The sequence below is a fragment of the Pleurodeles waltl genome, chromosome 10, assembly GCF_031143425.1.
Source record: "Pleurodeles waltl isolate 20211129_DDA chromosome 10, aPleWal1.hap1.20221129, whole genome shotgun sequence".
In the NCBI taxonomy this organism is placed as follows: domain Eukaryota; kingdom Metazoa; phylum Chordata; class Amphibia; order Caudata; family Salamandridae; genus Pleurodeles; species Pleurodeles waltl.
The window spans coordinates 370,263,848-370,335,936 of record NC_090449.1 but is presented as its reverse complement, the minus strand read 5'-3'; positions in this window follow the sequence as shown (position 1 = coordinate 370,335,936).

The window sequence follows — 72,089 nt, the reverse complement described above, 5'->3', positions numbered from 1 at the left end:
GACAGCGCCGGCGGCTAACGCCGGCTAACGTCATTGAATAAATACGGCGCCCGCATGGTGCTTCAGAATGGCGTTAGCCGGCGCTAATTTTTTTGGCGCAAAACTGCGTTAGCGCAGTTTTGCGTCAAAAAGTATAAATATGGCCCATACATTTTGATGCTGATGCATAAAAAAATGCATATGCTTTAAAAATAGCCACATATATGTAGAAAAATGACTCTCACAGCCATGATACATCCATTGGCCCTGAGCGGTAATTCCTACACTGTACCCCATGAAATTGGTTACCAATGCTAAATATTTTGAACTATGGATGCGGGCTAATTTGTAAGCATTTGTGTAAAAAAAAGTGACACACAGACTGTAAGTGTCATAATATTTTGACTCATCATAAAAAAAACGCACCGCACTTGAGGCAGGAAGTGATGAAATAGGAGATCCTGTTTACAGAATTGGTACAGTGGGTGTACTTTCACTTTCACTTTGAGTCTGTGATTTTTCTAGACTGTGGCTGTGCTTAGAGTTTTGTTTGTCCCAATTATGCTTTTGTCTCCTGTGTGCCATCCTATTTGTCATCTGTTTTATTTGTAATTGTCTCAGTTGTGCATTGTAAGTGTTTATTTGTCATATTTGGTATCTAATTTTGTCTTTGTACTGTTGAGAGTCTTTTGGGGGAATTGTTCGTTTTGGGATAGTTGGGCTGTTTAAGGGTTACTTTCCTTTCATTTTTCTCTCTCCTTTCACTTTATTATCCTCTGTACCCTTGTTTTCCCTATATTTTCTGTCATGTTGGGTAGGCCACGTCTAGGGAGAATGGATGAGGAGGAGCTGGGGGCATTTATCTGGCTGGTGTGCCACTTCCTGCTCTTGATGATCGAAGCAGGCGGCAGGGTGATACAGTGGTATCACAAAGAGGCGAAGAGGCTCCGGTGGTCAAAGGTGTTGTACCATCTGCGTCGCATCTTCAACACACCACGCAATGACCACCAACTAAAGCACTGCTGGGCATAGAGCAAGACCTGCTAGACCACCTGGGTATTGTGATTGGTGGCCCTGTTGGTGAGTACAATGCAGAGTAATGTGCACATTTAAATGATCTGTAGTGACAGTAGCAGATTTGTTGATATGCTGCAGGCAACGTTTTGGACATGTGGAATGCAAGTGGCCCTGAGTTATACAATAATTGCTACACATTACCGTCATTTTTTGACCCAACAGCAGAACTAACTTACAAAACACAACTGGATCTTGTAAATTAGTGCTGCCTTCATGTCAATAGATGATGCTAATGAGGGTCAAACATATGTTTTATCCATGGTTTGTGAGTGCACCAGAAAGAGATGTTTTTCACATTCTAATTCCAAGAATTTATGTGTTCCCAATTATTTAGAATACATGTCTGAACTGTATTCCGGCCCATAAATACCAATTTCTTTCTAACCACCGGTAATATCTTAGGTTGATAGTTTGACTTGGTTGTGCCGCAATTAAATTAGGAATGGATGCAAAAGTAATGCACACAGGTTCATATCTAAATGTTTGGTGGTATTTTCCATAGCTGTAGCATATAACATGAAGCAAATGATATAAATTGAGGGATAACAACTATCCCTGGACCTCTGTTCATTGCACCTGTTTTTTTTACAAATTTGTCTTGGGCACAATAGCTGGAACAGAACTAATGAATTTCCCATCTGTGTTACTCTAGAGCCATGCACTTCTCCTAAGTTATGGGGTCACCATGGGATACCTGACATTGGGGAATGCATGGTCACAATGTATTACGTGCATGATGTCGTGCAAGGGACCCCTGACCAATTCCATCATAAATATAAAGTTCCCTAATACATTGCTAGTTTACGTTTGCTACACCCCTGCTAATCTAGTGCCGCATATGTACAATAACTAACTTCCCAGTATGGAGGCTATCACAGATATGGGTGTATGCTAAGATCAGAAGACCAGCATTCCTGTGGCTGCTGGCATTCCGAAGGTACATACAAATTGAAACCTACATCATCATGATTGATTCAGTGGTACATTTGCTAAACCATGTTTCAATAATGTGACAGTGTCAGTTTGCAGTATACCGCTGATCTCCCAACTTGGCAAATGTAAGATGATGAATGTGGATAACTGTGATTTCCAAAACCCATTACGGGCACACAGGGCAATAAGTGACACATTTGAGGTGCAATGACTACACCTGTGCCCATGCAATCTGTCATGGATGACCACAATATACACTGTTAGCATAAATTTCATTGTTGTATTAAAATATTAAAAATGGCCAATCCATGTCTTGCCTCAAATTGTCACCAAGTAACTCACAGGATCCCTGCCATTATGGTGTCATGGGGGCATATGTGGCTCAGGGTACACTGTTAATGTAACATATGTAACCTACACACAACACAGGACCTACATGTAAGGGATCATGGAAAGCATAATAAATCATGACCTTCAATCAACCCACATGAGCATCACACAGCAACTGATTGTCCCTTGATGCACAAGCCACAATATCTGAGTGACTGGTATTGCAGTGCTCCAGGAATGTGGCTTTGCATGTCTCTGATTACTACAAATAATGAGAGGAGTACACTCCATAAATGAGTCTGCAACCAATTGATGGAGCACGTTTTTCACCACATAATAGGTAGGACCACTGCATGTGTGCAGATGTATGTGATTCACTCACTGGAGTGAAAGGGTCTACATGTTTGCAGTGCTATGCATGTTGGAGTATCATCATGCCTGATAGGTTGGACTTTCAGATTTAATGCTACACACAGTCATTTTATTTGAAAGTGTTGTACAGTGCACAGACACTGAGCACATTTCACCCTTCCATGCTTTACATGTGGACCTGCCCCTTACACAATTGGCGAAGTGGCTCGATTTGCGGACCCAGACATATCCAGTAAGTGCTGATATTTCTGTTCTGTGTTGTGTTTGCAGCTGTTGTGTGATTGACACCTGTGTGTTGGACACATAGCAAGGTAAGATGTGCTGGCACACGTTCTGATATGTAACTTGACTGGAGTTTTACTTTTTTTTACATATTTGAGTTGGACAATCAGTAGCGTATAGTCATATTTTGGGATTGCAGTGCAGCCCTGTATGCATGGCCATGTGAATAGGGTGACATTTGTTGTTAACTTTTGTATAAAGAAATGTAAGCAGAGGGCCATATTCGTGATTTAGTCATCAGGTCCGACCCTGAATCTCACAGAATAGGGATGCCAAAGTCTTACCCACAGACTTGAGCCTCCCTGTTCACTAATGAACATGTTCGACTGTATGTTTGACTTCCTTAGAATCATGTAGCTCCACATGTTGTGCTACCTGTATGTGGCACTTGAGTGCAATGTCATAGGTGTGCATGCAGCCCATGCCCAGATGTGTGCTTCTTGCATCTATCTGCTTGTTGTAGGACAGGTATTAGTGGTATCAAATGATGTTTACAATGGTCTGCAATTACAAACATAAATGTGGATGGGATTGTCCAAGGTTTGTGTCTATCCTAGTTGGACACCCTCCTTACCTGCTGTGGACTGCCTAAACCCATGTACAGCTGTCCAAAGCTTTGTGGGTGTCCTTGATGTTTACAAGTATGTGTTTGCTTGTCCATCCCCCCTGAGGCACAGGCTTAGGGTTATGAAAGGTGTACCTAGGTGTGATGATCCAAGTTTAGTACACAGACATATAAATCTGTAAATCATTTGTCCAAACCTAGGATACCCACTCTTGATTAGAAACTGCATACTATCCTGGCAATTCCATTTACACATCACAGATCTTGTGGCCCTTGATTGTCATCCAGAAGATAGTCATTAGTTGGCCTGTCACATGTGGAGGTCTTGCACTACTTTTTACGTGACTAAGGCTGAACAATGATGCTTAGATCATTTAAGTTGGCACACATCTTTTAGAGCATTGCTGTTCTGTTAGATAGGACATGTGTAGGCCACGTTGGCATGTACTTCCTCAGGGAGATTCTGTGATCTGTATGGTGATATGGCCTGTTTCAGCTATGTTAGATGTATTGTCTGATTCTCATCATTAGCTATATCACACAATGAAGTACCTAATGTTTGACTTTATCATTTTTAACAGCAGCCAATATGGATGCCAGCCAGATCCGTGAATTTCAGTGGCGGGCGATTCGTTTCCGCCACATTCTGGATGTGGAGTCTGGCATCCGCCACATGGCATGGCGTTATCGCCATGCAAGAGCCTCAGAGGTGTGGAGGGCATTTGCCAAGGGGTCCCTTTTATGTCCACCGCAGCTGCCACCACCAGCATCACCACTACGAACCAGGTGGCACCAAGGATGACAGCCACCACTGGAGGACCATCGACTTCCTCAGCTCCAGGACCACTGACAGCAGCACCTGCACCTCCCCCTCCCAGCATGGCACCACCAATTGGACAACCCTCAACAACTGGCACTCAGACCACCCCTGCTGCAGTCATTGACACAGGTGATTTTCGTGCTATGCAATGTGACATGCAACGGATGTTGGCAGACTGGACAGGCTGCAGCAGGAGGTGTCACAAATGAATAACAGGGTGCATGCCATTAAGAAGACCCTGCAGAGGGCAAACTTGTGAATCTGATACCCTTACCCATGATTCCCTCCCCTCCCTCCTCTTTCCTGGTTCTTTTAATTATTGGGTTTAGAAGGCTTAGGGCATATTTATACTCCGTTTGCGCAGAATTTGCGTCGTTTTTTTCGACGCAAATTCGACGCAAAACTAACTCCATATTTATACTTTGGCGTTAGATGCGTCTAGCGCCAAAGTTCATGGAGTTAGCATAATTTTTTTGCGTGAACACCTTCCTTGCGTTAATGATATGCAAGGTAGGCGTTCCCGTCTTAAAAAATGACTGCGATGCATATGCGTCGTATTTATACTCCCGGGCAAAAATGACGCCCGGGAGTGGGCGGGTCTAAAAAACCCGCATTTGCGCCGGATTTTAGCGCCTGGGTCAGGGCAGGCGTTAAGGGACCTGTGGGCTCAGAATGAGCCCAGAGGTGCCCTCCCCTGCCCCCAGGGACACCCCCTGCCATCCTTGCCCACCCCAGGAGGACACCCAAGGATGGAGGGACCCACCCCAGGGACATTAAGGTAAGTCCGAGTAAGTATTTTTTTTTGTGGCATAGGGGGGCCTGATTTGTGCCCCCCTACATGCCACTATGCCCAATGACCATGCCCAGGGGACATAAGTCCCCTGGGCATGGCCATTGGGCAAGGGGGCATGACTCCTGTCTTTGCTAAGACAGGAGTCATTTCAATGGGGGATGGGCGTCGTAAAAAAATGGCGCAAATCGGGTTGTGGCGATTTTTTTGCCTCAGCCTGACTTGCACCATTTGTGGACGCCCATACGCCATTTTCCCCCTACGCCGGCGCAGCCTGGTGTACGTCGTTTTTTTTAACGCACACCAGACAGCGCCGGCGGCTAACGCCGGCTAACGTCATTGCATAAATACGGCGCCCGCATGGCGCTTCAGAATGGCGTTAGCCGGCGCTAATTTTTTTGACGCACAACTGCGTTGGCGCAGTTTTGCGTCAAAAAGTATAAATATGGGCCTTAGTGTTAGGTTAGAATAGGCTGTTAGTTTAGTTAGTAGTAGTGGGTTCGGGGTATGATATTTTACATTTTTATGTGTGTGGGTGGGGGCATGATGTTGGGGTTTGTGTGTATTAAATAAAAAAAGTAAGAAATATACAAAAATATTTTAAAAAACACACATATATATATATATATATATATATATATATATATATATATATATATATATATATATATTTGTTTAGTATAAGATAGTATGTGTTTAGGTTAGTATATGTTGTCATCCATGTGTCCCGTCATATAAGGAGGGTGGGGGGTTGATGTTTAGAGTGTTTAGTTAAATGTGATAAGTAAGTTTAGGTTAGGGTAGTTAGGGCCAGTTGTGGGCAATGTGTAGTTAGGATAGGTTAGGTTAGTTAAGGTGTTTCCCCTAGTTTTAGTATCCTTTTTTACTGTTAAATAAATATTTAGGCACTCCTTTACAGTATGTGTCATATGCTTGGGGATCAGGGCCTTGGCATGGGTGAACAGTGTCAATTTAGTATTTGCATTTGTGTTCCATCCTGTGTCGAAATCCCAATTGAGCTGTCACATTGGCAGCTACACCAAAGCTACTTCTCTATGGATCTGCCATCCATTTCCCCCACCACTCAAGGTTACTTTGGATTCCAATGTGTTGTTAAGTTTGGATGTATGTTTTTAATCTGACATACTTTGAGACCAGATTTGGTATTGAGGACACTGTGTTACGTCTGCCTGCAGCCTGATGGTCACATGAACCCTGATAAGGTGAGTGGTGGTATAATCTCATGTAGTATACATAACTCACACCTATCATTTGTTACGTTGTATAGCCAGGCTACTTATTTGTACGTACACTCAAACACATCCATTCCTGCTGTATGGTGTGTGAGAGGAAAAATGTGAGTCAAATGTCACATACGTAAAGATTGACTGGAAGAAAAATTAGAAGACAATATTTTCCTGCTTAGACATCCCTTGAATAAGACTTATTCTGTCCAACACAGCATTATTCTGTGTAGTTTCTATTTATCTCAGAATTAACCCTCAGGAAGGGCAGATGATGGTGCAATTCAGACCACAGTGCATAGTTATCAGCCCACATTCTTTCAGGCCAGTTGCATTGACATTCAATGGGCATTGACATGAGGCAAACATCACCAATCTCCCTCCGTTTTATGTGTCACATTACACAGAGACAAAGTGGTTGTGTAAGTGCTATTTATTTTAAAGTGCTGTAGTGCTATTTTAGATTGTCTAGAATTGTGAGTCCATTAGTGTGACACCTTCCATTGTGATCCTACACAGGTGCAAAAGGACATGTCATTGGACATGCTGGGGTAAAGTGTTATACAGTGCAGAGGGACATGAATTGCCAGTGAGGTAGTGAGAGACAATCACAGGGTGTAGTGACAAGGTAAACAGTGTGCTGGAGAACAGTGCTTGTCAGCAGCTGTTGCAAGACTAGCATGTTACAAAGCACTGGACCTTTGTTATAAGTGGCCATGTGGCAGAGACTTGTGCTACCGGGTACTCTTACGGTTAAAGGTGATCTGTTCCACGTTTTCATCTTCTGATGTGTGTGTCATCTCCTCTGCCCTTGGTGGTGGTGAGCTTGAAGGGGCAACACACACTTCAGTGTTTGAAGACGTGGAGTCAGAAATTCTGGTAGCTGCCAACTGTGGGGATATTAAGGGCAGTACTGCAGCAAGGAGGAGCTACTGGTTCTTAAGGATAGCAGCTACATCACTGTAATTGGCAGCCAGGTCGGCCATGAGGGGCTCAATATTGCATTTGTGCACGCGTTGTAAGGTTTGTTGTTTGAGGTGTTGTGTCAGCTCCCTTACTGCTGTGCTGAATTCCTTCACACTTTGTTGAAGTTCTTGCAAGATTGTTGTTCGCCCTTGCATGGCTGCTGCCTGTTCTGCAGTTGACATCATGCACGAACGCACCCTCTCTAGGCTGGCTGCCATATTTTGCATCCCCACCCGCACCTCCTTGGCCAGCTCCTGCTGTACTCCAACTACAGTCCTCTCAAAGCTGGTGCCAGTGTTGTCAGAGTCCTCAGCTGGGTTGGAGCTGGCAGGTCGTACTATTGGGGTGGTGGATGGGTCCTCTGTGATGGCTGGTGTATCTGTGCTCCTTTTTGTGACAGAAGGTGGGGTTTGGAGGGTTCGGAGGACGTCTTGGAGGGTCTGCTGGCTGATGTTTGTCAGCTCGTCATCCATGTCATCAGGGAATTCCAGGACAGGCATATCCCCAGGAGAGTCATCGTACTCTGCAATGAAATATTGTTCAATTAGTGTGTCTATGTTGTGGCATTTGTAATGTGACGTGCCTGACTTCCTATTAGTTGCACATTGTGATATTGGTTCCTGTTCATTGTTCCTGTCATTAATATTAGCATTCTCCCAGGTCTATGACCCACCTACATGTCACATGTAGTGTGGGCAGTTTGGGGCAATGTCAGCGTCATATCCTCTAGGTGTAGGCTCTGCCCAAATTGTATGTTGCCACCTTCTTTTCCTACTCAACCCTCCGCCTACTTCCATTCTCATGTTGTGGCTTTGCACTAGCTGTGGGTGTTCTGATGACACTTGCTCCACACTTAACAATGTGGAACTGCCCCAGTCTCAGATATTGCACATACAGCTATATGTTGCTGAGACCTAGCATATACTATATATAGCATTGGCATGGCACACTACAGATGTCAGCATTGGTAGTGTGTAATGTTGATGTTGGGGAATATGTTCTACACTGGATTGCACTGATGGTCCTAGCAGTGTTCCATTTCTTCTTCTGACTGTGCAGGTGTATTTCACTTGCCAGTTACATATGTCCCCACCCCTCAATGCTGCTGTCTGAGCAGTATAACAGTTGGGATGTTGCATGGTGTCATTGCAGCTATTGTGACCCAGGCACAGGGTGGACCCTAACATATGCAGCATGGTTATGACATCACTGCTGTGTACCTCATAATGTTTCTGACAATGGCTGATGTTTGTAGCGACTATGGACATTCACATTTGACTGGTTTAGCACATTTTTATTGATTACAGGGGATTGATAATGTTGTCATCCTGAACCCTCTAATTTGGGTGTGTTTGATCCATGGGCACGTAACTGCCATTAGCAACTTGACCTGCACACACAGCAGAGGTGGTAGTGGCAACTGTTGTCAATATTAAATTCCACTTGTGGATATGGCCTGAGACTGTTAATTGAGCCCTAGTTAATGTAGCGACAATACCAGCTGTCATGTGACAGCAGACCTGTTTTACGTTGTACCCTACCCTCCTGGACTGGCTTTACCTTTCCATCATCCTTGGCATGGCAGTATACCCCAATACAAATGTTGTTGGTGTAGCGTAGTAATGTGCCCCAGGTTTCCTCTGAACAGCCCATGCCCCCGTGCTGTGCCCCTTTGCCCATTCCACTCCCTGGAAATCATGACTTCCATGCATTGTGTAGTAGGTAGGTCCCCCCCTGCTTACAGTTTACAAATGGCCATTTTTGTTCCCCATGCGACTTACCGTGCATCTGTATTGTCTCCTGGTGGTCTGCGCTGTCCTGTCCTTGAATCCCAGTGAGGATCTCCTCAGGGATGACAGCTGCCACCATCTCCTCCATGTGGTCCAGGGCTTCCTGCGGTGCTGGACTCCCACCTCCAGTTTGCAGTGCTGCCTTCCTGTTCCTGGCCATCTTTTCCTTGGTCCTGCGCTTGCAGTCATGCCAGTGTTTCTTGCACTCTATGACTGTTCTCCGTACTTCAACCACACTGTTTACCTTGTCGACAATTTGTTGCCAAATTGCCTCTCTCCTACCAATTGGCAATTTAGAGGTGACAAAAAGTTGGTGCTGGTGTTCCGTCACCTCTCTGACCAGTATTTCCTTCTCCTCTGCACTGAACCGGCACTTCCTTTTATTCTTCTCTCTCTCTCCTGGGTCTTGTGTGCATCCTCCTGGCCGGTTCCTTGTCTGTTGTCATCTTCCTGGGGTCTCTCAAAGCTTCTGGGAACCATTTTGGCTCTCCTTTGCATATTTTGCAGTGTTTGCGCCGCTTTTTGACGAAATTGCGGCAAAAAAAGCCACGTATCTGGTTTGCGACGTCATAAACCGGCTCAAAGTCATTTTCGCTGTGTTAACGTTGCTTTTCTTCACGACGAGGCGCATTGGTTTGAGTAAAAAAAAATGACTCACACCAGTGGTTTGCGCTGCCGTGCGTCAAAGTGTAAATTTGACGCCCGAGCGGTGCTAAGAAATGGCGTTAGCCGGCGTCCAACTTTTTGACGCAAAAACTGCGTCAGCACAGTTTTGCATCAAAAAGTATAAATATGACCCTTGGTTCAGTTGGTTTAGTAAATTTTGCCCTATTCTATGTTCACTACCTGTTCTTTGGCAAGTACTTGGCGGAGTTGTAATAGTAAATTTCCTATATACTTACTGTTCAGCACCTGCCCTCAAGTATGTATTTTATGGTATTTGAATAGTAAATTTGGTATTTAGGGACTGTGTATTTCCTGCCCTAAGGTAAGTATTCGGTGGAGTTGGGATAGCACCCGCTCTTTGGTAAGTACTTGGTACTTAACAATGTCCAGTACATACCCTAACGTCAGTATCCGGTGTAGTTGGTATTGTAATTTTGCTGTTAGGCACTCTTCATCACCTGTATTGTGGTAAGTACCTGGTGGAGATGCAATAGTAATTTTGTTTCTAATCCCTGTCCACTATGTGTCTTGACAAAACTTCCTGGTGGACTTTGTTTAGTAATTTCCTTTTAGATACTTTCCAGCATCTGCCTTGCCGTAAGTACTTGGTGGAGTTGTAATAGTAAATTTCTTCTATACTCACTGTCCAGCACCTGCCCTCATGTAAGTATTTGGTGGTGTTTGTATAGTTAATTTGGCATTTAGTGACTGTCTCTTACGTGCCCTGAGGTAAGCACTTGGTGGAGTTGTAATAGTAAATTTCCTATATTCTTACTGTCCAGCATCTGCCCTCATGTAAGTATTTGGTGGTGTTCAAATAGTAAATTTGGTATTTAGTGACTGTCTATCTCCTGCCCTGAGGTAAGTTCTCGTGGAGTTGGTATTGTTAATTTGGCCATATTCATTGTCCAGCACCTGCTCTAAGGTAAGTACTTGGTGGAGTTGGTATAGTAAATTTGCCACTAAACACTGTCCAGCACCTACCCTAATGTAAGTATCCGGTGGAGTTGGAATAGTAATTTTGCCCTTAGACACTCTTCATTACCTGTCTTGTGGTAAGTACCTGGTGGAGTTGGAAAAGTAATTTTGTTTTTAATCCCTGTCCACTAAGTGTCCTGACATGGACTTTGTTTAGTAATTTTCTCCTAGTTACTGTTCAGCACCTGCCCCGAGGCAAGTACTTGGTCGAGTTGTAATAGTAAATTTCCCCTATACTCACTGTTCAGCACCTGCTCTCACGTACGTATTTGGTGGAGTTGGTATAGTAAATTTGGCATTTAGTGACTATCTCTTACTTACCCTGAGGTAAGCATTTGGTGGAGTTGGTTTAGTAAATTTTGCCCTATTCCATGTCCAGCAACTGTTCTTAGGTAAGTACTTGGTGGAGTTGTAATACTAAATTTCCTGTAAACTTACTGTCCAGAACCTGCCCTCACGTAAGTATTTGGTGGTGTTCGAACTGTAAATTTGGTACTTAGTGACTATCTATCTCCTGCCCTGAGTTAAGTACTCGGTGGAGTTGGTATAGTTAATGTGGCCATATTCACTGTCCAGCACCTGCTCTAAGGTAAGTACTTGGTGGAGTTGGTATAGTAAATTTGCAACTAAATACTGTCCAGCAACTACCCTAATGTAAGTATCTGGTGGAGTTGGAATAGTAATTTTGCCATTAGACACTCTTCATTACCTGTCTTATGGTAAGTACCTGGTGGAGTTGGACTAGTAATTTTTGTTTTTTAATCCCTGTCCACTACGTGTCCTGACATAACTTCCTGGTGGATTTTGTTTAGTAATTTCCTCCTAGTTACTGTCCAGCACCTGCCCTGAGGTAAGTACTTGGTGGAGTTGTAATAGTAATTTTCCTCTATAGTCACTGTCCAGTAAGTATTTAGTGGAGTTGGTATAGTAAATTTGACATTTACTGACAACCTCTTACCTGCCCTGAAGTAAGTACTCAGTGGCGTTAGTTTACTAAATGTTGCCCTATTTAATGTCCAGCACCTGCTCTAAGGTAGGTACTTGGTGGAGTTGTAAGATTACATATCCTCCATACTCACTTTCCAGCACATGCTGTCATTTAAGTTTTGGTGCAGTTGGAACAGTACATTTGATTTTTACTGATTGCCTCTCACCAGTCTTGAGGTAAGTTCTTGGTGGAGTTGGAATAGTAAATGTATTCTATACCTACTGTCTTCAACCTGCCGTGGTGTAAGTATTTGGTGCAGTTTTGATAGTATTTTTGCTTCTAGTCATTGTCCATCACTGCTCTGAGGTACGTACTTAGTGCAGTTTGAATGGTAAATTTATTTGTAATCACTGTCCAGCATCTACTATGAGGTAATCACTTTCTGGAGTTGGAATAGTAATTTATATGTATATCACTAGCCAGCACCTACTGTGACATAAATAGTCAGTGGAGTTGGAATGGTAAATTTTCACTTTAGTCAATGTCCAGCACCTACTCTGAGGTAAGTACTATGTTGTGCTGTAATAGTAAATTTGCCCTTGTATGTATTGTCCACACCTGCCCTGTGGTAAATTGTTCAGCTATGTATACATTATAGTTTTTCTTTAATGTTATACTTACTTTACGTTTGATCAGCTCCTTTATTTTCAAGATATTGTTTATCAGGTTTTTGACGTCCTCCGGTGGTTATATTCTTTTTCAGAATCTAAAAAAAGTAGTAAAGAATCTAGTATGTAGTATTTTATTTTATATTAATAGTTTGGTTACTTTCCAACACCTTTGATCAGGTAAGTACCCAATGGAGATAGACTACTCTATTCTTGTCCCATAGTTGCAGTTTTGCCCCTGTTCTCAAGTAAGTATTCAGCTGAGTAACATTTGTTATTCTATCTCATGGTTGTTATTCTGCACTTGACCTGAGGTAACTACTCAGTGAAGTAGAAATATTAATTTTGCCTCCTAGTTGCTATCTTGCAGCTGCTCTGAGGTAAGTATGTAGAGGAGGTAGAATTGTAATTTTTCCTCTGGTTATTGTGCAGCATCTGTTCGGTCAAAAGTAGTTAGTGGTCTTAGAATGATAAATTCTTCCATGTTTCTTCTCCAGAACCTGCTCTTTCATAGCTACCTAATGGAGTTACAATATTTATCCTGCCATTGTACTACTGTTCAGCACTTGCTCTCACATATGTAGTAGACCTTTTTTTTTCTCTGAGTTCCGGTTCTGCTTGTTAGAAAAATAATTGTATCACACTATCACTGTCCAGTTCTTGCCTTTAACTATTTGTTCATAAGAAAATGCACATTTGTTTTTCTTTTTAAAGATTATACTTGCTTTTCTCTTTTTGGGTGGATGGTCCTTAATTGATTTTTGCAAGACTTTTTTGAAACTCTTGATGACCTTCTCTGTTTTTCTGTAATTAGAATCTATATAAATAAACAGAAAACAGTGTAGTAATTTTCATATACTATACTTTTTCAGGTATGTACCCAGTGTTAGAAATGGGGTCTTTGGTTGACAGTCAGGTTACCCCCTGTTCAAGCAAGGACCCTCACTCTAGTTAGGATAAAAGAGAATCACCCTCAGCTAACCCCTGCTTACCCCCTTGGTAGCTTGGCAGAGCAGTAGGCTTAACCTCAGAGTGCTGGGCGTAAAGTATTTGTACCAACACACACAGTAACTTAATGAAAACACTACAAAATGACACAACACCAGTTTAGAAAAATAGGAAATATTTATCTAGACAAAACAAGACCAAAACGACAAAAATCCAACATACACAAGTCAAGTTATGATTTTTTTAAAGGTTTAAAATAAAAAGAGTCTTTTAGGTAGTTGTAACACCACACTAGCGCTGCTAGCGTGAAAATGTACCTGGTTTGCGGCAAAAATAACCCCGCACGGGCGGTGTGCGTCGAAAATAACCCGGCACGGGTAGATGCGTCGAAAACAGCTCGGCACGGCGAGGCGCGTCGAAAAAGCCAGCCACGCGACGGTCCGAAAGTCCCGCGGCGCTGGTTGCGATCTCTCAGCCTTCGTCAGCGATGCTGCGCGTCGTTTCTCCTGCTCCGGGCGTCGATTCTCCGGTCGCGTTTCCTGCGGCGTCGTTTCTCAGCTGCGGAGTCGGCGTCGCGTCGTTTTCTCAACCGCGATCGGATTCGCGTCGATCTTTTCTCCGCACGGTGCGCGGTGCGTGTATTTTTGTCCTTAGGCTGCCAGCCTCTCCTTTCAGGGTCCCAGGAACTGGAAGGGCACCACAGAGCAGAGTAGGGGTCTCTCCAGAGACTCCAGGTGCTGGCAGGAAGAAGTCTTTGCTATCCCTGAGACTTCAACAACAGGAGGCAAGCTCTACATCAAGCCCTTGGAGATTTCTTCTTCAAGATGGAAGGCACACAAAGTCCAGTCTTTGCCCTCTTACTCTGGCAGAAGCAGCACTGCAGGAAAGCTCCACAAAGCACAGTCACAGGCAGGGCAGCACTTGTTCCTCAGCGATCAGCTCTTCTCCAGGCAGAGGTTCCCCTTGATTCCAGAAGTGTTTCTGAAGTTTGTAAGTTTGGGTGCCCTTCTTATACCCATTTTAGTCTTTGAAGTCACCTTTCTTCAAAGGGGACTCACACCTTCTTGTGAAATCCTGCCTTGCCCAGGCAAGGCCTCAGACACACACCAGGGGGTTGGAGACAGCATTGTCAGAGGCAGGCACAGTCCTTTCAGATGAGAGTGACCACTCCACCCCTCCCTCCTAGCAGAGATGGCTAATCAGGAAATGCAGATCACACCCCAGCTCCCTTTGTGTCACTGTCTGGTGTGAGGTGAAAAACAACCCAACTGTCAAACTGACCCAGACAGGGAATCCACAAACAAGGCAGAGTCACAGAATGGTTTAAGCAAGAAAATGCTCACTTTCTAAAAGTGGCATTTTCAAACGCACAATCTCAAAATCAACTTTACTAAAAGATGTATTTTTAAATTGTGAGTTCAGGGATCCCAAACTCCACCTGTCCATCTACTCTCTAGGGGAATCTACACTTTAATCATATTTAAAGGTAGCCCCCATATTATCCTATGAGAGAGAGACAGACCTTGCAACAGTGAAAACGAAATTGGCAGTATTTCACTGTCAGGACATATAAACCACATTACTATATGTCCTACCTTATCCATACACTGCACCCTGCCCTTGGGGCTACCTAGGGCCTACCTTAGGGGTGCCTTACATGTAAGGAAAGGGAAGGTTTAGGCCTGGCAAGTGGGTACACTTGCCAAGTCGAATTTACAGTGTAAGAATACACACACAGACACTGCAGTGGCAGGTCTGAGACATGATTACAGAGCTACTTATGTGGGTGGCACAACCAGTGCTGCAGGCCCACTAGTAGCATTTGATTTACAGGCCCTGGCACCTCTAGTGCACCTTACTAGGGACTTACTAGTAAATTAAATATGCCAATCATGGATAAACCACTTACATACAATTTAAACAGGAGAGCATATGCACTTTAGCACTGGTTAGCAGTGGTAAAGTGCTCAGAGTTGAAAAGCCAACAGCAACATGTCAGAAAAATATAGGAGGCAGGAGGCAAAAAAGTCTGGGGATGACCCTGCAAAAGCAAAAGTCCAACACCCAGTATAATTTTAAATCTATTTTTTTCATTTGTTTTCTCTCTAGTACTCAATTTTGAGGTAAGTAGTATGTAGCCCTTGTATTTTACTTGATAGTTGAAGTCAGTTTATTTTCCTTTCTCTACTGAATGTAATTGAACAGTTATTTTTATACTAAAGTATATATAACCACTTCTTAACACATTGTTTATTGTTCTATTCTAAAAAAAACTTAAAAACAGAAGTAATTTACCTTTTTTTGTAAAGATGTCCTTTTTTTCTTGTTAATTGCTTACAAATATATTTCTGTAATTTCAAAGAGATAAACTGTAATTTATTTCTTCGTTTTTTACTGTTCTTTTGTAATTTAAATATTTTTATATATTTTTGATATATATTTTACCTCTTAAAGTCAATAGATGACGTGCTTATACTAGATTTCAATTGCTTTGTTTCCGTAATGCTCCACACGTCTTCTCTGTAAGGTGTTATGTAGAATACTGAACACAAAATGGTGGACGGCTGTATATATATAACTAAGAAGAAGACTGCATAGTCGAAACGCGTTGTTCTTTTTCTTTTTGCACCGAATAAACCACTTAAACTTATTCTGTGGCTGAGCGGAGTGCGTGGCAATTATTTCTTTTGTTCTTCATATATATATATATATATATATATATATATATATATATATATATGATTCAAGTGTAATTTCATCAACATTTTTTTTTTGTAATATATTTCTGACTGAACTTATATTTATTTTTTGAGTTTACTACTTGTGCAATTTTGATGTGTTTTCCGTTCTTGTCAGCGTTTCATGAGAAGAAATACTTCCTGGGTGCTATAGACAGTGTTGTAGGACTACGTTTTTATGGATTGTCGTTTTCGTTATTCTATTCCTTTTTATTTGTTTGTTTAAAATGCTTTAAAAAATTGTTTTAGTTTACTTTATTGGTTTATAATCTAATCCGTTTTTTAATGCTTTACCTGTAGGTTTACCTGGCCAAGCCAAAGACCAAAATCCACAGCTACCCAATTAAAAATGTTTGTTTTGATTAGAAACATTCGATCTGTCCAGCTTGATTTTTGGGCCTTTCCTGTCAAAGGCCTTAGGTAATCCACACAAGTGGGACACTGTTTTATGGAGTCAAGTTTTGAAACACCGCGGGGTAGGAAATGTGTTGTTTCCTATAGATTCAGCGATTTTTTGTCACTGAAATGTGATGAAAATGTCTGTTTTTCCAACATTTGAAACGGTTTCTGGGTAAAACAAAATCATGAGATTCACGTCACCCCACCCATCCGGGATGGGGGGGAGCGGGCTAGTTTACAGGAATGTCTAGATTTGGTTGATTTCCCTTAGTGGCGGGCAAACTGGGGGACAAATTCCACAGCTAATCACATTATAAAGGAAACATGCAATTTCCTGAATTAAATGTAATGTCCCCAGGTCTTGTTTTGGGGCATTTGGTGTCTTGGTCACTAGGCCCGACACAGAAATGGGGTACCATTTTTATTAGGAGATATATTGGAACACAGAATAGTGAAAGATTTGATATTGCTAGCTGGATTTCTATGAATTTTGGGTTCAATGTGAAAGCTGATGTATAAGAACGAAGGATTTTATTAAAATGCACTCTGAATCACATAATAGTATTATTAACTCCAAATTAAGAAGTGTACAAATAACTACTGTTTCTAAATTCAATATCTCGCGCACATTTCATATCCATTTTTAATTCATTATATTTACCCAGATGAGTTGATGCATGGTCTGTACACAATGAAAAAGTGTTATAAGCTGCATGGGTTTTGCAAGTTTTTGGAGAGTCTAAAAACCCTATATATCCCCCTGACTTGAAGGGTTTATCAGAAGTAAAGGTATATTGTTTTTGAAAAACAGCCATTGTAACAAAAAATTGCAAGTGAAAATAGCATTTCCAATTGCTATTTTTTCCTATTGTTTTTTAACCTGAATGGTTTGTTTCTTTGGGAAAACATTGAGCTATCTACACAAATGACTCTTTGCTGATTTCAGATTTGCATGATTTTTGCCTCAAACCTGACTTGCACCATTTTTTCACGCACAACCCCCATTTCCCCTATGCCAGCGCTGCCTGGTTTGAGTCATTTTTTTTGCTCTGACCAGTCCACAGGGCCAGCTAACATCATTCCCTAGATAAGGCGCCCGCATGGCATGTAGGAATGGTGTTAGCCGGCGGTAACATTTTTGACGCAAACCAGCGCCAGCGCTGGTTTGCGTCAAAAAGTATAAATATGGGCCCTAATTTGAAAGGACTCGTCTTAAAATCCAGTCTACGACCAATTCTTGTTTCTTTTAAAATATTATCATAGTGATTTACCACATCGTTTGTGAAAATTATGTTTCCAGAAATGGAACATATTTGTTAAGTTTCAGTTTTTCTTTGTTCAGTGATGTATATCACCAAAGTTATTTTATGTCAGGATTAACATCTTAATAATTCTCTTTCTTTTGCAGCTGAGGAAAAGGCATAAAAGAGAAGGCTGACTAAAACGTTACAAGAAGGAGGCCGCTCCCTTCCAGATTTTTTAATTTGCTATAATTGGTCAGCTATGATTCATTTGATGTCACCTTTCTAAGTAAGAAAAATTACAAAAACTCATGCGTTATAATTTATGACTATCATTAATGCCCCGGTCTGTATGATTTTCATTTAGGTTCCAAAATCCATAATTCCACAAAGAAATGCCGCATAGCAACAAGCATTTGCAATGCAACGAGTCTCCTATTTGCTCAAGTTAGAGCTATTAGAGTTGTAAATTCATAACTGGAATTAAATTGAAATTGTAAAGTAAAACAGTTGGCATAAGCGAGCCGATTCAAAGTGAGATTGTCACCATGAGCTCAAAGGAGAGACACAAAAAAAAAAATAAGAAGTTCGGTTGCAGTCAAATGTATTGGCAATTGTGCAATTATCCATGTAACAGGAGCAGTCTGCAAGGCAGTAACAAAACCATCCCAAGGAGGGACAAATGTAAAGCATTTACCAATGATAACGAAGGATTTTTGAAAAGCAAGCCCACGAATGAAAGTGATGGGCATATGGCGGGCGTGGTTAAAAATCCACAGTACTTACAAGAGGTCAAAGCACTTGTGCGCTCGGCCTAAAGAAATGGAATTGCTTGCAACTGATACAAACAGCCTATACCATTAAAAGAATACGCTCTATTATGCCAGTGCCCAGAGGTTTTGGCAGTACAACATTCTCTGTACATCAAGAATTGTTAGAATACAGAATAAATTATAAAGTCCCTAGATCAAATTTTGTATCTACTCAATATTTTCCCTTTTCTTTCCATACAGCAATGTTTAGTTTAAAGCCATGGTGATTGTTTTGTTTAAGTATTTAGAACTCAGAAACAAGTTAGATGGAATGTAAAATGTCACTTTTTAAGGGAAGAGATTTAAACCCTGTTGGTTATAGAATAGATGATTGTCCCATGGACAAGTAAAGTACTGGATGAATTGACATGCTGTGCATAAAATGTATCCAGGAAATCAGAGAGAAGCAGTCTGGATTTAAAATACCAGAAGATCACAGGATATTGAATAATTGTGGCTGCATACAAATCAAGAATAGGAACATGTACACAATACAATGCTACTTTGTGCATCACATATTGGTTGAAGTGGTTAAATAACTCAAAACTACACCATATGTGTGCACAGAAAGCATGCCCTGGGAGCAAAAGATGTTTCTATGAATGGACTTCCAAGTCCTTTGGAATTAGAAACAAATGCAGTCTACTGAGAATAAACATTTGCCAGTCCAGGCAATATATTTTCACTTTGCACAAAGCACTGAAGCTGCTCTAGTCTGGCTGAGCCTCAGCTGTTGGGAGCGTTCCTTGATAATCATCAGAGAGGATTGTGACTAAAAAGCAAATCACGTCAGCCGGTTAATAATGGAAATACTATAGAAAGGAGCCATACACCACACATCTAAAAAATCAAGATTGGAATTATGTTGAAAATTCGACTTCCTCCAACATGCAGCCTTGGGTGGCCTTCATTTAGAGCCTCTGAATGAGACACTCTTCTTTTTGACCACAGAGAAGGACCCTAATGGCAAAACAATTGTAAATTAAGTTGCTGACTGTAGTCACCCTCTTGGAGCCTTAAAGGCCATGTCCAGACTTAGAGTGAAGGTTATTAGGGTGAATGGCAATACAAACCATCATTGGTGGTGTTAAATTAACTGTAATTTCCACTTCATCGTGCCTTATGATGCTTATGAAAAAACTGCAATGGTTTTCATGAAGCATTTTCCCGAAGGTGATGCAGGAGAGAATGGCATTAGGTGTACTTTACATAATATAACATACTTCCAAATGAGTAAACACAATGGACACATCTGGTGGTGACATGGGCAGACATGTACAGTGGCAGCTATTGATCTTTGAAAGTGGTGGGGAGTAAATATCTTCCTACAATTGGACTGAAGTGATCAAGCAATGGGCCTCACCTCCTTTAAAGGGGATTCAATAGTGTTTGCCTATGCTGCAATGCAAAGAGTAGGGTTCACTGGAGCTTTTTGCTGGCAGTCACCATGGGTGGTAGATTCTCAGCACAAATGCACCCATTTGCAGTCGTGATGAGCCCAAAACTTTAGGTTTTCTACTTTTCAGGAAAAGGAGTGCATTCTAATATCAGCCAAGGGTCCAGAACCTGGGGGGGTGCTTCTTGGGGATCATGGACTATGGCCCCCATTACAAGTTTGGCGGGCAGTGGAGCCTGCCCGCCAAACTCATCCCACCATCTGACCGCCTAAGTGGCCAGAACACCACCGGCCCTAATACAAGTTTCTTGCTGGACTAGCGGAAAACAGGGCTTAACATTGACACCAGCTCATAATCAAGCCGGTGGCAACGTGGTGGTGAGGGGGGTACAGCAGCAGCCATCGTGCTTTCCACTGCCCATAATTTGGGCAGAGGAAAGTGCGAAGTGGATGTCCATGCGTGCCCCTGCACTGGCCATGCCTAGTACTTGGGCAGTGAGGAGGTACCCTAGGGGCCCCCAATTCTCCCATTCCGCCAGCTTTCCATGGCGGTCCAACCCCCATGAAAAGGCTGGTGGATTGGGGAGTTCTAATCCTAAGGGTGGCAAACCGCCGAGACCGCCAGGCTGGCGGCAACCTGGTGATGTTGGTGGTCCGACAAATGCAAAAAGAACAAGTGATGGACGGAATGCTGAACAATGTCAAACATTCACCCCCAGTACAGTGATCTGGGCCTAAATCCATCGTTTTTTTGCTGCCCGTGCCATTCCAGTTTGGACCCAGCCATATGCAAATCAGTCTTGACCCAGTTCCCCATGGGAACAGTCCAGCCCGAACTGCCAGGCCAGGCCTTTCCTGGACAGGAAACAAGCATCCTGGGACCGGTTTCGGGATGTTGGTGGTCCGACCATTGTGGCTCTGCCACAGTAGTAATGTCAAGACCGGACCACTGCTTTGGGGGCGGTCTGACCTCCACCACGGCCCTGGCTGTCTCATGACCACCAGGGACGTTATGATGCCCTCAGTCTAGCAGAGAGCAAGAGGGCTCAGGCAGGTCCAGCTGTAGGTCCAGGCAAGTCCAGTGGCAGCAGATTAGTTAGGAAGTTGCTGGGAGGCCTCTGGAACTTGTGTCCCTGTAGCTCACAACTGGAGGTTGGCAAACTGACTGATAGAGTCACTGAGGAAGCCTGGCATTAAGGGATCAAGTCCAGTCTTCCTTTTCAGAGAGAAGGGCAGGCCTCAAGCAGCAGGACAGTCCTACAAGGGACAAAGCAGGCCTCAAGCAGCAGGACAGTCCTCTGGGGAACAAGTCAGGCCTCAAGGAGAAGGGCAGTCCTAGGGGGAGGAAGGCAGCCCTCAAGCAGCAGGACAGTCCTCAAGGGAACTAGGCTGTCTTTCAATCTGTAATGTCTACAGGTCCAGGAGTGTGCTGAAGATTGGCTCTGGAGGTCCAATATTCATACACTGTGTCAGCTTTTAAGTGGGGGGGGTTCCATATACTACCACCAAGTCTTGAATCTTCTGTCCTTCCCCTTTCAAGACTCAAAGAAGTCTTAGATGACAAAAGGCTAGTGTTCTTTGAATGTGCTAGACGTAAGCCCCTTTGAAATGTAAGTGGGGCAGGAAAGATCTCCAACCGAGCTATCCTGGCAGGATGGCCCTGCCTACACCCAGTCCCCTTTGTCTCACTGTCTGGCAGGAATATACAAATTTCAACAGCATGCCCACTCACAGTCATGTGACCCAGGGCACTGCAGAGGCACAAATGATTAGAACAAGAAAATGCCAACTTTCTATAAGTAGCATTTTCTGAATTGTGATTTAAAAACTGAAAACTAAAGAGGATTTGAAATTACCATTCATTAGAGTCTAAACATGAAATTTTACCTGCTCCCAATCAAAAGTTGACCTTTATTAATTACAATAAGGCAACCCAGTGTTAGCTATTGGAAAAAGGGTTTGTTTTGCCAACATACACAACCGCCCTGAGTTCTTGCTGCTTATTTTCCTCTACATAATTTACAAATCACAATATAGTATGCTGCATCCTTTCTGGCAACACCCTGCTGCTATATCAAAAACCTAGTATATTTACTGACCAATGAAGGCGCATAACAATATTTGTGTTTCTTTTTAGGTTTTCCTCCATGCATACAAAAATACTTGATAGCTGGGTATGGCTATTTTCTCATTTTGCATAGTATGTGCTTTTTGCAGTGCTATGCCCCCTTTGTTGGTGAATGTAGATGTATTTTTACCCATGTTATAGTAGACCAGTGTTTCTTCATATAATCCTTCTTGTGATGCACCCTCTGCTGTGATACCATTTTTTCTCATCACCAATAACACTGCACCGAACACAGCAAAACTTCCAAGCTATCCAGGGGCAACCCGAGTGCTAGAACATATGCCACTGTTGAAGTCATCACAGACCACACTTTCAGACTGTGGTCCTCAAATACATACACACATACTTGACACTGTGATATGGAGATACCTGTATTACTCACAATCATAAACAAATTATGGGCCATATTTATACTTTTTGACGCAAAACTGCGCTAACGCAGTTTTGCGCCAAAAAAATTAGCGCCGGCTAACGCCATTCTGAAGTGCCATGCGGGTGCCGTGTTTATTGAATGGCGTTAGCCGGCGTTAGTCGACCGGCGCTGCCTGGTGTGCGTGAAAAAAAAACACGTACACCAGGCAGCCCCGGCGTAGGGAAAAATGGCGTTTGGGCGGCCCAAAATGGGGCAAGTCAGGCTGAGGCAAAAAAATCGTCTTAACCCGATTTGCGCCATTTTTTTTTGGCGCCCAGACGCCATTAACATGACTCCTGTCTTAGCAAAGACAGGAGTCATGCCCCCTTGCCCAATGGCCATGCCCAGGGGACTTCTGTCCCCTGGGATGGTCATTGGGCATAGTGGCATGTAGGGGGGCACAAATCAGGCCCCCCTATGCCACAATTTTTTTTTTTTTAAACTTACCACAACTTACCTTTTCTTCCCTGGGATGGGTCCCTCCAGCCTTGGGTGTCCTCCTGGGGTGGGCAAGGGTGGCAGGGGGTGTCCCTGGGGGCTTGGAAGGGCACCTCTGGGCTCATTCTGAGCCCACAGGTCCCTTAACGCCTGCCCTGACCCAGGTGCTAAAATCAGGCGCAAATGCGGGTTTTTTAGTCCCGCCCACTCCTGGGCGTCATTTTTGCCCGGGAGTATAAATCCGACGCAATAGCATCGGAGTCATTTTTTAAGACGGGAACGCCTACCTTGCATATCATTAACGCAAGGAAGGTGTTCACGCAAAAAATGACGCTAACTCCATGAACTTTGGCGCTAGACGCGACTAACGCCAAAGTATAAATATGGAGTTAGTTTTGCGGCGAATTTGCGTCGAAAAAAACGACGCAAATTCGGCGCAAACGGAGTATAAATATGCCCCTATATTTGTTAAATAAAATTTCTGATAACCTAGTCTACTGTTCTGCTCAGTTGTGACAATCTCTAAATCATCTTGTTTTCTGGCATTCTCGAATTAAAACCCATTTTAAATGGGGCTAAGTGTGAAGGCTACTCAAGATTTGTCATGCAATCATGCCTGTTCACAGTCATTCATCTTGAAGAGGCTCTTTTAAAGCCCAGCTCTTCATGGCAGATAGAATACTGATATGGAAATAAGACCTGCAAGTATTGCATAACGGCCAATTCAACTGCATTCATTGTCCTCTTGATGCTGCTTATTTTTACATCTTTGTTTTATTTGTTGTAACTGAAGTAGTTGTAAGCAATACAATATCTGATACTGTTCTTGTGCATGGAATGATCTCTAGTCCTTTACTAGAAAGGTAGAGAATGATATGTCCGCTCTCCCTAGCAATTCGGAATTGGTTTGTGTTTCACTGTCACTTTCCCTCCCCTTCTATCTCACTATTGTCTCTCATTATATGCCCCTCTTTCTTCTTATGCATTTCTATTATTCATTTCCCTCTCCCTCATCCTCCTTCCCTTAAGCTTTCTTGCTCTTTTTTTCCTTCATTTTCTCTCTCCTTCCACACATCAGTCGCTCTTTCTTCTTCTTTGAGGCCTGTCCTTTCTGCTCCTTTTCTTTTGTTCCTTTCTTCTCTTTCCCTCTGTGCTTCTTCCTTCTCTCCCTCTCCTTTTCGTTCAGTCAGTTGCACTTCCCTATTTCTTACTTATTGTTTCTTAACTTTGTTCTCATCCCATGACCTTGTCGTTTCCCTCCCTGCATTGTTTACCTATTCTGAAAGGAGAATTCATTTTTTAAGTTTAATAAACTTCGCATCTCGGTGTCCGAACCTCTACAGAAGCAGCAGTTGGCATGAAGCAGGGTGAGGTCCTTTGAGCGCTCAGCTAAGGCTTCACCATGTGATGCTATGTGTTTCCATGCTTCAGGAGAGAGCTGCCTGCTGCAGCTCCCTGTCTCATAAAGCACCTAGTTAATGAGAACCTGTACATGGCAGAAGAAAGGACAAGTATTCAGGGGAAAATCTGGGGATCTCATGTTTGACTCAAAGGCCCTGTGGAAAGCTCATTTACTATGACGTGGGAGATAGAAAAAACAAGTCCAGATCTGGAGAATCTGTCTTGACTGGATCTTTATGCACCTTGTCATAGATTGGCAGTCAGAGCAATTGCTGACCTCTCCCCGGCCTGTAACAGGGTGGGAAAGGGTGGAGTCAAAAGGCAGTAAAGGGATGATGGACAGGTTGCTTGCTTTGTGTCAGGCTGTACAACCCCACCACCCAAAGCAGGAGTGAATCTTTTGGCCATGACCCTCAAAGTGCTTTTTGTGCTTCATTATAAATCTAGGGCTGCCACCACCACATTCCTACACATGCACAGGTCTCTGACCTCACTCGAGCCATGAAACCATTCTTGTGTTTATGCAGTGCCAATAATTTGAGCAAAATTATAAATCCCTATTAACAATCTTACATCAGAATTTATTAATTTTATATCTCTTTGTTTTGTCTCTATATGTGTTTCCTTTTTTCCCCAAATTTAATCTGTTGCTCACATTTGTGAACCTGTGACTTTTGCCTGCAAAGATGGAGTTGTAGCTCAGCAGCATTGATACGCTCAAGGTAGCAGAGTTAAAGAAGCTCTGCAAGGAGAAAGGGTCGACATGGGGAAGAGGGCCACAAAAGTGGGCTTTCAAATAGCTCACATAGCCTTTGAGGAGAACCTCTGGATTCAAGCTGCAAAAGATGGCCAGGAAGTAGATGCCCCTAAGGATAAGGAAGTAGATATAAAGGGTGAGGATGAGCAAAGAAATGGTCTGGCCACAGGCCCAGAGTTGCAGCAGGAAAAGAATGACAAGTTGCCCACAGGATGGAGATCACGTCAGAGCAGGGAGCACAGTGTCTTCTCACAACTTGTCCCCTGAGGAAATGGAGGACAGCAGAGCCAAAATATACCTCAAAGTTCACTAGCTAAGCTAAAATTGGAAGCAGCCACAGAGAGGGTGGCTGCTAAAAATGTCCTGTCTGAGATAGAGGTCTAAGACAGAGATAGCCTTAGCCAAGGAGAAGGCTGAGGCAGAGCGTGCCCTAGTAAAGAAGGAAGCTAAAGCTGAAAGCACCTTAGAAGAAAATAAACTTTTGTTGGCTCATGAAGTGAGACTGAGGAAGCTGGACTTGAAAGCAAAGAGTCCAGTGCTAATGGTGGCAGTGACAATACAATGTTCAATGGATATAGGAGGCTCTTCATTTTGAAGGACCAAGGGGCATATTTATACTTGTTTTGCACTGAATTTGCATTATTTTTTACACAAATTTGGTGCAAAACTATCTCCATATTTATGCTTTGATGCTAGACCTGTTTAGCGCCAAATTTGTGGAGATAAAGTCCTTTTCTGGACGTGGAAACCTACTTTGTGTCAATGAGATGCAAAGTAGGCATTCCCGTGCAAAAAATGACTCTATGGCCTTAGCGTCATATTTATCCCCTGTGCTAATATCACGCACAGGGGAGGAGGGGTCAAATAATGGTTCAAAGCTTGCTTTGCACCATTATTTAACGCCTGGGTCAGGGCAGGCGTTAGGGGACCTGTGGGATTATTTCCGTTGTGGTACAGGTAAGTATTTTTTTTAAAGTGCAACTTGGGGCCCTGAAGTGGGCCACCCTACATGGCACTGGGTGCAATGGCCATGGCCAGGGGACCCTGGTCCCCTGTGCTGGCCATTGGGGTGGTGGGAATGACTCTTGTCTTTTCTAAGACAGGAGTCATGTGGTATAGATGGCTTTGCATCAGAAAATGACTCTAGGCTGGTGAAAGTAATTTTCTTTTACTCTAACCTGCCTAACGTCATTTTTTGGTGCAAAACCCCCTTCTTCCACACTGCCAGTCCCACCCGGTTAACGTCATTTTTATTTACGCTAGCCTACCCTTTGCACCGTCTTGCACCATTCCATAAATATGGTGCCCGGCTGGTGCTCAGAAATGGTGCAAGCTGGTGCTAAACTTTATGGTGGAGAATCACATGGACAAGTAGTTTGAGGCATGTAAGGTAGATCTAGAAATGCATATGGTTCCTGAGGAGTGTTAAATAGCCAGTCTGTGGAGACATATACCCACTGAGGGGAAGAATTCTCTCTTGACTCTAGGGAAAGGTGACAGGATGAAGAACCCATTCATGAAGGAAACCCTTATCATAAAATATGGTCTCTTCTCTGAGAAGTACAGGTTGAAGTTTGTTGAAGTTTAGTGGTGAATGAGACCATACATTCATACTAGGTGCAGTTGTTGACAATACAATGATGAAGCATGCCACTGGTGAGTCAGTGGGTGAGGATCCCTTTATATAATCTGAGGGATTTCAGGATTCTGGTCTTAACCACCACAAAGCTAACGAATACCATAGGAAAGCCCTATCACTTAGATGGAATCTGTATTGACTAGTAAGCTGACGGTACCCTGTACTATTCCTTCTCCTTCCTTCCAGTGATGAATAGTTTTAACCCATATGTTCTCCACAGCATATCACTCCTAGACCAATGAGCTTGTTGAAAGTTTCAACAAGACTCTGGAGTGCAGGATTATGGGCTTTCGAGAACCCATGAGGCATAAGTGGGACATCCTCTTGCCATGCCTTCTTTTTGCTTTAAGGAGGTGACTTAGAAGGGAGTGAGGTTTAGTCCCTTTGAACTTCTGTTTGGCAACCTTGTGCATAGACCTCTCAGTCTTCACAAAGAGGGATGAGAGCAACCTTCTAAGAAACATACACATGATGTAGTGAGATACTTGCTGGTACTTGGGTTTCAGAAGATGTTCTTCTGGAAATAAACAACTGAGAATCTGGAAGCCAGGTAGGGAAAGCTGAAGCACTGGTACAACCAGAAGTCCACTCTGGTGGAGTACCAACCTATCCAAATGTTGTGGGTTATGGAGCCTGTGGAGACCCCTGGCCTTAAAGCACTAGTTGACCGGGCCCTGTCAGGTAAAGGAGTGAAAGGTGGGGTCACCTACCTAGTGGACCTCAAGACGTCGAGGAACTCCTGAAGGAAATCACAGCAAACCCTGCTTTGAAAGATCCGAAGTAGCCACGCTCCCAGTGACTGATGATGGTGTGGAAGATGAGAGTGAGCTTCTCCCTGACCTCCTATCTTCCAAGGAGCAAGATTGGTCAGTGGAAGGAATTGTCCTGTCCACTACCCTGACTCCATAGCAGCAGAGGAACTGTTGACACCTTGCTGAGGGCAGGCCTATCAAGATCAATAAGTGCCAGATAGGGCAGGATCCTGTTGGGTACTTGGGTCAGCAAGTTGGTGGGGCAATGTGTAGACCCTTTAACCCAAGATTCAAACCATCATCGCTGAGACTCAGTCCCTTCAACTCAAGATTCCCACCCAGGCTAAGGTGAGAGCCTTCTTAGGCCTCACCTGCCATTAAAGGAGACTTGTCAAAGTATATAGTACTTTTGTTGCCCCCTTGCCTGAGCTGACTTCTACAAAACTGCACAAGAAGGTGTTCTGGACAGAGGTACTTTTGAAACCTTTTGAAACCTTGAAGAGGGCCATGTGCACAGCACCAAATCCCTAAGCCCTTGACATCTCAATAGAGTCCATTGAATAGATAACTGCATCATCGCATGGCATTGGGGTTGTTCTCTGACAGCTAAAAGATGACGTCTTGGACAGACCTGTGGACTTCTTCAGCAAGAGGGTACATATCTGGGAAGAGAGGTAGAGTGCAATAGAAAGGGAAGCATTTGCAATGGTCTGAATACTGAAAACACTAAGACCATACTTGTTTTTCACTCACTTCCAGGTTCAGACAGACCACAAACCCCTCAAATGGCTAATGTAGAGGAGTGTTAAGAATTTCAAACTGTTGAGATGGTCCATCTCCCTATATCAAATGGACATTATGGTGGAGCATTGCCCTGGCACTGTCTAAACTAATGCTGGTGGTCTTTCCAGGTGTGTTTGAATTAGCGATGAGAGCTTCCATGAGGGTAGGTTGTTACCCCTGCTTTCAGCTGGGGAAATATTTTAGACCTGACACCCTTGGTGTAGTATTCCTCCAAATGTTTTGCCTTCACTCCCTGATCTTTTTCTGAAATCATTTTGGTTGGCATTAGAACTCTGTGCACTTTCTAATCAGTGTCAACATGCTTGTGTTCTCTCTTGTAAACATGGTAAAAATGCATACATCCATTTGACACATTACTTGTAAGCCCCCAGTGTATGTTACTGTATGTACCCAGGGTCTATAATGAAGTGCTGTCATTGGATCTCAGCACTGTTTTAGCAACCCACTAAAATAGCCTAGTAAAACATGTCTCAACCCTTCCACTTCAGCCTGTAATATCATTTTAAACTGCCATTTCGACTGAAAAGATAAACCTTTTGTGAGGCCGAAAGCTAACTTTTAGTACTTATAAATCACCTCTCCGTTAGACCCTTAAAACTCATAAGGCAGGGTGGATGATATTTAAAATGTAAGACGTGTACTCAAGGTTTACATGTCATGACAGTGAAAAATCCTAAAGTCATTTTTCAGTGCTGGAAGGCTATTTCTCCTATAGCCTAACACTGGGTTATCTTATTTCAATTAATAAGTGCTAACTTCATTTTGGGACCATTTAGAGGAGTGCTGCTTCCACTCAAAGAAATTATAAATAATATATAAATAATATTTAAATCAGCTCTAATGGTAAAGTCAGATTTTAATTTAAAATGTTGAAAATGCCACTTTTAGGAAGTTGGCATTTTTCTACCTTAAATGAACTGTGCCTTCCTGCCAGTGTCCTAGGTCGCATGACTATAGACGGCTGTTCTGTTGTGGGTTGTGTGTTGATTCCAAACATTAAGACAAAAGAGGCGTAGGTGTGAGGAGAAAGGGCTTTTCTTATACGATGGGTGTGGAGGAATTGTGCTCTGCCCTGATCACACTTCATAGGGCCTTGTTTGCAAAGGTACCTGACACAACTCTGTTCCTTGCCTTTGTCACCCTAGAAGGTTTGGAGCCAGGACCAGGCTATTTGTGCCAACATGAAGGCAGAATTAACTCTAAACGCTAGCCCCAACATATAATTTCATTACATGTTGGAGCTAGCCTTTAGAGTTATTTCTGCCTTCATGTTGGTGCACAAATAGTCAGCTTTAGTATGCCATCACTCTGAGTAAGCCGGGGAGGCTCCTTCATTTACTGATGCAAGTATTGTCTTTATTTTAATTTGTCAAGCCATTTTCGTATTATAACTGCAATTCTTAGTGCTGGAGTTGCATCCATTCCACTGCAGTGTGTCCAGTTATTTTGTTGAGTAGTGTATATTTTTAACTGATCTCATATTAGTGTTTGTGTTTTCGGAGTTCAGCAACATTACTAGCAAATTCTTGCCACTATTTGCTTGCACCTACACATTAGGGCCCATATTTAACTGAAAATTACGGAACGCGATGCCGCACCGTGCCCTGTCATTTTCACAATGCAGGATTGCACCGTATTTAATTGAATACGGCGCATCCCAGTGTTGTTCCCTGCGCTGGTGTTAAATTGATCTGCCTAGCACCAATGCAGACATCCTTGCACCATCATGTAATGATGTCTGCACTGAGGGGTTTGATTGTTTATATGTGGGAAGGTGACCCTTCCTTCACAGAAACAGTCACTAATGGCGATTTGGCACTTCTGTATGTGCTGCAGAGTGCAGCACACACAGAAGTGCCAAGAGTCATTTTGAAATCATTGCTTATGTGCAGGAAGGAACACCTTCCTGCACATAAACAATCATATCTGGCATTTTGCTCTCAGAATGCAGCACACATAGAAAAAGCAAAAAAACGAGGAGGAATAACAAATTTTCTCCTTGTTGCGCCTTGCTAACTTCACCCCTGGGGTACTGTTAGATTTTGGCAGATGAGGCAGCATCAAAATGCAATGGGTGTTGCTGGGGCACACCCATCAACACCCATTGTATGCCCCTTCCATGCAAAGGGCTGCATCTGAAGGGGCCGTATTTAGAAGGAGGCGTAACACCACAAAAAGTGCTTAGTGTCACTGGAGCATCATGAAAAGTGACGCTCCGGTGGCACTAGGGGCTCATAAATATGCCCCTATGAGCTTTAATTACATATGCTTGGTACCTGCCCCATGCATGTCAGCTTAATGAAAAATGCCTAATTACTTATATTATTATGTTCTCTAGATGTTTTGCACCATTCTAAGCCTTCATAGGCATAATCTTGGATCGTCACAGGCCTCAACATTTATAGGTAGGAATATTTACAGTATATCTTTTTCATCAGACAATTGATCATCCCTTACACGACCCCTAGAGGTTCCCCAACCTCTTTTCTGCGTTCATTCTACAGCATAATGGCTATTTGAGTATCTTTTACTGCAGGCTTGAGCATTTTATAGTGTAATTCCTAATATAACCCTACAGGTACAATATTTGGTGTTATGATACTTTCAAAATTGCACAAGGCATGTTTCTTGTCCCTGGACGGCTAGATGCAGTTTCCTTTACTTCACATCCAAAACACTCTTTAGAGAAGTTTTTTCTTTCCTGGTGTTTTTAGTTGGATCTGCTTTCTTGGGCATACTGCCTTTTCACAATTCACCTTTGTGGTTTGAATCAAGTCAGTATCAACATGACTGGGTGATGGCTATCTTGGCGCTGGTGATGGTTCTGGCCATAGCTATTGTTAGCGAATTATAGATTATGTGAGTAGATGATTGTTTATTTGCTCAGCAGTGTGTTATATGTGTTCAGAGATTCAAAGGTGTCATTAACCATGACAATTAACATTGTGGCTCTCCTGAAGAAGGTACTTTATGCCAAAAAACTGAAAGAGAGCATGATAAAGAGCAATATAAAATAGGTACAAAAGCAAAGAAGTATAAATAAAGAGGAGTATCCACAAAAAGCATTAAAAACCATTTTGCTGAATAATGTAACAAAATTATGGCAATGTCTTTATTTGACCTGATTAATATTCGAGAACTCTATTCTCAAATGCATCTTATTTACAAACTTTGATTACACTGAGAATTGTGATATGTTCTAAAACAATTTTGATGAACATAAGCATAATCTAAGGCAAGTCCTATGAATTACTTTGTAACATGGGAAATAGGAAGACATATCCAAGTAATATAGCCAGCTTACATACAGGATTTTCTACATTTCTAAATTAGTGAGGAACTTTCCCTAAATAGTTTTGGGGATAGGTCAGAAAATTACCCCACACAAAGTGAGGCACCAGGTTTACAAGTGGTATCTTCAGAACTTCTCATTAGAACACTCCTGGACCTGTAGAACATTGAGAAGAGTGACTGCCCTGCTGTCTGAAGAAGGAAGATTGGACCCGCTTGCCTTTAACCCAGAATATTCAGAGTGACTTCAACGATCAGTTGATTGAACTCCTGTGTGAGCTACAGGGACCCAACAAGCTTCCAGAGGCCTCCTTACAACTCCCTAGTTGACCAGCTCCAACAGGACCTGCCTGGACCTGCCTGAGTCCTGTTTCTAGTCTCTGCTGGAGTTAGGCCTGTTCGCCAAGACACACCCTGTAGGTCCTGAAGCCTTGGATGCTATCAGGACATACTGTTTCTCAGGAAAAGGTGAAGCTACAGACGTTTTAGGCTCCTCACAAAGTGAGCTCTTTGTGCCAAAAATCAAGCACCTGAAACAATAGCTAATGCAAAGCTCCAGCGGGGCCTGCTCTTTGTGCTGACAGCGACCGATTGTGATGACAGTCAGTGCAGAGCTCCAGTGAGATCTGCTCTTCGCACCAAAAGTGACAGCGTGCATAGTCCACCAACACAAATCTCCAGGGAGAACCCTCTCTTCATGCTACATTAGCGACCATCGACAAAGCCTGACCTCGTCCTTGTGGCCCTCACCAACGCGAATGGCACTCTTCATGCAGACTTGAGAAGGTAAATTTTCAGTGGAGGAAACCTGGTACCTGTATCCAGCCCACAGTCCATTGTGGTTGGCCTAGACTTGTGCCTTTTCCATGGTCCAGCATGACCACATAACCTCAAGTGGAACTTTGTGCTTTTTTGGCACTATTTTCATGTAAAATTTTAAAAACCAATATCTCTAGTTCTACTAATTGGTGTTTATATTGTTTTGGTGAAATTGTATTTATTGAAAATTGCTCTTCTAAATTAATTTAATTTTTTTGTGTTGTGTTTTCACTTTTTTACAGTTTGAGCGCTGCAGAAATATTTTACACATGCCTCTAAGTTAAGTCTATCTGCTTCTGGGCCAAACTACCAGAAGGTTAAGCACAGATTAGTTTAGTGACTTTTGTAGTTGACCTTGAAAAGGGCTGTGTTTTTAATTTGATTCAGGTGTGTGCTTCTTTCAATTAACAGCCCAATTTCTTACAATTAATCTAACCTCATAATTGAATGGAGACACTGATTAGTTTTATTTTTTGTAGGTACTAACTTTGTGTAGCTTTTGGTAGGCACTATTGGTAATGTTGAATCAATCAATGCACTCAACAACAAGACACCTTTATACACAAAAAATACATTTTCATACACAAACAAAGTCACATCACCCCTGTTGGATTCCCCCGTCATGAACTCTCCATCAACCCCAGCACATACATACATGGTCAGAAGGATCTGTGGCCCAGGCCTGAAGGTTAATGACTTGACAGGTCAAAGTTGCGTTAACACTTAGCCGACAGCCAAACAATCAAGCTTAGATCAGATCCCAAAGTTTTGCAGCAACATTAGAATGGTCCCTGGAAGCTGGCCCCAATAAAGCACAAATGGCCAGAGGGACACATGCATTCCCAAAACACCATAAAGTTAGATGGCACATGTAGTTTGGTACACTTAGCTGATCCGGACACGGCACACATATCCCATGCAGCGACCACACACCCCTCAGGCCAGACATTTGGACATGTAGTTGCTGGCCCACATAGTGTTCACACCAGGTCGAACCCACTTGCATTCCCTATCTGGAAGATGTATCTACAACTCTTTGATGCCGCTTTGCATATTTCACCAGGGAAAAAATGTTTATGTGTTTATTGACCCCAAAGAAATGTATAAAATGTGGGTCATTTCAATAAACTGTGAGAGACAGTCCTCAACCCCAGTGCTGTACCTGCTTTCTCGGCTGAAATGTTTAACTAAACAAACCATTTCCTGATTTGCCAGGTGCCTCTTGTCTTTTGTTTTTTTATGGTAAAATCTCATTTGAGAACATACTTGCAGGCCAGATAGGAGCTGATTGGTTCTTTGAACTCAACTGCAACCAAAAGAAGGAGACCCCGCCAGGAAGGATTCACATTTGCGCAAACAAGAAAGGTGAGCAGACACCACCATTGATTGGAAGTTCTGCTGAATCCACAGGGCAGAGGTCCATCCTGAAGCCACCATCACAAGGGTAAGAGACTACATCAGAGCCTTAGTCCTAGAATTTGGTGTATGGCAAACCTGGAAAAATCATAACTCACGGAAGGCACTTTCTTTCTTGTCAGCATCGGGAAGGATGATCACTTGGAATGCTAGGTGCAGCGGCCAATGGTAATCTCTGGAACTGATGGTGCGCAAATAGGTGACCAGAACTGCAAAGTGAAGAAGCATTATTTCTGCAAGAAGGGCCTTTGGGTTTTTTCCTCCAAGAAACGTTTGAATTAAAAACAAAATGGACCCTTTCATCTTGTCTCCTTCTGCCTCCCTATCTCTTACTAAGTGTATTTCTCTCTCACTCACTCCACCTTTCCTTCTCATAGTCTCCCATTGCTCATCTATGCCTGTCTCTCAGTTTCTGCTTCTCACTCTCTGACTGGTCTCGACCTCTGCCACAAAATTGTTGTGACTGGTCTACTTTTCTGGCAGAGGTCGAGACCAGTGGGAAAAATGGGATGTCTTTCAACCACTCCCACTTTCTCCATATGTCACAGGCAGGGGTGGTGTCAGTTTTGGTAATTCCACCCTCATTTAACCAAAAGATGGGAGAGGCTGTGGGTGGGGCCATTGAAATCATACCCCATCCTGTCTGTGACATAGAAAGAACGGGTGAAGTGACGGCCTGGTATGAACCCTTGTCCCCATTCTCGCCCTCTGCCCAGAGGGGTCTTAAAATGCTGTGCTTTTTTAATGCTTGCACTTGTGCCTTGCATTAGTGATTTGAGGGATGAATAAGTTTTATCCCTGCCAAAAACTTCACATGCTCAGTGGAGTCGATCAGATTGGCAGCACTGGCTTGTTACCATTAAACAGAACAGACACCTATTCCTTCTTTTATCAGTCTCTGCACTGTTTAATGATAATGCAGGGCTGAGAGAGGGTGGGTGTAGCCCTTTTTCCCTCACTAAGGAACTACTGCTGGCTGGGCGTAACACAGTGAGTATGCTTGACTTCTGGGTGTAATACAGGGTTTTTTGGGTTGCAGGCCACTTGGACAGCTGGGCATGACACTGATAGTATGCATAAGGCCCCTGGATGTAATATAGGTCCAGCTCTCTGTTTTAAGAGGTGCCTTTGCTTGGATCACTGTTAGTGATGCAGTCAGTACGCATAGGCTCTGGGTGTGATATGGGGCCCACATCTCAATCTTATTAGGCTATCCTGGTTTTCCTAGTGCACCAGTTTTTTAACACTGGTGGTATTTGAAGAAGTGAGATGTGTGCTACGCTTGGACCACTGGGCATGAAACAGATGGTATGCAGAGCTTCTGGGTGTGACATAAAGTAATTCAGACATTAGGGTATTATAGCGACTGGGATCCCAGAGATTAGGCATAGCTGTGGTTTGCCAAGAAGGAGAAATGATCACTGAAGTAAGTCCCTTCTTTCTCCATATAAATTGGGGCATTCTTTTCCCCCAGTACGTATTCACAAGATTATCAGGTTCCCCTATCTTCGCACAGCGCAGAGCTTCCCTTGGTCATTCCCCTGATCTTTTGGGGCCTAGTCAGATTCACCCCTGCCAGTTGAAATGGTTTTGTTTTCATATGTGATACCAGTGGCACCAATATGACTATGGGCCTCATTATGAACACGGTGGTCCAGACCGCCATGCCAGCGGTGGCGGAAATTAGCGCCACCGACATGGCGATCTGGACTGCCATTATATAAACACAGGGGGGACCACCCCAGGTGGCCCTCCGCCACCGCCACCAGGCAGCCTGACGATGGCGGAGTTCTCTATCCGACAGTGCAGCCCTCCAGATAAAGAACTTGTGTTCCGCCAGCGAAACCGCTAGGGAAAGGCTGGCAGAAGGGGTGCTCAGGGGCCCCTATGGGGGCCCCTGCACTGTCCATGCACTTGGCATGGGCAGTGCAGGGGCCCCTGTGCACAGCCCCGTCATGCAGGTCGCTGGGCGATTTACGGGCAGTGATATGCACGACAGGTGCTGCTGCACCCGCCGCACTGCGGCATTGATGATGGCTCCATGTGGAGCCGTCAGCAATGGCCAGGCCCAGCATTCTGCTGGGCCGGCAGGCGGAAATATTGTTTCCACCCACCGGCCCTGAGGAATGTTCTTTATTGGGCCAGCGAGGTCCTCAACAGGCTGGCTGTCTGTGTTCAGACCACCAGCATGAACATGGCTGGGATTTCCACCGTGTTCATAATGAGGGCCTAAGTTTGTCTTAAATGTTGAATATTGTGTTGTTGTCAATGCTTAATGAATAGATGAAGAAATTGTTGATTTGCACAATTTGCTGTTTGATGCCAAAGTAAGACTCGCTATTTTGTTGCCAAATTGTAAAGATGTTGTAAACTAATAATTGCACTTTTTCCTAGGATTGTGTCCCTTCATGCATTTGTTTGTTAAATGTTTAATTTTGATGCATCTGTGAATAATGTTGAGCTCATTAGATCTAGAATCCCAGTGTGCATATTTTCTCCCACCAGACTAGTATTGGTATACTCCTTGTGTATATAGTTCCCATTACCGGAGAGATCCAGTAATACTCTTGTACATATTTTCTTGTCACCCAAGTAAAATTTAGAAACCGATAAAAGCAGAAACGTTAGCAACTTAAAAGAGAAAAACCCATAAAATTAGAGAAAGCTACAACTTGTCTAACTACAAAATATCCCCTAAAGAACGTACATTTTGTAGAGTAACTGTCCCCTGAATAGACTACCCAGTTATCACCATGGGATCATCTTTAGAACACATGCAGAGTAAGTTCTCCACTCAGGCCAAAAAGCTTAGCAAACTCTGCCATGAGTTACAGACACATATCAAGACTCACATGTTCCCCTCACCAAAAGATGGAACCTTTGACACTAATATAATCACACACACAAGTACATATGTACATACAAAGTATACAGGGCAAAATAAGGACAAAAAGGAAGCAATGTTAGAGCTCCCCGGGCCATTTTTGAGGAAGTCCAGGCCAATAACCTTGACTCATCACCATAAGCAAGGTGTCTGCAGTGCCTCCACCATGTGTAGGTATGGAGCTGCTCTCCCCAATGTCTGCTATAACCACGTTGGGATACACCAACCCACCAGTTAAGGGAGCTCAAGGGGTCCCTACCTAACAGCAGGCTGTTAGGTCTAGGCATGGTGGGTCATCACATGTACAGGCCCAACACTTCCTGCACCACCCCAGTCAAGCACTAGAGTGCCCCAATGCACTATCCCTGTCTGTCACAGTCTGCAGACCAAACTCCAGCGGCACGGGAAGCACGCACCCACGCTGGTTCCAGGGAGCACACATGTGAACATATAGGTGTTCTACAAGTTACAACTAGCGATAATAAGGGAAATGATACTAGACTTCCGGAATCCACCAACTAGAATGGTTACTGCCAGGCCTGGGTGCATGACAATCGCAGACTGACCACTCGGAGGTAGTAGCGAGCAACAATGGGGAATTATTTGCACACCCATTCTGCTAGCAGACAGAACTAGAGAGTGGAATCAATTTGACAGGTCATGGTCTGGGGGGTCATTAGAGCCAGAGGATATGGCTATGGCAGAGGACTGCATCAGGTATGGGAAGAGAAATTCTGACTGGAATTTCCCCTACCTGCAGAAATGCCTTGTAAAGTGGTAAAGAAGGCAGGTTGAGGCAAGAAGGGAAGAGAAAAGGCGTAAGAAATGATTAGCATGGAACCAGGCCGTTGACTGGAAGCCGACAATCTTGGTCAGAACAGCTATGACTGCCATGGCCCAGAAGGCGGAGGCATTGATGGCAACACCGCAGAGGTTCAGAGAAGGCAAAGCATGTAGTGACAGGATTTGAGGAGGTTGTACAGGGGACTCTCAGGGCTGGGGCTGGGTCACAATTCCACTTCCACTGCAAGAATAAGGTAAGTCACTGGTCTGACACGGGTCAGCCCTGTGTCCAGCAGCAAACCTGTCTACTCTTGTGTGCCCCCTACTGTCAGAAACTCAACTTTCTGACAAAAAGTCTACTGTGACAGTACTTGTAAATAATATACCCTGTCACTTCCTAATAGATACAGGAGCTATGAAATCATGCTTAAAGGAAGGGCTTGTGCCCTTGTCCAAAGACTCCATGGGCACACATGGGCTCTTGAACATGGTCATGAGGGTCCCCTTCACAAAACCCCTTCAGTTACACATGGAATGCAGTTGCATAATGGGACGGCTGCTGTGTCATCCCTCATTCCCGACTTAACTTCTAGGAAGAGACTTACTGGCCAAGGTAAACACGACCATTGGTTTTTCCAAATATAGGACAGTGACCTTTTCAACCCATGGAAATAGCTCCTCAATACTTATGTCCTTAACCCGCCCACTCTGCACAGACCAGCTGATGGGTGCGGAACATGTCGACCTGCTGGCCTTTACTAAAGCAATCCTTACAATCATTGCTAATGCACCAGGACTGCTGGGCCATAGCCTACAGCTGTCACACAAAGTTGTGTTCTATCGAGAGGGTCACCTTGATATAGAGGAGGCACTGCTCTGTTTAGAGGCCATCAATGTGCGGTTTGAGTACAGGGTCCTGATCGCTACTGACAAACTGGATACCATGTGGGTATGCATCATCTTTGTCACACCTGGTTTTAGTGTGCAAGAGGTAACTGATGAACAACTGTTCAGCTAGTGCCCGGCGCCTCTGAGCCTCTGAGATAATCTTTGCTGACTCAGTTAAAGTTAGGGTAGAGCTGCAAATTGGGTCTCCATCTCCCATGGAGGTACTGACAGCAGGGCAGAAGTAAGACTTGTCAGTGGTTCCACTGCATCTATGAGGGAAGGGTCCCTAGGAGGTAGGGCTCATCAATACTGCTGAGCTGGTAAAGAAAGCATTGAGAGAAAGGTCCATCTTACCTGGCTGCATCAGTATCCTCCCTCCAACAAAGCTGATGGGGGTCTAGTGCCTACAATACAAGTGCTAATTGATCAGAAGTTCTTCCACGTGATGATCTCACCCTGACATACCCCAATATTCCCTGTCAAGAAGAGTAAGGGGGGGACCTTGTGCAAGACCTGTGCCCCATCAATGAGATTGTAGTCCAAGATTTCCCTGTGGTGCCAGATCCCTCCATCATACTTATCAATATATCTGCAGAAGCCAGCTATTTCTCTATGGTAGACATCAAAAATTTATTCTTTAGCATTCTGCGGAACCACAACAGTTAGTACCTAACTGCGTTTACTTTCTGAGGGGTTCAGCTGCTGTATCAGAGACAGGGATACTGTGAGTCCCCCAGTATCTTCAATAGGATAGCGAGCAGTGATTTTTCCCACCTCTGATCAGGTAGCACCCTGATACAGTATGCTGATGACATCTTGATATGTAGGGCTCTCCGAGGTCCTATGTTGTCTGGACACGGTAGCCCTCCTTACTGCACTTGCGGAAAGAGAATACAAATTGGAGAGGAGGAACATGCAGTATGTGAAAAAAAAGGTTAGCTATCTGGGATAAATTATATCAGTGGCCGGTCAGTGGATCACGCCTTAGCACGTAGACTCTATCAGGACTATGCAATGACTGAAAACAAAAAAGGGCATGCAGTAGTTTTTGGGCCTGTGCAACTATGTACAGCAGTGGGTCTTTGATTACAGCACGCTTGTTGCTCTCTTGCTCGAGGCAATAAAAAAGATGAAAGCTGGCCACAAGGAATTAGCCTGAATGCCTGAGATTCATGACGTTTTTTCCAAATTGAAGACGGAGGTTAAGCACTCCCCTTTGTTAAGGACACCAGATAATAAGTAAATGTTTTTCCTATTCGGCCACTGTGATGGACATGTCATATTGGCAGTTTTAACACAAGAATATCCCATGGGGCACAAGCCCCTTGAGTGCTACAGCTGGATCTTAGATTCAGTCATGCAGGGTCACTTCCCATGTGAGCAGGCACTAGCAGAAGTGGCTTTTGCTGTTGACAAGAGCACCTCCATCATGGGGTGGCACTACTGATGCTGAATACAGAACATTCAGTGTGTGTGGTTCTCCAAAGAGCAAGATCACACTGACTATGGAATGGTTTTCAGGCTAAGAGTTGATTCTCTCCAGGCCATCTCTTAAAATAGTTTGGTGCCAGCTACAGAACACAGCCACCTTCCTAGCCCAAGAGATTCAGGAGCGGGGGGACCTATGATTGCGCAACATACTCCCACAGGGGATCAGCCAGGCAGAGGAGGATCCCATCATAGATAGCGAGGCACTGTTCATTCGCAGGTTCTCCATGATTGACCAAAAGACAGAGGTAAGACATTTAGGGGCAGCAGTAGTCATGACCTAAAGCCATGAGCTTTCAGCAAAGCTACAGGTCATCACACAGCTAACTCTGCTTCCCCATCTCTCAGCACAAGCAGTACAGCTGACTGCACTAATTGAAGCCCTCACCCAAAGCTCAGGAAAGGCAGTGACTATTTATTCGGACTCAGCCTACACTGTACACTCCAACATAGGAAGGTGGAAAAGGTGACGTTTTCTAAAATGAGATCGCACACCAATTGAACACTGGGATTTACTAGAGCTACTCATCAATGTTCTAACTCTGCCTGAGATTTTGGCCATGGTAAAATGAGCCACTCATACGGGGATCATGAACTTCATATCTGGGGGGAATGCTCTAGTGACCAGGTTGTGAAAAAGGCAGCATAAGCACGGCTGAGGAGGTTTGTGTACTATCCGTCCACCAGATTGCAGAGTCAGAACCCCATCAAGGCGAGCCATATACTATGGAAACGACCTGTCTGTATTTGAGGGAGTTACAAGAAAGCACATTATCTGAAGAGAAGGAACAATTGGCAACCAGGTGTTGCACACAGTCAGCACACAACCTCGTATACAGAAACACACTCAAGGGAAAGCCGGTTATTCCATACAGCTTAGTCAACATAGCCTTGTCCCAACTGCATCTACCAACACACACAAGGACACAAGGACAACATGATGGTGGAACTTAAAAGCGATTGGTTTATTCCCAACCTCTCTGAAATAGTGCCAATGTACTTAAATGGATGCTCTGCCTGCCAACTATACTCCCCCAAACCTGCTCAGAAGGTTGTGCTGTTGGCTATCCCCAGACCAACAGGACCTTTCAGCGCTTTACACATCGACTTCATTGATATGATCGACTGGTGTGCCAACTACTGGTACCTGATTGCAGCGGTCTGCCCATTTTCTAGGTGGATTGAAGCTGGTCCTTGCGTGCACTACAACGCTAAGGTAGCGGTGACATTCCTTGTCAGAGAGGTAATACCAAGGTGAGGGGTACCAGATGTCATCCGGTCAGACAACAGAAGGCACTTTGTTAACTCCATGTTTGACCAAATCTGTATCCTATTAGAGATTACACATAAACTAGCCTCAGTATATTAGCCCCAAAGCCAGGGTGTTGCTGAAAGGCGTGATGACCTACTGAAAAACAAAATATGCAAAATTTGAGCCAGCCTCAATTAGAAGTGCCTGCTCCTAGCCTTGTTTACATTGAGGTACACACCCAGCAGGGGTCACCATCTCGAACCACACCAGATAGTAACAAGTGGATTGATTAGGATAATTCAACAAAAAAAGAAAAGATGACAAGACAGAGAGCGAAACAGGATGTGGGAATCCTAAGGATTATTTATTGGTGCCCTCACACATCCCCTGGGATGTCATGCTACATCATCAGGAGTGATAGTGTATATATAAGTGAGGAAAAACAAATACAACTTTCTAAGAGATACCAGATTGGATTTCTCCTCTCTGGTATCTCTTAGACAGTTTTAATAATTTTCCTGACTTGTACATACACTATCACTATACTCACACACTTAGGATGCCCTCACACTTACACTACCCATCATGCAGCAAACCAAAAAAAAAGGTCTCAGCTAAAGCGACCCCTTGTGGGACCCTTAGGGTATTGTAGCGTCTGCCCTATGAGGAGCACACCCGATGATGAAGCATGAAATCCCTGAAGCTGTTTGAGGGCATCAAGAATTAACCCTTAGGATTCCCACATCCTGTAGAGCCCCATAGGGTAAAAGTGAATCTGGCAAGTTATAAGACCAACCATTCAGCACTGTAGCTTCTGCTGAGCATAGCAACATCCAAACTGAGCTAGATAGGATGGGCAGGAAGGATGTCATAGGGTAAGACACTGTTTGGCCTCTGGATTTTCATGACAAAATATTCTTGGAGATAGCGAGGCCACCTACCCAGTGATCTAACATGTCAGCTCCCACTTCCATCTGTGGTCTCAGGGTGGCCCTTAGCATGTCTGGGGCTGTCTTCCTTAACAACAAGTGGACCCCAGACCTGGACGTTTAGTGCAGGGCCATCCACCTCAGTCACATAAAGGGAAATGTGTCTCGTAGGTGAGGGTTAAACAACAGTGTAGAACTCCTGTGTCAGGAGATCTGGGACACTGAGGTAGATAGGTACACATGGCTAGGAGGGAAGGAGCAACCTATAATTGTACTGAAACTCACAATGTATTCCTTATGTTGCTTAGGCAAAGGAACAATTCTGCTTGGAATAAATGAGAATTATGGCACAATACTGCACATTCTGGATTTACAATGGGGCACATCCAGGCTGATGGGCACCTACTTGCAGTGGGGCAAGTTTGCTTATACCCATCTCATCCCTGGATGGTGTGGGCTCTGCTCCCTCATCACCATACACACCCCAACCCTGGTCATCTGTCCAAATTGTACCAACACCCACTGAGGAAGGAAACAGCACTTTTGCATCAGGTACGAAGGAGAAGAGCTGATGAGCTTTTTTTGTTGGGCTTAGCAAAAGAACATTTCTGAGGAGTTTAGACTGTTCACTGATGCTCAAGTATCAGCAGAGTGTCTATACCCTTCTTCACCTTGCAGACAAAGGCAAATATCCATTGATTGCAGATAACATGTTGGGAGCTGCTCAAAAGGATGAAAAGCACCAAGCATGGCCTTAATGCCATCAAAGAACTATGAGCATTCGCCTCATGTTGATGCAACATCGTTATGTTGTGGACTTGATGGTCGCAATGGAGGGTGGGGTGTGTGCCAAGATTGGAGCATCCTGCTGCACCTTTATACCTGGCAATGATATGGACAATGGAACTTTGACACTTGCCATTCAAGCGTTGCATCAACTGCAGAGAGACATGCGTGCGCATGGAGGTGCCCCTGAGCAAGAATGGTTCACAAAATGGTTTTCCTTGCTCCCACAGTGACTGACCAGCTTGTGCATGTCATTGTTGCCTGTTTCTGTCATGTTACTGTTTTTATGTGATTTCCCACAATTGGGTGTTTCCTGCTGTAAAAATGCAGTCCCCAAATTGAGTAGGGTACAAGTAGTGAGGGAGCTGGTAAAACAAAGTGCCAACACTGTGACTGTCACTGACTTATGGGTTTAACTGTGTAGTTGAAAATTCAACTAGAGGGGGCAATGCTAATATCAGATCAATCAATGCACATCACAAAACACCTTTACACATGAGCAATGCATTTTCATACAAGAACAAAGTCACATCCCTCATGTTGTATTCTCCTATCATGAACTCTTGGTCAACCCCAGAACATAGGCATGTGGTCAGGCAGGTTCTGCAGCCCAGGCCTGAAGATTAATTACTGACAGGTCACAGGTGGGGCAACACTTGGCCGACAGCCAAACACACAAGCTTAGATCAGATCCCATGGACAGGCAGCAAAACTACAATGGTCCCCGGAAATTGGTCACAATAAAGCACGCATGGCCAGAAGGACAAATGCAATTCCAAAAAAAGTAAGGTTCACTTAGCCAATCAGGACACAGCACACATAGCTCATGCAGCAACCATGCATCCCTCAGGCCGGACATCTGCATACATACTCGCTGGCCCATAAAGAGTTCATGACAGGTCAAGGCCCAACTGCATTCCCCATATGGAAATTTTATCTACAACTCTTTTGAACTGTTTGCATATGTCACTAGGGAAGAAATGTTTATGTGTTTTATTGCTTCCAGAGCAATGTATAAAATGTGGGTCATTTCAATGAGCCAATGTGCTATAAGAGACAGCCCTCAGAACCCAGTGCTGTAACTGCTTTCCCAGCCATAAGTTTTAATTAAACAAACTGTTTCCGGTTTTGCCTGAGCCTCTTGTCTTTTGCTTTTTAAGATAAAGTCTCATTCGAGCAACACTACACTGTCGACATTATACTTATAACAAAGATGTAGGGTGATCTAAACCTATCACTAAAGTATTATTAGCAAACTCTTAACCAACAGCTGATGCATCATTAATAATTCAATAGTACTGTGAACTATTGCATATATGTAGAATTTACAATCCCTCAAAAAGACTAAAAGATGAGTACCATAGCTGAAAACATACCTTAGCTTTTCATTCAATGACACATATTGGAACATCTATATATAAAAGTTCAAAGAAACATAACGGAGCTAGTTTAGAAGATGGTGCTGAATTTGGAAAACCCTGATACTGTAAATAATGTTTAATGTTGCTTTTAGCGTGACACTTCAAAACACTGTTGTGATAAGCTTTAGCACGTTTACCTCAATATTTACCTCCACCATTTGCAAATAATAATGGACGATGCAGATTTGTATTTTTTCACTGATGTAGTAAAGGGACATGGCACGTGATTTTAACTTTAACCTCTAGGTTGTGCAGCTATTTAGATGAGTAGATAACTCGGTCTCCTCACACATTGCATGGCGCTCTAAATATGTGTATAATGCACGTAAGATGGCATTGCATGTAAAGAACACATTAGATCTGCATATTACACCAAAAAAATACAGTTAATGTCAGTTTGGCAACTGTGTTCATTCTCAGTGAAAAAGGACATAACAAAAAAAGAGAAATACAAACAGCACTGATAGCGTTTGATTAGGGTTATTGTGTCTTGGTTTGTTTTGAACCTACTTAAATGTTTTGTCTCTAGCTCACTGCATGATCATGAGTTTTAGGTGTAGAATTTTGCTGGGATAGTTGAAAAAAGAACTGTACATTTGTGTTAAATAAAATACATTGTGATATGATCTATTGCAACACATGCCAGTGCTACTGGAACAGAGTCACTAGCTTCAAGTACCAACTAGAAAGTGGCACAGCACTGCGCCAAATTTTGTAGTGGCACCCTGCGTCACTTCAGAAACGCAGGATTGCACCATATTTAAGACAATACAGTCCCTGTGTTTTCCCTAGCGCTGGCCACAAATGTAGCTGTCTAGCACCAATGCAGGCACCCTTGCACAATAGTGCAAGGGTTCCTCATTTCAGGGAATTATTGTTTATGTGCAGGAAGGGGCATAAACTATCATTCATGGATGCAAATGGCAGCACACATAAAGAAAAAACAAGGGGAAATAAAAGTATTTCTCCTCATTGGGCCATGCTTTTATGATTTATCGTAAATCTGGGGTAGCGTCAAAATGCAATGGGTATTGCGGTAGAACGCCCACAGCAACAACCATTGCACGCCCCTGTCACCCTAAGTGATGCATGTAAGGGGACCTCATTTACAAGCTTTTTTAAGCCACTAAAGGTGGTTTGACACCACCTTGTAAATATGGCGCAGGGCATTGCACCACTTGAGTGTCACTGAAATTCTCTCCAGTGGTGCAAGGGCCTCGTAAACAAGGTCCTTAATTTCCTCACTTTGACATTAACGAATGAAAATAAAAGATAGGGATGAAAATAACGATAAGCAGTTTCTCAAAAACAGCATTATTTTACGTTCTTTGCATATACGGTGATAAATGCTGCCAAAGGAAAACAAGTTATGAGCCTCTGCATTGTTTTCTATTCATCCGCAGTCCTTCAAGGTTTTACTGGAAGTGCTATAATACTAAGGCCCATATTTAACAAAAATGACGCACAACTGCGCAAGCGCACTTGTGAGTCAAAAATATGACAGCGCGCTAACGCCATTCCTAAGGGCCATCAGTGTGCTGTATTTATAAAATGACACACAATGGCGCTAGGAGTGGTTAGCAAAAAAATGACGCTAACCTCTGAAACATACCGTAAGTAAAAATTATGATAATGCTGCAAAAGTGGCGTTAGAACGGTTTACAGCACGTTTTTTGATGCAAAATGTGTTAGCGCCATATTTAACGGCATTAGCGTAAAAAAACGCACTAGCAAGAAAAAAAAGAATTGGAAGACAAGATGGAGAATTCAGGCCAGGAGAGACCCCAGAGATATCCCAATCAGCTAAGTACCATCCAGGAGGGACCAGCAAAGTTCCAGGAGAAGGAGAAGAGAAAGCGGAAGTTTCACTTTAGTGAGGAGGAGAATGATATCTTATTCAAAGAGGTGACAGAGCACCAACATTAGCTCTTTGGCACCTCCAAATTGTCAACAGGTAAGAGCGAGGCTATGTGGCAGGCAATAGTAGAGAAAGTCAACAACGTGGCAGAGGTGAAGAGGACTGTCACTGATTAAAAGAGGCACTGGGATGATTGCAAGTGCAGAACTACGGAGAAACTGACCAGGAACTGAAAGGCAGCACTTCAGACTGGAGGTGGAAGTCCTGCACCCCAGGAGGACCTGGAAAAGCTGGAGGAGATGGTGGCAGCAGTCATCCCGGAGGAACTGGTCACTAGAATCGCAGGACAAGACAGTGCAGACTACCAAGAACTACCACAAATGCAGGGTAAGTTGCAAGGGGGGACTCTGTGGAATTTCACAAATGGCAGAAGGGGGAGGCACATAGCGCACACTGAATGCATGCAAAAGGGTCGCATTAGGACACATAAGGCCAAAATCAAAAGGCCCCATCACCACCCGAGCCTCATTTCTAGGGATGTTCTGGTGGCGACATGCACTCTGACATATAAATAATACTGTGGCTTAACACCAACTTGTAAATATAGCCCCTACACACACAGCATTTTCCTGGAAGTGGCGTCCAATCAGTGTGGCCGTGCCACAACAACACCCATTGCATATTGCTGTTGCTCCAGATCCAAGACAATATGTTAACCTGAGACTGTGACTAAAGTCAACAGTACCCCAGGGGTGGTGTTGGGGTGGCGCAAAAAGACAAAATGCTTTCCATTCTCCTCATGTCATTGCCCTTCTTATGTGTTCTGCATCCTGCAGCACACATAGAAATGTCACCTTGCCATAATAGCTTGTTTATGTGCAGGAAGGGACACTGTCCTGCATATAAACAATATATCCTCTCAACGCAGGCACCCTTTGACTATGGTGCAAAAATGCCTGCATTGGTGCAGGGAGATTAAATCTGTGCAAGTGCTAGGTGTGTGACGTATTTCTATACATAAGGTGCATCTCTGAGTTTCAAAAGTGGCGCAGAGTGGTGCAGCTAGCTTTGCCGCTGTACCGAGCTGCTCCACTTTAGAAAAAATCAGGGTCTCAGTGTGCAACATGCTGTATGTATGTTGCATAGGATGGCCCAACAACAACTCTCACACACTTCCATGCACCATTTACGAATGGAAACAAAAGTGAACATATACAACATTTGGGGCATGTCTGTGATCATCATTTGTGCTGCTGTACAAGTAGCTTCAATTTCACCATGTAACAAGGTTGTCTGTGTTGTGTGAACGGTTGGTGTTGTGCATAAAGGGACACCTTCATGCATAAGAACAGGCACAAGTAGCATCAATGTTGCACTATGGGCACAATGTCACTAACCCGTGATGTAACAATGCCATCATGCATATATTTGTCAATGTGGATCCAAGCTGCCCATTCCCCTCATGCCACATTAACAAACTCTCAAAATGCATGCATTGATCCACATTGCACATCCTTAAACCAACATATTCCTGTGGCAGATATGCTCAATACAAGGAAATGTCCATAATGTAAGGAGGGACAAACTAATGGAGCTGAAGGTTGAACTGTGCCATCCAATTAGCCCATGTGTGGGTTCTGCTAAAGGCAGATGGCAAAGTTACACAAGCATTGTAAGCAATGGCCCTCCATGTGCTTTGCTGCACTAGTGCCATCATTCATTGTGCCAATGCAGTAAAGCACCAAAATAGTGACAACACTCATTACACTACTGTGGGAATGTCCACCTTGGTGAAAACGAATGTTAATGATGTGCTACTATGGTGACAGTGGCTGGTGCAAGTGGCCTGCAAGTATGGTGGTGTGGGAGTAATGCGCAAAATGCCTTCAAAGGTTGCCCCATGTGTGATGCACAATGCAACACATAATTAACAACTACAACCTGGGGTCTGTAACATATCACTGAGCCACCAGTAGCAGGTAAATGATAAGCTATGCCAACAGCAACTACAGTCAAAGGTCAACACTTGACTATAAAATTGCAGAGGATGATGCGTTACCTCTGGCTGGCCTGCCTGTACTGGATTTTACAGACGACATGGATGACTAGCTGCCGACCATCAATGAAGAGACTCTCCAGGATATCCCAGTTTCCTTGCAAACACCATCCCCAGTCGCAGGGAAGACACACAGCATTGCTGCTTCTCCACATAGATCACCCACCTACCAACACACAGCACCAACAAGCCCTGCCACAGCTCTGGACTCCTAGGACCCTCACATCACTTTTCAGAGGACAGTGATAGGAGCCTAGTGGGAGCTGGCCAAACGGTGCAGATGGGGATGGAGACCATGGCAGGCAACCTAGATGGAGTGCGGAGGTGCCTCGTCCGAATAAGGACAACTCAGCTGCCATCAGACGCACCCACTCCCTGCTATGTGGACTCCAGCAGTCCCTGGCTGACATAGTTGCTGTCATGAGACTTCAATAGTTGCCCTTCCAAAGTGGCATAAGCATGATAGATAACAGGCTGGGAGCAATAGAAAAAACCCTGGAGTCCATACAATTGGAAGTGGCCTCCCTCAGGGAAAACATGGCTGCCTACCACAGTGCTGTAGCTGTGGTGTTGCTTAATTAGCAGTTCTTCCTTGCTGCAATGATGCCTTATGTGTTCCAAACAAATAGCAGCTGCCGGGACCTTTGATTCCACATCTCTATCCCCTGATGTGTGTGTGGCCCCCTCAACTTCAACAATAGTATCATGCCACATTTTACTGTGATCCATCAACTCATCTAAATGCATGGATTTTGTGGAGCTATGTCAATGAGAACAGAACCTAATTACATGTGTGGTCAACTGTCAGACACAAAGCCCCACACTAGAACTCTAACATGAAAATTGACTGATATTGCTGTAGTCTACAACCAACTTACAGTGCCTTAAAAGCATGTATTGAACAGATATTGATGCAAGTTGACATATGGCATGTATGGGTCAGAACTCAAGTGTCTGGAATTTTCCTTGAAGATAGCACTAATTCAACAAATGTGTGTGGAACTGAAGAGGCAAAATTGATCAATGACGAGCAACTGTCAGTGTGCCAGAATACATACCCCAAATAAGATGAAGTAATATGTGCTACACTTTACAAGATTATTTGATTATTTGTGACAGACCTGACAAATGGTTTGATTAGCTGATGTCATATTGCAGCCAGTGAGACAGCTCCCTCCTCATAGGGGATACACATAGTCATACATGTAAATCAATACAGAAAGCGTACCCTAAGTCAATCCTCTAACTTGGACAGTGCACACATGAGAACACACAGACACTCAATCATCATGGACACCTAATTGTCTACCACTAACAGGATTTATTGGTACTGACAAACAACACTTTATAAAAACCTAAACTAGACACTATCCTACACTAATCTAGCCTACAGCTATCTAGAGCAGTGGTTCCCAAACGTTTGACTTCTGTGGACCCCCACTTTATGAATACTGGAACCCAGGGATCCCCACTCACTCATTATTGGAATCCGAGGATCCCCCCACTAAATCATTACTGAAAGCTGGGGACCTAATCTGTAAATATTGTTTAATTTTGTAAGCAGTTCAGGACCCCCAAAGGAGACTTTGCGGACCCCCATGGGGGTCCCCGGACCACTGGTTCAGAACCACTGCCCTAGAGACCTCAACACATGTACATAATTGTACCATGTTCTTAGTAAATTAAAGCAACTTGTGGCACACAGTGCTGTAAAATGTGCTGTAACAAATATGTTGGCATCAGGCAGGCTAATCAGATAAATAGCACCTCTGGCACTTATCTTGACTGACATTGCTGTGTATGTGGACATGCTTTCCTTTTCCTAACACCCAAAATTCCATAGCAGCACACATTGGCACTTGTGCAGCAATCATCATGATCTACATCCTCAACATTGCATCAGGCATGATGTCAATACCCTAACTCAGATGATATTATCTCATTGGTCACACAAGCCATTTTAACACTGCATTGCACATGTCATAGCCTCTCACATAAAGCCCTGTAATGACGAATGTGACCCACAATTTGACACTTACTGCGGCATCTGGGTCTTCAAACTGAGATACCACTCCAATTGTGTAGAGTCAAGATCCACCTGCAAGACGACGGGAACACACATCTTTGAGATTTTTGAACATTTATGGATATGGACAACTGTTACACATTCAACTTGTTAAGCTGAGTAAGCTAGTCAACGTTGTGTTAGGAATGAATAACTGAGAACTAGTACATTTCTGTCTGTGAGACAAAGGGCCAGATTAAAGATGCCCTGGCACCACCACAGCACCATTTCCGTGACACTCCTGTGGTGCTTTTCACTGCACCATATGTACAAGGAGCTGTTATGCCGGTTTTTGTAGCGTAACGCCTCCATATACATATGTGGCAGCATGACACAGTATTCAGCATCAGAAGGGCATGCAATGGTTGTTGCAGTGGCCGCCCCACTGTAACACCCACAGCTTTTGAAGCTGCCCCAGATTTTCAAGACATTGTGGCCCGTATTTATACTCCGTTTGCGCCGAATTAGCGTCGTTTTTTTCGACGCAAATTCGGCGCGAAACGAACGCCATATTTATACTTTGGCGTTAGACGCGTCTAGCGCCAAAGTATGGGCAAATAGCGTCATTTTTTTGCGTGAACGCCTTCCTTGCATTAATGAGATGCAAGGAAGGCGTTCCCGTCTAAAAAAATGACGGCGACGCAAATGCGTCGTATTTATACTCCCGGGCAAAAATCACGCCCGGGAGGTGGCGCGTCAAAAAACCCCGCATTTGCGCCACTATTTAACGCCTGGGTCAGGGTAGGCGTTAAGGGGCCTGTGGGCTCAAAATGAGCCCACAGGTGCCCTCCCCTGCCCCCAGGGACCCCCCCTGCCACCCCTGCCCACCCCAGGAGGACACCCAAGGATGGAGGGACCCACCCCAGGGACATTCAGGTAAGTTCAGGTAAGTATAATTTTTTATATTTTTTTATTTTTTTGGGGTGGCATAGGGGGGCCTTATTTGTGCCCCCCTACATGCCACTATGCCCAATGACCATGCCCAGGGGACACAAGTCCCCTGGGCATGGCCATTGGGCAAGGGGGCATGACTCCTGTCTTTACTAAGACAGGAGTCATGAAATGGCGTCTGGGCGTCGTAAAAAAATGGCGCAAATCGGGTTGAGGCGATTCTTTTGCCTCAACCTGACTTGCCCCATTTTAAGACGCCCTAACGTCATTTTTTCCCAACGCCGGCGCTGCCTGGTCTACGTGGTTTTTTTCCACGCACACCAGGCAGCGCCGGTCTGCTTGCGCCGGCTAACGCCATTCCATAAATACGGCGCCCGCATGGCGCTCAGAATGGCGTTAGACGGCGCTAAATTTTTTGACGCTAAACTGCGTTAGCGCAGTTTAGCGTCAAAAAGTATAAATATGGGCCTGTACTTCCTGCCCACGTCAAAAGAGTAATAACAGCACAGGAGTGGTGTTAGCATGGGAAGGAGTTGAGGAATGCTTTAATACCTCCTTGTTTCTTGCATCTAATATGTGTGCCATTTGAAGGCACACACAGTAAAGGTAAAATGCCATGGATATTTGCTTATGTGCAGGTAGGCGTCCCTTCCTGCACATTTGCAAACTCACATAATGGATGTTTTGGCACTTCTATGTAGACTGCATTCTGTAGTACACACAGAAATGGCATTTCACCATTGTAGACTGTTCATGTCCAGGAAAGGATACCTACCTGCACATGGACACTCCTCTCAACAAAGACACACTTGTTTTGTAGTCCAAGTGTGCCTGTGCTGGCGCTGGCTGCTGAGTTATGTGCCGTTGCAGGCGCAGACAAAGGCCTGCCCCATACTCTAGGTAATACGGGGCAGGCCTGTGTTTAAAATTCAGCGCAGCACAGTGCTGCTGATGTTGGCACAGCATTGTACTGCACCTCTTTCTCACACATGTGGCTCATAGTTATCACTCAAGAACATGCACAGATTTGGGTGGCAGACATACATATATGTTTCATATATATATATATATCAAACCAAAACCCTTTCAGGGATAGAGCGACGCATAAATTATGCAAAACACAAAGGAGAACTCTGGGAAGTTCCCAATTTTAGGTGGAGAGCTGCTCTAGTAAGGAGCACCCTGCAACACCAGCGACACTCTAGATTTGCTCACCTCAAATGTCTGCTTATCTAGCAAAGTCTTTAAGCATAGGATTAGCACAGTGCTATCCTCGCCGAGCTAGATAGTGACAAAGTCTTTTGCCATTTGTACAGCAAAATCTTTAAGCATAGGATTGACATAGTGTCATCCTTGCCGAGCTGTAAAATGACAAAAGCCATTTACCACTCCAGGCACAGTATTACAGCTTTGGACTGGTCAAATACCATCCAAGCCAACCTGGAATGAGTAAAGCAACCCCTGACACGTGTTTCGCTACCAGTCCAAAGCTGTAATACTGTGCCTGGAGTGGTAAATGGCTTTTGTCATTTTACAGCTCGGCAAGGATGACACTATGTCAATCCTATGCTTAAAGATTTTGCTGTACAAATGGCAAAAGACTTTGGCCCATATTTATACTTTTTGACGCAAAACTGCGCCATCGCAGTTTTGCGTCAAAAAAATTTGCGCCGTCTAACGCCATTTGGATGCGCCATTCGGGCGTCAAATTTATACTTTGACGTACGGCGGCGCAACCAACAGGTGGGAGTCATTATTTCGTGACGCAAACAGCGTCGGTCTGTCGTAAGGCAAACCCACGTAAAAGTGACGCAAATCACTGTGGGTCAATTTACGACAGCGCTATCGTGAATACGCCGTTTTTTTTCACACTATTGCGTGACATTTTTGCGCGAAAACTGCACTGACAGGAGAGGAGACCCAAAATGGATCCCAGATGCCCCAACAGACCCCAGGAGGATGAGAGCAGACCAGGACCCAGCCAGGAGGAAGCACACAGGAACCAGGACATGTTAAAGAAAAAAAGAAAGTGTCGCTTCAGTGCAGAGGAGCAGGAAATCCTGGTGAAAGAGGTGACGGAACACCAGCACCAACTTTTCATATCCTCAAAATTGCCACTCAGTAGGAGAGAGGCCATCTGGAAAGAAATTGTGGACAAGATAAACAGTGTGGCTGAAGAACGCCGGACAGTCACCGAGTGTAAGAAACGCTGGCATGACTGTAAACGTAGGGCCAAAGAGAAAATGGCCAGGAACAGGAAGGCAGCAATGCAGACTGGAGGGGGGAGTCCAGCACAACAGGAGGCTCTGGACCACTTGGAGGAGATGGTCGCAGCCGTCATCCCAGAGGAGATTGTCACAGGGATACAAGGACTGGACAGCGCAGACTACCACGACACTACGCACATGCAGGGTAAGTCGCATGGGGAATTACAATGCAATAATGGGGACTGTAAGCAGGGGGGGGATACCTACTACCCAATGCATGTAACTTAGCACATATATGAAGTGGCATGGGGAAAGGGGCACGGCAGGGGGGAATGCCCAGTACTGACCATAGCCGGGCCACGACAAAATACTGCCACCACTACAGTCCCATGGGGACATCCTGTAATTACAACAAGAGAGCCAAGGGAAACCAGTGACAGGTGGGAAGGACACTACCCTGAATCCACATCCAGGCACTTGTTTTGCACAAACTATTCCCCATCAACTAGGTCCCTACCTGTAATGCAGTAGCAAATACAACAACTGCAACTTAACTGCCACCACAGTTGACAATAACACCTCTCATCTCTGGGCAGCTATAGTACCAAATGGCAGGAACCCCACCCTGGAACATACATTCCTAAATTAGGGGGTGAGGATGACATCTGCAACTACTCCTAGAAATAAGACAAAGCTACCAGTACACTTAAATGCCGAATGTCCATAACTGACACATACATAAGCCTAAGTAAACAGCAATAGGAGCCACACAGCACTAACGACACACACATGCTGCATACGTCAGGGTCCCTCACGTGCCTGCCTAACAATGCTACATCACAAATGTCATACTGCTCAGACAACAACATTGACGAGGGGACACAGGCAACTGGTCAATGAAACACATCTGCACAGTCTAACCAAAAAATAGGACATCCATACGATAAACAAGCCAATCCAGTAAGACACACGAGACCCCATCAGATACAAACATCAACAATGTTTACATCCATACCACATCCTAACATTGACATACATAGGTCATGCCACCTAACATGTACAGATCATGCAATGTGAATAAAAAGTGTATGGTGCAGGGCCTGTGAGGCAAGTGTGCTGGCAGGGCAGTCACAACACCCACAGTCAGTCAAAGTGTAGCGTGGCAAGTGAAACGTATACTTTGCGCAATAGCCTCAGGCTGGAGGCCTTTGTGCATCTTACCCTGAATGTACTTATACTAATTTGCTCACATCTAAGTGCCTCAGAGCACTTTGCACTAAATTAATCTCATTGCCCTTCCTATCAGTTAATGTAGCAAATAGTCAGTCCTGAGGTGTTGGCAATTAGTCAAATCACCCTGTTTTGCCTACTTCTGCACTGGAGTTTGCCAGAACATATTCACTCTGTGCCCCAGTCAAGGATACCGTCTGGTTCGTTGATGATAGATGTGGTAGGGGTTAAGGTTTGCCATTCCTGCGTAGGGAAACTTTGTCATCACCATGACATATGTCTTTTAAATTCACTTCCTCGTCCCAAGACACGCATGGGGGAGTTTACAAACCGAAAATCACATCTAGATGCTGCCTGCCTTGCTGCTGATGCACAACCAGATCCCAGCCCATTCCTCTGATATGAGGGATGATGTCTCCCCTGTGATTCAGACAGACAAGCTCCAAACTTAACATGCAGTGCTATATATAGAACAAGCAGAGGGAGAGTAGAAACTGTTATGCACCATGATAGCTGTGTACCAATGTATTACTTTCCTGCAGACTATTTCAGTTCTAACTGTGTGTATTGTTTTGGTTATTGGGGCTCACAACGAAATTCCTACAAGTCAGTTGTACACTGAAACTTCATATCCAACAAATACTGTCTGTGTCATTTGTGTATGGGAACATACCGGAAAAGATAGAAATGTGTAGGACCTGAGTGACCACCACTTCCCTGAGAAGTCCCAAAGATGTCATGGGCTTGGACTTCTAAACATTCCTCTGTTGTGGGAGACCAGAGGCACTGCTAGTCTGTCTGAGCTAAATACAATATCTGGGTGACAGAGTTATTTACAAGTGGGTCAAACTTAGTCCCCCACACCATTAGCTATCCTGCTGCCTAGAAAGCCAAGAATCACATGTAGGATAATGAGAGCCCACCCAAACAAATGTCCCTCCATAACAATAGTGAAACACCGAGAGAGGAGTAGGACAAAAAAATGCATATTCCAAAATAATTACAAATCAACACCTAGAGATGTCCTGGCAGGCATGTCTGATAGCTCCATATCATATATGTGACACACAGGTGGGCCATAGGCCTACAACAATGCCCTATGACAGACAGCAGATACCAAGACAAAATCAGAGTACAAAGTAAAGGCATCCAAAGGCTTGAATCTTAGTGCTAAATGATCTCAACACAGACACACTAATTGTACCCTGTTTCTTTGCAGAGGAACACGGATCTCCTGCCGATATGCCTGTCCATGAGTTCCCTGATGACATGGATGACGAGAACATCAACCTCACACAAGAGACCATTGACATGGTCCTCGAAAGCCTCCAAACCCCCCCTTCAGTAACAAGGAGGAGCCAAGATGAAGCAGCCACCACAGTAGAACCACCCGCCACCCCAATTGTAAGACCTGCCAGCTCCAACACAGCTGAGGACTCTGACGACACTGGCACCAGCTTCGAAAGAACAGTCGTTGGGGTCCAGCGGGAGCTGGCCAAGGAGGTGCGGGTGGGGATGCAAACTATGGCAGCCAGCCTTGAGGGGGTGCGTTCGTGCATGCTGTCAACTGCTGATCAGGCAGCTGCAATGCAAGCCAGAACATCGCTGTTGGAGGAACTTTTAGTAACACAGAAGGCAATCTGCACAGCTGTCATCCAGTTGACCAAACAACTCCAACAGCAAGCCAGTCAGCGTGTGCACGAATGCAACATCGAACCCCTCAGGGCAGACCTGGCTGCCTACCATCGGGATGTGGCTGCCATTCTGAAAAACCAGCACGCTCTCCTTGCTGCAGTACTGCCCTTCATAACTGGACAGGGATCAGCCCCCGGGATGTCTGCCTCCATGTCTTCTGACACTGAGGTGTGTGTTGCCCCTTCAAAACCAACAACAACAAGGACACACCAGGCAACACACACATCAGAAGAAGAAGACATGGAACAGATAACATTCACACGCAAGAGTACCCGGAAGCCCTAGTCCCTGCACCATGCCCCACTCTGACCAAGGTCCTACGTTTTGACACATGCCAGCCTCACTCCAACTACCCTCAATGACTGTTCGGCAATCTACTGTTTACCTTGTCCACATTGGCTGTAAATGTTTCTCTCCTACCATTTGGCAATTCCTGTTCCTCTGCACCGTCTGTGACATCACCCCAGCATGTCAGGAGCATCATCCACACCCTGTAAATAGGATCACCATTTAAGAATGCACCAGAACGGACTCACCTAACATTGTTAATGGACTTTTTGCACTACTCCACCTAAAAATAAATATCACTTGCATACCAATTGTGTCTCTGTGTCATTTCACACTTCAACTGTGCAGTACATAACTCCAAAGTGGCTGTGTGGCAACCATGTTGATTCTCTAGACTACTGTCCTGATTTCATGTCTACTGAAACATCTGTGCAGTGGCCAGGATTGCATCATAGCTTTACTAGACTGAGGAAAATAACTGATGTAGGGACTAAGCACACACAATCATGCTGTGTTGGACAGAATGAGGCCCCATCCATAGCTATTCTAGACAACTAATGGTGGATGAGAAATGTAGGCACCTTGCGATACTAACACAATCCATTATGCTGTAAAATGAAAGGAATGTTAACCAAATTACACTGCATCAATCACCCTTACAGCGTATACTACCATGAAGGAAAGTCATGCTCAAGCAGTACACACATGATGTAGGTCAGCAATGACAGCAACAAGACAAGAGTGTGAACAAATACTCATCTACAAAGCTCTCCCTGAACTTCACAATGCTGTCCGACCTATCTATTTACCTACAAAATCAACTCTGGAAGCACTCTTTGTGAAGTAGGATACATACCAACCCCAAATCTTGATGATCTATGCAGACTACCAATGGTAGCTCTCCCACACGGTGGATACTTACCAAGTTAGCACACGGGTAGCTGGCATGTTAAACCTCAATAGCCTGGGGATAGCGAGCATAGGACACAAATGTCATACTAAAACTTTCTGCTACACTGATGTCAAGGCCATGAAAAGGTAGCACCTAACGCATCTGGTAAAGGGTTAACAAATTTTTTATTTCAAATAAGTAAGAAAAGAGGCAACTAAGGGAAAGATAAACCTACACTAATCTAACCTGACTACTACTAACCCACAACTGTCCCTAACTAACCTAAGCTAAACTTACTCTACACATGTAACGAAACGATCTAAACATCAACCCCCCACCCACCATTATGAGACAAGACACATGCAGGACAACACTTACTAACCTACACACATACTATACTATCCTAAACAAACATATATATATATATATTTTTTTTTTTTTTTTTTTTTTTTATCAAACAGGAATCCCAACATTGCCCCCCACCCACCCACCCACACAAAAATATTAGATAGAAAGTATAAGGACCCCCCACCCTCTTACCTAACACTAACTAAGCTAATTACCTATACTTATCCTACAACTAACCCCCCAAACCCAACTAACAGTATGAAAAGAGGAAAGAGGGGAGAGGGGAGGGGTAAAAGTTCAGGAGGGCAAAATAACTAAGGATTTGCCCTCTGAAGTGTGCGCCGGATGGAGCGCACCTTCTTTTTGACCTCCGCCATGTCCTCCGTCAGGTTGTCAACCTTTTGAATTAACCTGTCCAGTTTCCTAGACAATGCGTTGAAGGCTGCAGGGTCAATTGGAGGGTCACTGCTGGTCTGCGTGCCGGTGGAGGTGGAGATTGTTGCTGGAGTGGAGTGGCCACGGGACAGCCCTGCTCCCAACACACGGCTGGGTCCAGGTCTGGAGGAAGATGGCTGGTCCGTCGCTGGGTCCCCTTGGGCAGACCTGGTGGTTGTAGGTGGCACCGTTGGTGGAGCCTGTGGTGTGGCATACCACGCCCCGGAGGCCCGTTCCGAATTGTATCTGCGGGCCATCCTCCGATACCCACACTGCACCTGCAGGATGTGCCTGTACCTCATTGCACGGCGCTCAAACTGGTTTCGAGCTGCGGCACTCAGGTTTGCAGCTGTGAAGGGAAAAGGCAAATATTGAGCATAGAATTTACAGTGGGTTGAATACCACAATGGGTAATTTGACCATTACTAGCAATGTATTGGTTGCAGCAATTGTTACAACATATGTCACGGGAAGGCTCAGAGGAAGTACATGTGAATCATGCATACTGAAGGGCATATCACATATAGCAGATCCATGTCTCTACATGATGGATGACATCACCCTAAACTACTCCTACAATTCATACCTAAGCCATTATACATTATGGCACCAGCTCGTCCGCATACTGACTTCACTACATATGTCATTCTATGTGATAAGAATCACACTCCTCACTCAATGGCATTTCGAAATAGTTGTGTGCTAAGATTGAACCCCTGGCCATGAATCATATGTCGACACTATGGGCCAGATGTAGGAATTGATGGGAAATCAACTAGCAAATTGCAAAGCTGAACGGTGTCTCTGACACCGTCTGCGAGTCACTATGGGGTCCCTAAATCCCACCTCATGAACATCAATGATGTGGGTTCCAACTTGCACCACCTTAGCAACTATGGGCACTCACGGGGATGGAGGCCTGCTGGGAACAGCAGAACTCCATAGACGTGACTGCTTTTAAATGAAGCAAGTTATTTTTCACCAAGTGTAGGCCCTTTATCTGAAAGGAAAATGAGCTGCGATTTGTTTAAATTCACAACAATTGATTGTTCGTAATTTACACAATAATTATTGCTCCCCTAGACCACTGGCTGTTTTGTGCAGGAGTATTTTGGTCCACTCACAAAGGTGAAGGTTCACAATGAGGACCCCTTCCAGTCAGCAAGTTGGTTAGCAGCCACTACAAGTGGATGATAACAGCTACTCACTTTGCAACCACGTACTCGTTAGCAAATGGGATTGCCTAACACTGTGATTTGCAAGTAGGGCTGGTAAACTCCTTTATTTTTTTACTTTAGAAAACCATTTTGCGAATATGTACATGACCACCAATAACATTTTGGATTAGGAAACAGACGTTTGCAACTCACTAACATCAAATTATGCTATTTGCAATGTGGAGACATTTTGCTACATCTGGACCTAGGTACAAACTCAAGTCACAAAAGGTGTTAAGTACGTGTAACATACTGGTTGCTACAGTCCTAGGTACCCTGTTTCACAGTAACATCCCAGTCTTTGTGGGTGGTGTGGGAAGAACAAACAACAATCCCATGATCAATGCACAACCAGGAGTGTACAGAAAGTGCAACAAGCATGTGCCTTCACACACAACACCTATGAAGGGCTAGCAACACGTTGGAGTCAGCCCAACCTTGTCACATCCCAGGTCCACACATGTCAAAATGATATGACTTAGCCAAACATAACATACTATTAGTGAGGCATGTTTTACAACACACACAGAGGAGGTAGAACACCCATTCACATGATTCAACAGAACACCTAGGCCATTGCACTCAAGTCACACACACTTCGAGGTCACCTTGTGGAAGTACATGCCCCCGGAAGATCCGACCTACAGTGTACACAGTCCATCCTCAACTAGGAAGAAGCACTTGTCATCGAAGCCATGTGCCTAAGCTATCTGGGAGACTGTCAGTCTGATATGCTGACTCAGTTAATGGCAAGTTCCTGACCAAGTCTAACATTGACCAGTGTGTTCAAAATGAGTCATGCTATTCCCAATAGTCGCACTAATTGAATGACCTACTGCCCCTCAATCTGAGAGATGACTAGGGATTGCTTTACCGAAACATTATTCCAATTTGATATCACACCAAAACAACAAAGCCAATGAACGGCCAGCACATCATATCATGAATTGTCCTGAACACACAGTAATCCATCATGCTTCATTTCCAAACAATGTAAATAGCACTTAGGCAACACTCACTGTAGGTATCGGGGTCGTCAAAATGGGCTACCTCACCAACGGTGTACGGGGCTGGTCCACCTGTAAAGCATGAAAGGAAGATTATACTCAGACTGGGTGAACAGACAAATAATTTCTGTTACAATGACAGTGTGTGAATATTACATGGTAATGATACACTTTCACACATGCTCATCCTGCCTGGCTGACTTTGTATTCTAGATTATCATTGGATGAGTCTCCTGCTCCAGTGACACACCCTACTACACTCATGCAGTGGCCAGGACAGTCATGTGTCGTCCAAGTTACTCCTCCATTAGTAGGCCCGAACAATCATGTGATCCATACATCTCAGCATGTGCATCCCAGAGAGAAACATTTCACAACTGGTTCCATGAGGACTGCATGACCACTCACCATCAAACAGGCTATGGGGACAGGTTCAACACACAGCAACCAGACACACATGTGACATATGTGTGGACAACATCACTAACTTCATGTGACGTGAAGGCAACACACAGGTGTTGCATCATCATGTGTTTGCAATTTTCGGTCTAGCTATGGCGTCTACATATGTAGGTATGTTGTTTCTACATGACGTACTCACTGGCCATTATGACCAGTAGAGTACAAATTGAGCAGTTCACGTGTTGCTTTTCAGACACAAATGCAACACTACATTCCATGCAGCTACAGCCATCTGGTATGTGTTGCAAAGATAAGGCATCGGCCTGGTAGCATAGGTCTTCATACACACCCGGCAACAAATACACATTTGGACACATATGTATACCTTTGTAGCGCAGCATTTGCATCATTTTGTGACGCAGAGAGGGGGCTACTTAGCAAAATACTAATAGATGTTGCATTTTACTGCTGTTATTGGGTGTACATGTGTAGCAAAAATGGGGATTTATGTGTATGCCCATGGGCCTAGGTTTCCCTAGTATAACACGCAGTCAGCTACTTATTTTGCAGATTGGCTACCAATCATCACATGTTCACGCACACATTCCTATTATTCCCATGTAATTGATTATTACTCACCAACATAGCCACCAATCCGGAGTCCCAGGTGGTCCAGCAGGTCCTGTTCCCTGGTGATCAGATCTGCCCAGCGGTGCTTGAGTTGATGGACATTCCTCATACTCCCGTAGACCCGGACCAGGTGATGGCGCACCTTCTCCCAACGTATTTTCCTCGCCTCCGTGTGATACCCCTGTATCACACGGCCCCCAGCCTCCAGCATCAGTGGGAGGAAATGGCTTACGAGCCATATGAAGCCCCCCAATTCGTCCTCACCCATCCTGGACAGGCGAGGCCTACCTGACATGATGCGAGGTTGAAAAAAGTAACAAAGAAAAATGAAAGAAAAAGTGGGAAATGGGGAAAGGTAGAGGTGTGAAAGAAAAAGAAGAAGGAGAAAAATAGCCCAACTAACACCCCAAACTATGCTACCCACAACAGACTCCCACAGACAATACAAACTATCACAGGTATAGACCAAACAACACTAAACAGACTGAGACAATGTTTGACAACAATAAAAGATTGACACAAAGACAAAATACAAGGCACACAGGACACTAAAGCAGTAAAACACAGGACAACACCTTTCACACAACCACACAGTCTAGATAACTCTGAGACTGCAAAGTGAAAGTGAAAGTCAACTCCCAGTACAGATTTGGTAAACAGGATATCCTATTACATCACTTCCTGCATAAAATGGCCGCCGTTTTTATTTTCGCGTAATGCGTCATATTTTCACGCATACACAGATGTGCGTCATATTTTTTTGACGCATTACAGTGTACATGATGCGGAGTGTAAAAATATGCTATGAATATTAATATTTCCAATTGTACATGAGATGACCAACATATTGTGCATGTAGCGTCAATTACACCACGCATACATCATGGGCGTCGTTTTTTTTTCACGTACAGTGGTGCACATGATGCGGAGTCAAAAAATATGATATGAATATTAATAATTGATAATGTACATGAGATGACCAACATATTGACCATGTAGCGTCATTTTGACCACGCATACATCATGTGCGTGGTTTTTATTACACGTACAGTGGTGCACATGATGCGGAGTCAAAAAATATGATATGAATATTAATATTGATAATGTACATGAGATGACCAACATATTGTGCATATAGCGTCATTTTGACCACGCATACATCATGTGCGTGGTTTTTATTACACGTACAGTGGTGCACATGATGCGGAGTCAAAAAATATGATATGAATATTAATCTTGATAATGTACATGAGATGACCAACATATTGTGCATATAGCGTCATTTTGACCACGCATACATCATGTGCGTGGTTTTTATTACACGTACAGTGGTGCACATGATGCGGAGTCAAAAAATATGATATGAATATTAATATTGATAATGTACATGAGATGACCAACATATTGTGCATATAGCGTCATTTTGACCACGCATACATCATGTGCGTGGTTTTTATTACACGTACAGTGGTGCACATGATGCGGAGTCAAAAAATATGATATGAATATTAATATTGATAATGTACATGAGATGACCAACATATTGTGCATATAGCGTCATTTTGACCACGCATACATCATGTGCGTGGTTTTTATTACACGTACAGTAGTGCACACGATGCAGAGTCAAAAATATTGTGGATGTAAATCATAATTTGAAGGTGAAATATCAAGACACTTTTGGATACATTTGTATCTGACTCTGCATTGTGTGCACTCATGTACATGAACAAATTATGACGGCCATGCTGTATGCGTAGAATATGGAGCAAATTGATCCAAATGTCTTCATGTGTTTAGCTTTGGAAAGGTGATTTGTCATGGTAAAACGGTGCGATGTGAGACACATTTGTGTTTGTATCTGACAAATGTCCGTACTTTTATGTATAGACGGCCTTCACACTGTGATGTTTGGGATACGTTAACTAATGTATTGACCATATTTGACAACATATTTGGTGTAATTGCTGATGGCTATTTTGAAATGAGATTTTTGATACCATTATGTATTCCGTCTCCAAAATGTCCCCACCTTTATGATGGGGATGCTTTTATCTGTAGTCCTAACAGGGAGTGGGAGAGTCACTTTCAGTTTTTAGGGGGCTGACCATGTCCCATTATGATTTTGTGTTTCATATTTGTGTAGGACTTGTGACATTGAGGCCACATATGTGCCTTATGCATGTGTTTAGTTCACAAGTACATGATTCCTGTATGTTTTGGGGGTGGTAGAGGTGGAGTTAGTCCCCCAGCACCCTAGGATTTGACCATCCAGAATAGCTACTGTATCCATGGAGTATTTTTATCATATCCTGGCAAACCTGCAGCAGCGGGCGAATGTAAGGCCATATGGTATGAATGACTGTTGACCATTCATTCATCTCATTAGCCCATTTGACGTTTGCAGTATTGATGATTTGGAGCTAAGTTGCATACCATTTTCATATGACTAAGGGGGTCATTCTGACCGCGGCGGGCGGCGGTCGCCGCCCGCAAAGCGGTTCCCGCCGAAAGACTGCGGCGGTCATTCTGGCTTTCCCACTGGGCTGGCGGGCAACCGCCAAAAGTCCGCCCGCCAGCCCAGCGGGAAACACCCTTCCCACGAGGACGCCGGCTCAGAATGGAGCCAGCCGAGTGGGAAGGTGCGACGGGTGCAGTTGCACCCGTGGCGAATTTCTGTGTCTGCAAAGCAGACACTGAAATTCTTTGTGGGTCCCTCTTACGGGGGCCCCTGCAGTGCCCATGCCATTGGCATGGGCACTGCAGGGGCCCCCAGGGGCCCCGCGGCACCCCCTACCGCCATCCTGTTCCTGGCGGAAGACCCGCCAGGAACAGGATGGCGGTAGGGGGTGTCAGAATCCCCATGGCGGCGTAGCGCGCTCCGCCGCCATGGTGGATTCTCAAGGGCAGCGGGAAGTCCGTTTCTGGCCGCGGCTGAACCGCCACGGTCAGAATGCCCATCGGTGCACCGCCAGCCTGTTGGCGGTGCTACCGCCGACCTCCGCCAGGGCGGTAATTACCAGCAGGGTCCGAATGACCCCCTAAGTTTGCAAGACTCTCAGCGTTCACGATGTGATAATGCGAAGATTGTTTTGCTTGTCTGTGTCCCTTTCTGCATAAACTGGTTTAGTGTCATGTTACAATCTTCCTGCTAGGTTCAAACTGGGACACAACTGTGATGGTCTACTTTCAAATATTAGGTTGGTTGAATGACATATGTGTACATGTGTGTGGGAATGTGGATCCAGTATGACCTGTCTGTGTGTATGTTGTCACTGTAACTTCAAGGTCTCCTCCTGAGTTAGTGGCAGCTGATGTTGTTGCAATTGTGTATTGCTCACATCATACACTTGAGAGAAGCCATTGATGACATGTTCACGTACACATGGATGGTCCCACCCTGTCTCTGAACCCGTGTGATGTGACTTTCAAATGATCTCCAATTTTGGGCTGGATGAGAGACTGTTTCAGTTGTTTTGATCCGGCATGTCTAATTGTCACATTTGTACTCTTGTTGGGCTCTGTGTATGGTAATGTAACATGTCACATCCTACCCTCTGTGCATACAGTTGTGATGTTTATTTTTGGTGTGATGATTTTTAATGGCATTCTTGATCAATGAGACGACATTCATCTTCAGCTATTTCAAACTAAAGGTGGTCAGAAATGAATAGGCCAAAGCATAATGTGGTGTTTGTGATCTGTGTTTATTTACAAGTGTGGAATACAAGTGATGATAATGACTTAAGTAAAAAAATTGTTCACAAGCTGTTGGCGCCTACGCACTCCTGCTGCGGTGTTAGGTTGTTCCCCCTCCTGTTGCAGGCCAGCATCCTCCTCATCATCATCCTCAGGCATGTCTGGGTCCGGTTCAAGGAGGGGAATGTTCCTTTGTACACAAATATTGTGTAATATGGCACAAGTGAGTATAATTTTGCATACCATCTCTGGGGAGTATAGTAGGCTTCCGCCAGTGATGTCAAGGCAGCGGAACCTTGACTTTAGGATCCCAAAGGTCCTCTCCACAATGCTGCGTGTCCTCTTGTGGGCGTCATTGTATGCCCGCTCAGCAGCAGTATTTGGGTTCCCATATGGTGTCATTATCAAAGGCTGGATGCCATACCCCTGATCAGCTGAAAGAGAAACACAGAATGATATCAATTAGATGTAGGAGGCACTGTTGTACGTATCTTTGATGGCAGTAGTTGTGTTGTGTTGTCTGTGACTATTTTGTGTACTAATGTGACAACCTATGGTTGTTGGTGGAAACTTTGGCATTGTTTATTTTCCTTGGCTGAGCAAGTGTTTGTTGTCTAACTGTTTGTCAGCAGGATGTATTGGTTTCTCAAGTACAGTGTGCCCTCCCTTGCATTGTGACTTGTGACACAGGTGTCCGTGTGTCCTCACTGGGGGTGTGATGATAGTTCCATGCAGAGTTGAAACATGAAAGGGTATTAGAAACGTCCATATGAACATAGCCAGGCCATCCCATCCCTTAAAAGTTATGCATTGTATTAGTGTACAGGTTATTGTGAGACTTCCAATTTGCAAGGTGACATTTAGGCAACCACAGTCATGAATGTCTTCACACTAAGCTGTGGAGTAAATTCAAATGTGTGAGAGGTTCAATGGTGACTTGTGACACATGGCTAGTGATGTGAGTACCTCAGTGTGTTCCTGTCTAGGTGTTGCTATTGTGGTGTATGTGTTGTTCATCCTAGAGGGTTTCTGTGCAGTGAGTATATAAGTAGATTTTTGTCCTTACCAACAAGTAGTCCATTGCCATACCGTCCATCCTGGAAGTGTTGGTTGATGGTGCAGTGACGGAAGATGAATGCATCATGTACACTCCCAGGATATTTAGCCACGATGTTGCTGATCAGTCCTTGGTGATCGACTATGGCCTGCACGTTGATGGAATGTGTGTGCTTCCTGTTGCGGTAGAGGTGTTCACTCGCAGCAGGTGGCACAAGGCGTACGTGTGTGCAGTCGATTGCACCAAGGACGTGCGGGAAGCCACTGATGGCGTAGAACCCCTGTTTTGTTTCCTGCTGCTTCTGCAGTGTGTTAGGGAAGCAGATGTGGCGGGGTGTCAGTCCAATGATGGCATCCAGTACTTTAGGCAGGAATGCGGAGAAAGATGGTTGTGAGATTCCACCAACCAGGGCACCAGTTGTCTGAAAGGAGCCACTTGCCAGCATGTGAAGTACGGCAAGCAGCTTTGTTTCTGTTGGGATAGTGCGTGGAGTCACTAAAGTGGGGGCCAATTGCTGTTCAATATTTGTCAGCAGCTGCTGAATGGCCTGCCAGTTCAACCGGTACCTCTGGATGATGTCTCGTTCCCTGAGGCCATGCAGGGTTGTTCTTGGGCGGAATATCCTCTCCTGCCTTCTGCGCTGTCTTTGGGGTCCCTGCTGTTGTTGTTGTGGCTGCTGTTGTTGCTGCAGGGCTCTGCGTCTACGTGCACGTTGAAGAAAAAGCACCTCCATGTCTCCCTGTTGCTGCTCTGCTGCTCTGTTGTTTGTTCTGTGTGTTCTGATTAAGTACAGGTGTGTTTGCCCCATTTTAACGCCTGCCCTGACCCAGGCGTTAAAATGTCACGCTATTCATGCTTTGCGCCATTTTTTTGCGCCGCCTGCCGCGCGGGAGTGATTTTTGCCCTGGAGCATAAATACCACGCACCGCTATGTGCGTCTGTTTTTAGACGGGAACGCCTTCCTTGCATCTCATTAACGCAAGGAAGGCGTTCACGCAAAAAAATGACGCTATTTGCCAATACTTTGGCGCTAGACGCGTCTAACGCCAAAGTATAAATATGGCGTTAGTTTTGCGCCGAATTTGCGTCGAAAAAAACGACGCAAATTCGGCGCAAACGGAGTATAAATATGCCCCTTTGTCACTATCTAGCTCGGCGAGGATAGCACTGTGCTAATCCTATGCTTAAAGACTTTGCTAGATAAGCACACATTTGAGGTGAGCAAATCTAGAGTGTCGCTGGTGTTGCAGGGTGCTCCTTACTAGAGCAGCTCTCCACCTAAAATTGGGAACTTCCCAGAGTTCTCCTTTGTGTTTTGCATAATTTATGCGTCGCTCTATCCCTGAAAGGGTTTTGGTTTGACTTATACTGGGTGCTCCCTTGTGTCTGGACAAAGCTATACTCCTCTGAAGAGCTCTAATGAGAGCGAAACACGTGTCAGGGGTTGCTTTACTCATTCCAGGTTGGCTTGGATGGTATTTGACCAGTCCAAAGCTGTAATACTGTGCCTGGAGTGGTAAATGGCTTTTGTCATTTTACAGCTCGGCAAGGATGACACTATGTCAATCCTATGCTTAAAGATTTTGCTGTACAAATGGCAAAAGACTTTGTCACTATCTAGCTCGGCGAGGATAGCACTGTGCTAATCCTATGCTTAAAGACTTTGCTAGATAAGCAGACATTTGAGGTGAGCAAATCTAGAGTGTCGCTGGTGTTGCAGGGTGCTCCTTACTAGAGCAGCTCTCCACCTAAAATTGGGAACTTCCCAGAGTTCTCCTTTGTGTTTTGCATATATATATATATATATATATATATATTTATATATATATATATATATATATATAATTATAGGGGGACAGGATGATACTGGCCATTGGCTAAAGCTTTGACTCTTGTAGTTGATCTATGTGAAGAAGCACGCAACGACTCAGATGCTTGCCTGTTTTCAATCACATTGCACCAACACATACCTCCATTATTTGCGTATTTTTATGACAATATGCCAAAGTATCTCAGTGAGTACCCTCAGTATGAGGATGCCGAATATACACAAGATATATGTACACAATACCAAAAATATGCAGTAATAGCAAAAGGAAGTAATGCAAGCAATGTAGAATTACAGTAGATTGCAATAGGAGCACATAGGTATAGGGGCAACACAAACCATATACTCTAGAAGTGGAATGCGAACAACGAATGGACCCCAAACCTATGTGAGCTTGTAGAGGGTCGCTGGGACTGTAAGAAAACAGTGAGGGTTAGAAAAATAGCCCAGCCCAAGACCATGAAAAGTAGGTGTAAAGTGCACCTATATTCCCCAGAGAGCACAGAAGTCGTGATAGGGGAATTCTGCAAGGAAGACCAACACCAGCAATGCAACAAAGGTGGATTTCTGGACGAGAGTACCTGTGAAACAAGGGGACCAAGTCCAAGAGTTGCGACAAAGTCGAGATTGGGCAGATGCCCAGGAAATGCCAGCTGAGGATGCAAAAGAAGCTGCCACCGGATGGTAGAAGCTGTGGATTCTGCAAGAACGGAGAGGACTAGGAACTTCCCCTTTGGAGGATGGATGTCCCACGTCGTGAAGAAGCTTGCAGAGGTGTTCCCACGCAGAAAGACCACAAACAAGCCTTGCTAGCTGCAAGGGTCACGGTTAGGGTTTTTGGATGCTGCTGTGGCCCAGGAGGGACCAGGATGTCGCCACTTGCGTGAGGAGACAGAGGGGGCACCCAGCAAGGTAGGGACCCCTCACAGAAGCAGGCAGCACCCGCAGAAGTGCTGGAACAGGCACTACGAAGAAGAGTGAACCGGAGCTCACCCGAAGTCACAAAAGGAGATCCCACGACGCCGGAGGACAACTCAGGAGGTTGTGCACTGCAGGTTAGAGTGTCGGGGACCCAGGATTGGCTGTGCACAAAGGAAATCCTGGAAGAGTGCACAGGAGCCGGAGCAGCTGCAAATCACGTGGTACCCAGCAATGCAGTCTAGCGTGGGGAGGCAAGGACTTACCTCCACCAAACTTGGACTGAAGAGTCACTGGACGGTGGGAGTCACTTGGACAGAGTTGCTGAGTTCCAGGGACCACGCTCGTCGTGCTGAGAGGGGACCCAGAGGACCAGTGATGCAGTTCTTTTGGTGCCTGCGGTTGCAGGGGGAGGATTCCGTCATCCACGGAAGATTTCTTCAGAGCTTCTAGTGCAGAGAGGAGGCAGACTACCCCCACAGCATGCACCACCAGGAAACAGTCGAGAAGGTGGCAGGATCAGCGATACAAGGTTGCAGTAGTCGTCTTTGCTACTTTGTTGCGGTTTTGCAGGCTTCCTGAGCAGTCAGAGGTCGATTCCTTGGCAGAAGGTGAAGAGAGAGATGCGGAGGAACTCTGATGAGCTCTTGCATTCATTATCTAAAGAATTCCCGAAAGCAGAGACCCTAAATAGCCAGAAAAGGAGGTTTGGCTACCTAGGAAGGAGGATACGCTAGCAACACAGGTAAGAGCCTATCAGGAGGAGTCTCTGACGTCACCTGCTAGCACTGGCCACTCAGAGCAGTCCAGTGTGCCAGCAGCACCTCTGTTTCCAAGATGCCAGAGGTCTGGAGCACACTGGAGGAGCTCTGGGCACCTCCCCTGGGAGGTGCAGGTCAGGGGAGTGGTCACTCCCCTTTCCTTTGTCCAGTTTCATGCCAGAGCAGGGCTGGGGGATCCGTGAACTGGTGTAGACTGGCTTATGCAGAGATGGGCACCATCAGTGCCCATCAAAGCATTTCCAGAGGCTGGGGGAGGCTACTCCTCCTCAGCCCTGACACCTTTTTCCTCTCTGAGGAAGTCCTTTGTTCTGCCTTCCTGGGCCAAGCCTGGCTGGACCCCAGGAGGGCAGAAACCTGTCTGAGGGGTTGGCAGCAGCAGCAGCTGCAGTGAAACCCCGGGAAAGGCAGTTTGGCAGTACCCGGGTCTGTGCTAGAGACTCGGGGGATCATGGAATTGTCTCCCCAATGCCAGATGGCATTGGGGTGACAATTCCATGATCTTAGACATGTTACATGGCCATGTTCGGAGTTACCATTGTGACGCTATACATAGGTAGTGACCTATGTATAGTGCACGCGTTAAATGGTGTCCCTGCACTCACAAAGTCCGGGGAATTTGCCCTGAACGATGTGGGGGCACCTTGGCTAGTGCCAGGGTGCCCACACACTAAGAAACTTAGCACCCAACCTTTACCAGGTAAAGGTTAGACATATAGGTGACTTATAAGTTACCTAAGTGCAGTGGTAAATGGCTGTGAAATAAAGTGGACGTTATTTCACTCAGGCTGCAGTGGCAGGCCTGTGTAAGAATTGTCAGAGCTCCCTATGGGTGGCAAAAGAAATGCTGCAGCCCATAGGGATCTCCTGGAACCCCAATACCCTGAGTACCTCAGTACCATATACTAGGGAATTATAAGGGTGTTCCAGTATGCCAATGTGAATTGGTGAAGTTGGTCACTAGCTTGTTAGTGACCATTTAGAAAGTAGTGAGAGAGCATAACCACTGAGGTTCTGGTTAGCAGAGCCTCAGTGAGACAGTTAGGCATCACACAGGGAACACATACATATAGGTCACAAACTTATGAGCACTGGGGTCCTGGCTAGCAGGGTCCCAGTGACACATAACAAACATACTGAAAACATAGGGTTTTCACTATGAGCACCGGGCCCTGGCTAGCAGGATCCCAGTGAGACAGTGAAAACACCCTGACATATACTCACAAACAGGCCAAAAGTGGGGGTAACAAGGCTAGAAAGAGGCTACTTTCTCACACATGTTACCACATGTGTTCTGGGAGTGTACATATGTGATGTAACATATATTTGTAGGTCTACCGCATTGTCATGTCTGATTTCCGAATGTACATTTAACAACACCACTTTAGATATGATGGGCTATGTCCAATATATTTTCATGCATGTGATACTATTGACAAATCATACTCAAAGGATGCAGTGGACTATGGCTGGGTTGATTTCACGTAACCCATGGCACTGTGAGTGAATGTGTGTCCACACTGTGGTGTGTTGTATTGTTCAGGGTTCATGACGCTATGCTACACATGTAACATGTGGTTCCCCGTGCATATATGATGCAAGAGATGGTGCACTGACATGTGTCAATGAAGGTTGGTGTGTGACGTGTGTGTGGAAAGATATGTTTAGTGTAATAAGTGTAATGAATGCCGAAGCAATGTTTTCATGGGAAATGAACCTCACAAATCTATCTTCCAGCATGGAAATATGTTGCCCATTGTTTCATTGCTGTGTATTCATATCTGTGCCACCTATGTTCGCCTATATGGGAACATATCTGAAGTTCAAATAAGTCTTTGTATGATCATGTGATACATATGCATTTTCGTTAGTGGAAAGTTGACTTTTATGCATACTCCAATACACGATAATAGGCCTGAACCATTGGACTGGTACGTGTGTGGAGAATTCAGACAAATGTGTGAAAGGCACACACTTGGTGCATACAATCAACAAAAACATATTTGTTTTGACTGTTACATACAATGGCATACAAGTGTATTGCACCCTAGTTATCATTGCACTTGTGGCACTTTGCGTGACCACACAGACCCATGGTTGCATGCATTGACGCAGGTTGTTGGTGCTCCACTCAGCTCAGTCCACTGTGCTCAAGAAGATTTCCCCTGACTGTGTCAACAGTCAATGTAGCCATAGCAGGAGAGTAAAGGGGTGTAGAGCGGGGATCAACCTTCAAAATAATTGCTCTTCAGCAGCGCTTTGCACAATCCCCTGCAGACAGGCACTTGAACAAATGTGATCCCATGGCCTAGCATGTTGTGTTTCATTTGGGGTACTTGATGTACAGGCTTTCCCTATGACGTACAGGGGACTGGCA